The sequence below is a fragment of the Cyanistes caeruleus genome, chromosome 16, assembly GCF_971803275.1.
Source record: "Cyanistes caeruleus chromosome 16, bCyaCae1.hap1.1, whole genome shotgun sequence".
Taxonomy (NCBI): Eukaryota; Metazoa; Chordata; class Aves; order Passeriformes; family Paridae; genus Cyanistes; species Cyanistes caeruleus.
Window position 1 is genome coordinate 10,129,288 of NC_141716.1, and position 63,700 is coordinate 10,192,987.

A 63,700-nucleotide genomic window follows, 5' to 3' on the forward strand; every position below is an offset into this window, starting at 1 on the left:
AGCTCAACCCTGTTTGAGCCTCTTCTTTGAAGTGTTGCCCTAAACTCTTCTGTTGTTGTTTTTGTTATTCTCTTTTTCTCTGTCCCACTTCATTCCCAGTCAAGTCAAACTCTCCCCTAGTCACTCCTCTTTCTTTTAGAGCATAAAGAGTCTCTCAGGGTGTTTGGAGGTGGCTACTGAGCCTTTCCTTGCAAAAGCACATTAATCAGTGGCTTTGCTTTCAGCCATCATGCATTGCTGAAAACATAAATGCAAGCAGCCCTGTTCTCCATGGAGGAGCATGTGCTGATGGGCTTTGAATATTGGGCTCAGTGTCCCCCAAAAACCCATCTGGTGTGCACACATGGGTGATTGCTGCCTGAGCATCAGCAGAGCTCAGCAGATATGACAGTGTTTGTGTGGCTTGAGAAGCCACACCACTTTCTTGCCTCGTTAATAGTCCACAGCATGAAAAATTAGGAAAGACAAACAAGCATTAAAATGAAGAGTGGTCAAGTGGCTCAGACCTTTCAAAAGCTCAAGGGCTTCGTGTCCTTCCAGGAGTCTGAGAAGTGGAAATCTGGAATTTAATCTAAATCTGAGGAATGAGAGGTCAGGGGGAGGAGGCCACTTGTATGTGCTGAAAGTTTGGAGATGCAGTCGTGTGTTTTTGGTTTTGCAACCAAATGTGTTGCCTCCATCTGTGTAAACAAAGAGAAGAGAAATTTAACATTACAGGGGAAATTCAGGAGAGGGAAAGAGGGCTGAGCAAGTTTTGGCTACACAGCAAAAAAAAAAAACCCTGATGGGATTTGAGCTTCAGCTCAGTTGTGTCTTCATTTTCCGATACAAGTCATGAAAAAAAGAGCAAATGCCCAACAGAAGGGAGAAAGGGGAAAGTCCTTTTGAGGGCTGTACCAGCCACCTGACCTGTGAGAACTCAAATTGATTTTTATGTGGTGGGAAGTGTGCCTAGGACTCTAAATAATGCTGTGTTTTCTGGAATGTCACAGTCCCAGCTAGATGGGGTCCTGAGTCGACACAGCTGGAGGGAAAACTCTGCAGGAGTCCCATGCAAATAAATAAATAGATATAAAAAAATCAGCACCATTCAGATATTTATAGAGGTTTTGTTATTAGGTACATTAAAATTATCAATTGTCAGTAGTTTTTTAACTGTATAAAGGAAATATTAATGATGGACAAACAGAAAATGTACGTAGTGACCAAAATAGAATGATTGAAAAACACCTTAGGAGCTTTTACAAGCAGCTGGCATTGACTCAAGCTGTGTATTCATCAAGATACTAGAAATCTTTCACAAAAAAATCACAATCAATCTGTGGAAAAGCTGGTAAAGTTTTCTTTGCTTAGCTTTGACTGTGGGCCCATAATATGTTTTAAATTTTTTTAAAGCTATCAGATAATAACAGATGCACAAAGCTTTCCCTGTGACCCTCTCCCTGTCACAGAGAACCCCCAAATAAGATCCAAACCGGATAGTGTGGGCAGAGCAATGGGGAGCAGATAGCATCTGGTGCTGTAAAATGAAACACAAAAGAAAGGAAGAATTAAAATCATACACCAAGGGCTTAAGTAACTGTCTCCTTCCTTCTTCCACCTTCGATTTTTTTGTTTGTTTTTTTGGTAACTTGGTGGAAATTCAAATCTCAAAGCAGACTTTCAGGGTGGAGAGCCACTTGCACTTTCCTAAGACCAGGTCTGCTGCCTTTTCACGCAGGTAATTTGTTGAGAGGAGCTGGGCAAGGACTTCTCTGGGCAAGCCTGCAGACCCTAAAATAAAGAGGAACACCCAATACCATCCATGAACTTTGATTCCACACTTAAGCAAGGTTCTTTACTATTCTATATTTACTATTCAATATCAACAGCACTTCTTATTTTTCTGCTTCAAAATTGTCAGGCAGTGAGTCACAGAGTGAAAAAAAAAAAAAAGGGATGTGATTTCTATGATCAATCTTGTACAGGCAGTATTATAAAAGGTGTAAAAAATGTATTATTACTGTCATTCCTGGGGAAAAATTATTAAGAGCATTTAGGAATCCACTGGATTCCACTATCACATCCCAGTACAACTTTTTTTGTAGAATATATAGAAATTGTGAAAGTGCTTGATACCAACTTCAGGTCTTTTTTCTCTTGTCTTTATTTTTTTGTGTATCAAAAAAAAAAAAAAAGCAGATTCAATGAAAATGCAGAGGCAGCTTTTGAAAAATCAGAAGTCAAAATGAAATGAAATGTTTCACACCACACAAACACACGAGATTTGTCCTGCCTGCCTAATTATGTGAGGAATCAGCCCTGTGTTCTACCCTTTTTATCCCTCTTAGCTGTGTAAACTACTCAAAACTGGAGGGCACATGTCACTTACACTGACATGCAAATCATTACTGCTTTGTCTGCCAGGAAATTTGTGTAAACCAATGCTGAGTTCAGGTTCATTATATTGACATTTTTACCAACAAGTAAATTGAAAGGTTACATTGTTAACATACCAGATGTTATGCAAACTGCTTTTCAAACCATGGTTTCCATACATTTCTATAAATAAATAAATTAGACACAAATGGTGTGTGAACCAATATATGGTAAATCACCAATTTATATACACATAGCAAAAACTACTGTGTGTAAACCCTGTATTTCACACAATGTCAAAACCTCCTTTTCCACCCAGTACTTTTCATTTCCCTGAAAATAGCTGTCATCTATGTAAATGTTTTCCCTCAAGACCAACTGTTCTTCATGGTAAGAACAGTACACGGAAACCTGGGTGCCTGAATTAGCACATGGTGTTATCAATGAGAGTTAAGAATCCAAGTGAGAGTTGGGCTACAACACAGCTTTAAGGTTTTCAGTTTATGTAGCTAAAAGAGTAGATTTGCATGTGCTAATTTCAGGAGCAATCATTTTTTTTTTTAAATATGGATTTGCTCCAGTTTGGATTTAGCCTCGGGGTATTTTGACCCCCTCCTTCTGCATTTTTTTCTCCCTTGACTCAAATAACAAAAATGAGCAAAATGTTTTTTGTCCAATGAGATACTCATTTGAGACTGTTCTCTCTTCTTGGTGAGTCAAATCAGCTGTGACCTTGAAAATTCAGCCACTATGAAGCACATGAAGTTCAAAATAAATTCACAAGGGTGATTTTAAAATGGTGTTTCACTCCCTCCATTTCAGGACAAAAACTAGGAAGGGTTTCCCCCAGTTTAGCTTACAAAGGACTTCAGGTACCTCAGGCTCTACAACTGCAGCAGAGAAAATGCTGTTTGGTCCTTGTTTGGTCTCCCACTGCAATCATTATTTCTCTAGAAGTCTCCTGCAGTGCCCACGATTTCTTGTCGTGCCCGGTTTCCAACATGTGAATTTATTGTGGTGCGGACCAGATTGATATCCTAAATCTCCAGCTGCAGAGAAGCGAGATTTCTTGGAATGACAGTGCTGCCTTCTGCCAGTTGCCTCATCTCCTGATCAAAGAAATGTCAAAGCAAATCAGCTTTTAGGTAGGACCTTCTATGCATTCAACATACAGACACAGAATGGTCTCAATACACTCCAAAAGGCTCCTCCAAGCTGGAAGAAGCCTTGATCAGTGCAGACCTTTCTCAACCAGCTGTGACACAGGACTGTGTCTTTCCCACTTTATAATTCTTTGCTGAGTGCTCGTACTGAAATTGTTTCATAACCACATGAATTTGGAGTTTTCATTTCGCCCTTGGAAGAAATGTAGAGCCTGGCACACTGACAAGTATAACAGTGTGTAAAAGCACAATTAACTTATGCTCCCACCCCATTTTTTTACATTTCTAAGGAAGCCCTGCGATTTCAGAGTGATTGTTTTCACTTCAGAGCCAGCAGCACACGATCACTTCACCAGCAGTGCCATGCAAAGCCAGCACGTTCGGCCACCGGCACGAGCCCTGCACATCCTGCTCCTTCCCCAGCAGCAGGCTCCCCAAACCAGGGGAAAGGGAATTAAAAAGGCCAAGCAGCTGATACAGTGCTAACAGACTTAGGCACCATAATCCCTACGTTTTTTTCTTAGTACAACCAACCTTTTTAATTTCAAAATGTGGATTTGCTTATGCATAAACAAGTGGCACCTTAGAGACTAAAGATAAAGCAGAGTTTTTCAGTATATTTAAGTCAGTTTATGCCCAAAGATGATGAAGTTATCTGCTTGCCAAGTGTTTTGAGATCCTGAATTCTCAACTCCCCTTGAAGAAACACAGACAGCTAAAAAGAAAATGGTTTCAGTCACTCCATGCCAGGATCCCAACACTACAAATGTTTATGGACTTTGGTATTTACCTGTTTTTAAAGACAGCTTGGGAGAGCAGAGAAGTTGTAAATGTTTGCAGAATGTGGCCCCTTCTCTCTGAAAACAGCATGCTGTGTGACTGAGACAGAGCAGTCTGTGAAAGTGGAGCTCACTGAGGCAAGAAACTTTTTAATTATTTTGAGGCTGTTGAATGAGCAAGGCTGAAGTTCCCTGTGCTGAGCATGGGCTCTGTATCAAACCATTGCTCTGAATTTGGTTCCCTGGTGACTTCAGCTTGCTGTCACTTGCTTCCCCGAGGTCTCAATGACACCACACAGAGCATCTCACTTGCATTTCATCTTCCTGAGTGCAGACTCACAAAACTCTTTGCTGGTCTTACCCCAGATCTTAGCAATTGTCTACTTTCCTTTTGGTCACCCTGGTGTTGACCTGTCTTTGGCAGCTACATGTAGTTATTTCACTAGTTAGTAGTGCTAACACAGATCAGAGAAGCTTTCAGATTTAATCACCCTGATAATCACCTTAATAATCTGGAGTGAAAAAAAACCCCAAACCGAACTTCCAGAGTTCATCTGTCTTAAATTCTCTTTGCTCTAAATCCTTGTTTGCTTTAGATACCCACCACACTTGTCACTTTTAAGGGAGAACACTTTAAATTCACTCTCAAGTTGTCACTTCAGAACCACCATCCCTTGGATCATAAACAGGGAGAGGCTCCAGCCAGGTCTCACTTTTCCAGCAGCATTTGGGAGCACCACACATGCTCTGCCTTTACCTCCAACCCCATAGATACACTCTGCCAGACACAAGCATCTCTGGCTAGCCTGGCAGCCTGCAAGCTCTCCCAGGTCTGGAGAGCCTGGCTGTCACAAGAGGATAAATGGATAAAATTGCACCTAAAAGCAGAACAAAGCACCACGAGGCCAAGCCTCTGAGCTCTATTTCACAAGGCTGTGCCCAGATCTGTGCAGAGCTTTAAAACTCTGTTTAAACACATGGATAAATCAATGAAAGTACTCTGCCACTCCCAAAAGTTGCATGGGTCACAAATTAAGAGCAAAACACATGTATATTCACTGGAAAGGCAAAGGGGACTGGGTAGTTTTATATTGTGGTGCTTTGCTCTGTGGAATCTGATTTTTTTTTTTTTTTAATTGATTGTTCATTTTTAATAGAGTTCTAATGAAACACCCTTAAGCTCTGCAGTGGTTTGCATCTATGGTTAGCAAGCCAAATACCAGTGTGTTTTGTTCCACAAGTAGCATTAGAGATAAGAGAGGGTAAGATCGTGCCCTGGTTTTACAAGGCTGTAAGAGGCACTTAGGGGCCATACAGTCTCCTGCTTGGCTGCCTAAAGCCTACTCTGGTCATTAAATAATGTGAAAGGCTTATAATAACAGCTGGTGACTAATCTATTCCCTTTGTACAAATGTTTTACATTTGTCACTATAACCACTGCAGAGAGACAGCTCCACTCTCCTGAAGGCTGAGTCTTGCCCAGATTTTTTTTTATTTACTCAAAACTGCACCCTTACAAGTCACCACTTGCCAAATATTATCACATCGTGATGAGAGCTTACATTCTGTAGTAGGTATAATCAAAAGATTATAGTCACAGGGTCTTTAAGATACCAAGGTAAGATAAAATATTAAGAAGGAAAAAGGAGTGGGAAAGGTGTTAAAGAAATTATTTCTTTAAACTACTTGATACCACACTTTCCAAGAGAAGTTTTCTTCAATCTGCAGATGGAAAAAAAAACCCCTCAGTTTTGTGTGAAATGAAAAAAAAAAAAGAACAATTAAACAAAAAAACAGTAGAGCATTGGGAGTTGAGATGCAGCACAATTAAAGTTCTTTATTGTGCAAGTCACAACTGAGGTCTGTCAGACACTGACTCTCTGCTTTCCAGACACACAGGTTCATTTTTTCCCATATTTCATGGTTTTAGCAGATCACATATGAATGGCACATGGGACTCACACACACCAAACATGCCTGTTGGTTCAGTGCCTCTTTGCTCTTACTAAAGAAATAATATTGCATTCTTGGACATCCCAGGATATCTGTGGGTCATCCCAGGTGAATGGCAAATTATTTCACTGAATGACTTCTCCAGATGAGTTTGTGACTTACATGGAACAGCCTGACAGTGAGCCTGAACCTGGACTTGGCCCTGATTTCCTGGAGAAGGACCAGCAGCCTCCTTGTTCTAAAGAAATTTTAATTGTTCACCTTCCACTCCATGTGGTCATTTATATCTTTTCTACTGGCCTGCTCCCAAGTAAAGGCCTAAGCATTAACCTTGCTTCCAACACTTTTCCTGCACTTCTCAGGGATGTCAGCCACACACAGCCCCATGTAATTCAGAGCTTACAGACCCCCTTTCCTCCTCCTTTGCCTTCCTGGCATCACTCTGGACACTTTGATATTATAATCCTTTAAAAAGTTAAAAATTCCATGTAACAGAGATGATAACACTTTTCTTCTATTTGTGCAGGTCAGTTTAAGACCAAAGAATTTTACAGCCCTTGAGAGAAGCCACGTCCTGTCTTTGTATATTCACGAAGGGAGAAGAGGCAAGATGGATGCTTAGAGCTGCTCAAAGTGTTAAAGCAAAGATTTCACCAAAATCTCATTTCTCATCAACCAAAATGTTCCTCAGCTCTGTGTAAGTTGCTGCAAAATCTAGATATTTAAAATATCCTTCTCGAACAATAAGACATTTAAATGTTTAGCTTTCAAGTTTTCAGAAGGAAATACCTGCATTTTCATTAACAGTTTTAAACACTGATTTTTTAAAAAAAATTCAAACTTAAAAAACTGAAATTAACAAAACCAATTAAATTAACAAAAATTAAATTCAATTTCCCATTCAACCCCAGAGGGAACTGACTGCTTTTCAGTTCACACACTTTTTAAAGACAGGTTTTTTTGAATGCACTCAAAAGTTCTGCACAAATATTTTGCGGCGTGTTTTCAGAATTGTCAGAACATAAAAACAGCCATGTCTGCACCAGTAAGTTCCATGGCTGTGGAGGACACAGACTCCCATGGCCTCCAACAGCTGTGTTCCATCTAATTCTCCTACTGCAGCTTTAGTTTCCTATTGGTTTGGCAACTCTGAAGGTCCAGAATATCTTATGGATAACATAACATAGGTAAAATTTAGTCTGCCTGGAAACAGCAATGATGGACATTTTCCATCCCCTGCTGGTCTTCCAGGAATGGTGCCACTCTAGCCCACCTCCATCTCCTACCTCTGTGTAGGACTCTGCTCCAATGGTACATTTGTGCTCTGCAAATGGATAAATGCACCACAGTGGTGCCAAGGAATAAAGCAGGACTGGCACCAGGTGAAGGGAAGGAGAATCATACCAAGGGAAAAGAAACCTGGGAGTGATGAGTCAACTAAATTCTCAGAAAGTGAGTGCTGAGATGAAGGGATGGGATGGGATGCTCTGGTGACAAAAGGAGATGTGAGTCACAGGACAGTCCCATGAAACATAAACGCGTTGCCCAATGCTCCCTGCAGTGTCCGGACATGGCTGAGTCCCCACAGAGGTATCACCAGGAGGAAACTGCTGCTTGTGTGTGGTCACCTCTTCCCTGAAATCCACAATCAGAGACTGAAAGAGGAACTAAACAAGATTCTGCAAAATTTGTGTTTTTTTCATAAACCTTTCCTAATGTTGCACTCCTTGCATCAAGCTCAGAATCAGTGGAGTTTTCTTTTGTGACTTACACTCAATATCTATTATCATCATCAAATGGTCCCAAATCAAGAGTTCCTCTGGAATAAATCTCTGACTGTTGGAACAATGAATGCCAAATCACGCTCTGTCCAATAAGCTTAATATCTAAATGTAGGACAAGAGAGAGACAGAGACAAACAAACAAGAAATAAAAGAGATCTAAAAGAGAACTGTGATAAGCAGGAGTCCCAGCACATCATGTTCCCTGGCATTGCCAGCTCCCTTTGTAGGCACCAGAGCAGGGGAAAACTTTATTCTCTTGGTCCAAAAATAACCTATATTTTGAATGTTTTGTTATAAATCTGGTTTGATCAGACATGGGATCTCTGGAATGAGAATAAACATATCTTTCCAGACAAGTAAAGTCATTGGGTGGTTATATTTGGTCTGTTTTTCCCAAACAGTTTTACAATCTACACACACACACACACATATTTAATTGTATGCTTTACATGAAATGATGTTCATGCTGTGCCTCAGCCTTATGATGAAAATACATTTTCTGGATAATTGAGACGTTTTCATTAAAACAAGATTTTATGACTCGTATTGGACAAGATCTTTTAGCAGTTTCTGGCTTGTGAGGTTACAGGGATCAGGCCTGTGCTGCACCTCCTGTGTTAGGAAGCAAAACATTCCTTATATTAAAATAGATAGAACTAAGGAAGTCATCAAAGAATCACAAATGACACCATTAAAAATTATTTCTAAGATAACACAGCACAAACTAAAGTTGGTGGAAATAATCCAAGCAACATCAGCAGAGGCAAGTCCTAAGTCTAGCCCAGATGATTTTATAAAATAGATGTGTTGGCATATTGTATTTACACAGAATTATTTAATTCTTTGAGATATTCATATGCAAGGTCCAGTTAAAGTGAAGGCTCTGTCTCTACCTGGATCATCCTAGAACTCAGTGTGACTTGGTCTGTTCCCACACACAGGAAGCACTGACAGTCCAGCCACAGAGGAAGAGGTAAATTTAATCTATTCAGTGCCGTTCTCATCCAAGTAAAGAGTGGAATTACAGGGGAGGAAATGAGGCGAGCCTCAGCTCAGCTCGCTGGCAAGAGCGTCTCAGGCTGTGTGGGGCAGGAGACGGGAAAGCAAAAAGGCCTCCTGAGGTTAAAGAGCCACCAGCAAATTACTGACCTCCCTCAAACTGGAGGAAGCAGGGAGGAGGGGGATTTGTAGGGATACCGAAATTCCTGCTCAAATTAGCAAAAGGATGATGCAGTTTAGATGTTACCTGTTGCACTGGGCAAAACCTGTGGGCACAACACACAACGTTCTCAGGCACAGGTGGAGATAATCCAAATTATAATCCAAGATATGGGATTTCTGGGCTGTGCTGTGCAGGGCCAGGAGCTGATGTTGATGGCCCTTGTGGGTACCTTCCAGCTCAGGGTATTTTATGATTCTATGATTTATGATAACTTAGTGCAGAGAAATCCAAAGACATCTCAAACTTTTTTAACTTTGGTCTGCAGATAGATACAGACTATGAGAACCTCCACCTGCCACTGCAGTGAGCAGAGGCTATTTCCAAAAAGGACAGTGGCTCCCACCAACTGTGGAGCCTCCAGCACCAAAACCATTTTTGGAAGTTTTAGTTAAATTCTCTATAACCTGCAAGGACACTAAACCATTTCCCTCTACAAAGCTTGTCCAAATCAGACTCTGAAAAGCACTGAATTAAGCTATTTACCATCAAAAAATAAGAGTTTGGTGGATGAAGTAAGCTGCCAGTAGCATTGATGAGGCCTCAATTAGGCAAAATTTAGCAGTGCTGTACCACCAGCATTGCCCAAAACAGGATGGAAAAGGACTGTGTGACCACTGCTTCCCTGGGGACCTCCAGGGAAATGAGATGTGTCTCATGAGCTTCTCAATCAGCAGAAATTGGAAGAAAAACAAATAAAACAGTTGGTGGTCTCAACTGTGTTTCTTGTGGGCAGTCACCCATGTTGAAAAAGCTTGCCTTGTGATGGGCACTAATTTCTCTCCCCTGTGAGAGATCTTAGTCATGAAGTCAGAAGTGAAATTATAATAGAGAGTAAAGGTCAGGGTGCCAAAAGCATTTAGGTTGCCCCAAATAAGGAGCCAATGGGAATGCTGGTCCCTGCATAGGAAGAGGCACCTGGACTCACCTGATCCACATTTAATCAAATGTAGATAATCAATAAATTGCTGTTTCAGGGTTTTTCTACAAAGTAGAAAGAGAGATACATCCAAAATCAGATCAGAGCTTCTGTGAGACACACAGCTCGCCTGAAAGTGCCCATTTGAAACATCAGTAGAAATAAAGATCAGCGCTAAAACCTCAGAAAACTGCCCAATCTGAGGTGTCCTGAACCTTGGCCTGTGCATCTACATCGTTCTGCAGACCAGCCCTGATTGTAGGATCTCTCTCATCTCATCCTATTTCCTAAAATACAAGTGTCTAGTTTGAGCTGGTCTTCCTCATGCTCCCTGTTGGGAAGCATTTTTCCATTGACCCAGATGGACCTTTCACCAAAATTTGAGGCTTTGAGCATCTTCAAATGGAGCTTCCTCTTTTCTCTCCTCTGCATGGCCTGTGAACAAACCTCAGAGCTGTTGCCAGGCTGGAGAGGAAGATCTTGAATTTTGGATTTGAGATCTTTATTTCTGAATCATTAGTGAGTTATCACAGTTATGGGAAGGTGCCAGGCTGAGAGAGGTCCACGCCCTCTCTGCCGTGAAATCTATGGAGAAGTGTACAAAGCAGTGTGAAAAAGCAGTTCTGAAACTGCACATTTTCAAAGAAACCAGATGAAACAGGCAGGCAGTGAGTCTCAAACCCAAATGCTAGTTCTCTAATCAGAAAGCAGGTCACTGTTTCCCATGAACAATATATTTGTGGTTATACAAGTTGTATAGGCACAGTTCCTAATACAAATAGAGTACTGTCATTGCTAGTAAGCTCACTACATACATATGTCTTTTTCAGTGAAAAATATGTATTTAATTGCATATCTAATCTTATTTTCATTAATAACATATAGCTTTGTTTACAGAATTGAGATTTTTAGAAAGAAAAAAATTGTAGGAAATACAATTTCTTCATGTTTATCATCTGAGGCCCACATGTACCTAAGAACAGATCCTAGATATTCTTCTCATTACAGAGAGACCCTTGAAACCTTATTTTTAAGGAATTTCCAATCAGAACCTTGATTTTGAGGGATCATGGGGAGCTATCAGAGGCTCTCATGAAAGGCAGTGTGAAATGGTACATACCTGGTGCTGAGAAAGGGGTATTTGGTGTGATGTTGGTGAGCCCTTTAAGTCAGTCATGGCTACAGCTTTTCCCCTCTGAGGCACAGCAGAGCAGCAAATCTTCAAGGCAAGAAAATTTACAAGTGGGCAATGTCATGCAGTGTCAGAGGACACATTCTGCAGGGTACAGAGAAAACAGAATCAAATGAAATACTAACAGTCAGATTAGATGTGACAAAAATGGTAATATGGAATTTTATTCAAATCAGTTTAATATATCTGAGAAGGTATCTTGTTGGTATCTGGTGGGAATGATTTTCTAATGTGATATTTCAGCTCTCAGAAATGCCAAATGTTTAAAAAGTCACCAATGGTGGTATTTCAGTGGAAAATGTTGACATTTTTTCACTTGAACATCACTGATTCTTGGGGAATATTTTATTCTACAAAAGCTTTCCAAGACACAGCCAACTCTATATATTGCTCTCAAAAGGAGAGTATAAGGGGAAGGGGGACTTTCTTAGCAGAGAAAATGGGGTTTAGGATAACTGGAACAATTGATGCTGAGTGGGAAGGTGAGTTTGTGCAGTAACTGCTCTGATCTGAAACATAATGTCCAACCCTGGCTCCTCTTTAACTTCAGCTCAGAGCAAGTGTCAGATCCCAATGTAAACTTTCCCATCTGTGTTATTCTATTAACTGAAAGGGAAAGGGATTAGCATGTGTACTTGTCACATCTTTTGACCTGTGGCATACTGAGACCCAAGGTAATGTTAAAGCAAACAGCATTCTTCTCCCTCTGCCAGGATAAGCAGGGCACGGGGGTGGTGTTTTGTGAGAAGAAAAGAAAGCCAGACCACGTAAAACAAAGTATGTACCCTGTGCAAAAATAAATCTTGGACGTTGAAGATTTCCAAAGGGTATACCTTAAACAGGGTGAGAGAGAGAGAGAGAGAGAGAAAACATTTGAGAGGAAAGTTCCCTTCCCTGCCAAGCACCAGATGGAGGGCCTTCCCACGGAAATAGCTGCAGAAGACAGATCGCTGACAGAAACCTCTGCCAAGAGAAGGGGTCCCACTCACTGTGCTGGTAAAAGCTCCGTGGATGAGAACAGAATTCTCTGATTAAATCTCATTCTCCAGAGGAGCGGGGCTGGAGTGTGGCACAGTGCTCTTTAACAGTGTGGCCCACCCCAAAAAGGAGACAGGTTTTGGAAGGTTTACATGGTCTGGGTCTTCATTCCTTCTTTTTGTACAGATCCTGTTTTCGCCCTCACTGTGAGTTTATAGAGCACATGTGCACACACACACATGCCTAATGGCAACAATAATCTGCTTTGCCTCTCCCTTCCTCTACATTTTATTTCCATGAGGCCTTTGCAGTGATTGGGACAAGATGAAGTGTTGGATGCTGACACTGATAGAGAATCCATTTGGGGATAGAAGATTTAATGAAGCTGGGAACCAAAAATCTCTTTTTCAAACGTTTCAGTTAACTTGGCACTAAATTATTCATAGAAGAAGAATTTGAGGGCTTTCTGCTCCTTCTGCTTTCTTCCCTGGATATTTCTGATTCCTTTGTAAAAGTCCATAGAAGTGTGTGCACTTTGTGAAAGAAGAAAACAAACTCAGCATCTCCAGGACAAACCAGTCAGTTCAGCAGTGAGAAAAAAGGCAATTAACTGTATTGCTATCACAGAGAGCCAAAGGAATGGGACAGGATGACCTGGGTACAGAGTGTTGGGAGAGAGGCTCTTCCAAGCAGGCGTAGCAGGTACTCCCTGATATTCCCAGCGTTTGAATGAGAGCCATTATATTACTGTGATGGCCAAGGCTTGAGCATCTGATGTCAACAGAGCAGACAATTAATACAAAATATTAGCCACAACTGAGGCCCAGTTCCATTTTTGGATGGTTTTCTCTGCTTACACTGCAAGAACAACATCAACAAATTAAATTGAGTCCAGCAGTAGACTATCAAGATAGCAAAACACATGAGGAAAGGATGGGGGAGGTGAATTTGTTCAGCCTGAAAAATCTAAAAGTTAAAGAAGGGACTTTAACTGGTGCCTGCTACTACTGATAGATGGCTACACAGGAGTTTGAGTCCAACTTTTCTCAGATATAGTGAAAGGATGAAAGGCAATGATAGCAAGTTGCAACAAGACAAATTCCTACTTCATTAAAAAATAAATTGAAAGGAGGACAGTTAAGTTCTGGAACAGGTTGCACAAAAAGATGGTAAAACATCTAACCTTGCAGATTTTTAAAACTTGACAGAACATGGCCCTGAGAAACCTCAGCTACCTTTGAAGCTGGCCCTCTTTTAAGCAGGGGCAAGATGATCTACAAATGCCAGTTTCAATCTGAACTAGTCCACGATTCTGAGAATACCAATTATAATTTCTGCATTGACATAGACAATCACCTTCTGAAATCCCCATCTCTTACCTCAACCCTAATGTCCTCCTCTAAATGAAAACTTTTTTCTTTCACTCCTACAAACCAGAAAAGCTTTGCTGGAAATAGAGTCTGCACCACCTTCCCTTTGTGTCTTCATGGCAGGGTTTTTAATTCTCTGTGAGCATCATCATCATCACCATCGATGACAAAGAGGGCTCAGGAAACAGTGAAGCAATATTGGCAAAAAATTCTCTTGAAACACAGTGCATTTCTTCTCATTGGCAGAGCCATAGTGGTAGAAGTCTGTAGAGAAGACAACTAAGGGTGACACACAACTTCCCTGCAGTGACAATAAGGGGTATCAAAACAAATTCATCAGGGAGAGACAAAGAGGAATATTTTGATTTCCCCTTGATCATTTTCACAGGAAATATTTCCCCATACTTTGTCAAATATTAAGCAAAGCTGGGTTAAAGCTGTAGAGAAACCCAAGGGACATGGAACATGGAGAGTGGGGAGCAATGCTGGGCTTGTCCTGTGTTTTGGGGCACCAAATGAGATCCCAGACACTCTGCTGGGTTCCTCAGCACGGCTCATGGTGCTCCCAGAGCAGGGACCAGCCCCCCTCTGAAGAGACCCCTGAACCACAGCCTGTGGCAGGCTGTTATAATAAATGCAACCGTTTCAGTGCTGAGACTGGAAATGCTTACAGGGTGTGATTTTTGTCTAAACAAAGAAGGCATTTTTGGGAGGCCTGGGTCATTGTTTTGCTGCAAGATAGAAAGAGATAAGAGCCCTCACACTTCACCAGAATTAGTCTTACCCCTTTCCATGGCAGGAAGGACCCGGGCTGACGCTACAGGGCAGTGTTATCCCAAATTTCCTCTTACAACAACATTACCTCCTCATTTTCTTCTCAGTTCCTGAATCATCTTTATGGACTTGTCTTAGAGCAGTACATAAACTGCTCCTTCCACAGGCTAAGGCTCCACATGCTGTGCAAACACAGGATGCAGCCTTGACACCACTTCCATGGTGCCATCCTTCCAGAGGAGATGTACATGGTGGTATTTGTACAAATTTATAGCCTGATGCCTCTAAAATGATGTTTTCTAAGTTCATTGTAAATGCACTGGCTGACAGAGTAATTCCAAACACAGGCTCTTGACAACATCTGTGCAAAAGTTTGTGGATTTATTCGTCTCTGATATTAGATATTAAGAGGTCTAATTACCCAAAGTCAGATGTGAAGGTGCCTGGGTTCTAGGCTTGATATTCACACAAACAGACTGTTCTTTTTAATCAAAGAATTTCCTGTTTTACAGTTGTGTCCAACAATGTACATGTAAATATGCATGTGCATAAATACAGAAACACACACACACACATGTTTTTGTACTGCATATTCCAGATAAAGAGGAACAGAGAAAAACACATCAGGGCCCTGTTTCACATCACAAATTTCCAGTCTTCTGAAATAGGCAGACAATACATGTTTTCCCTAGGATTATTCAATCTGTGTACCAAGTCAGTGGCTTTAAAAAGACCCCCAAACATTCAACAGATCTTACTAGGACTGATCAGCTGATTTACGCTCTAGTTCTGTAAATGAAAACAAAAAAATGACCTGCCAAATGCATTTTAAATCTTAATTACATTTTTCTTGATTTTTTTTTTTAAATTCTGTCTGAAGAGAATATTAGTTGATGCATTTATAGCCCATTTGGTGGTGTTCTGACACCAGAATGCCAATATTCCCACCCCAGGTGCTGAGAGGCTGAAGGATGCCCACACCTGTGTGTACACACACCCCCCAAACCCTGCCATGCTCTGTGTCCAAGAGACACCTGATAATTTGTCCTTGTTTAGGAAGGGTAAAAGGAAAACATGCTGTGGGATGTTTTAATGCCTTAAGAATTTCTATTTACTTGTTTAAATAATGCCTCAGTTTTATAAATCAGAATTGTTCAATATCTACTATTTCACCGTCTATTTAATTTAACCCTAATTTATGTCCTCAAATTCTCACTAGAAATTGTTATCATCTGCTTTATGTCACTTTATGTCACAGCTGGTGGGGTCTGAGGTCTGCACAGGATGGTGATCTTATTCTGATAAGAATATCTTAAATTTTGTATTCTGTAAAACAGGTGAAAAAAGGATCACCAAAGCATTTCTCAAAGTTGGTGCAAAGATAGAGACCCCTCTTTACCCGGAGGAATTTAGATCAAGTCTCTCTCTAAGATAATAAGTGATGGTGAATGGCACTGGTAGGATCACATGGCTTAGAAAAATAAGGGGTTTTTTACCTAAACTGTGCAGGGCAGCAAACTGCAAATCATCCACTGTCTTCAGTGGAGTTGAGGTTTTACAGTGAGTGTTCTGAAGAGAAATACATCCTCTGATTGCCTAAATGAGAGCACTATCTGGTTTGCACTTGATCTTCCCTAATTTCACTCATCACCCCCAGCCTTTGGGTACCTCTAAACTCAGTGTAGACTCTGTTCTGTCACCATCCTCCCTGAAATTAACTGCTGTCCACACAGTTGATATAAATGGTAAATAAAAAGCAACTGTATCAGTGAAAAAATAATTTCAGATTTGTCTGTCTACCTTACGTGGATATGGGTGTGAATAGCACAAAATAAGAGTTCATTCAGAATCAGTCTCAGTTTTGAACCATGGTACATCATGGTCTAGAAGGAAATTGCTATCACTTTGCTTATTCCTTCCTAATAACAAAGTCTATCTACACCAACACAAAGTCTACACAGACTCTAAAAGGAAAAGAAAAAAAAAATCAAGCTAAATCAACTCTCAAATTCCCATGTAAACTGAGTTTAAGAGTGGAAAATTTCTTTTACCTATTCTTTGGGTGGTACAAAAATCTAAAATTCCTATAGCCCTGCTTCTCCGGGCCAAGTCAAACAAGGATATCGTCCTTTTAATGTCTTAAAGGCTCTGTTTTCTTGTAATGCCAAATGCAATATTTTTTTGAAAACACTACACCAGAAGTTTCCCAGCTGAGAAAACAGGCTGGTGAAAAATGGTTTCAGAAAACGAAATAAACCATGCAAAAGCTGTTCAGGGTGTGTGTATGAAATGAACATCTGGATTTGGCTTGTTAAACTGCCTCTTTTTTCTACCTCTCCCCCTCCCTTTTCTTTTTCTCACAGCTGTTCGAAAGAGTCCTAAGGGCAAAGAGACAGGTCAATGGACTGGGTTACACCTTTTTTTCTTTTCCCTTTTTTTCTGAACCTCTTTGCACCTACGCAAGGAATCCAGGCCACATGTGTGTTTAATAAGTAGGCACAAACACAAGAGAGAAAAAAAAAAATCTCAATTCCTGTTGGTTCTTAGGAGAGACACTGAAGGAAAAATAAACTCCGGATTTCAAATTTTCTCTCTCAAAAAAAGAAACCTTATGGTTCCAATAAAATATTTCTTTAAAAACCCAATGGATTTTTTTTTTTTTTTTATATTCATGGTCTTTGTAGATTATATCTTTCTCTGTTGCTTTGGGGAGGAATAACAATGGGTTAATTCCTTACCTGCTGGAGCAAGAGAAAATTATGAAATGCCAATGGCCTGGGTTCACTGAACTGAGTCTTCCTATAGCATGAAATAGATACATTTCTATTGAGTGGGTTCTTATTTAATTTCAGGCTGCAACTTCCCCAGCCCAGAAATGAAACAGAGAACAAAAGGAACTGAGAAATCATCTGGAGGTGAGATTTTCTGAGCAGCAGAGGACTTGCCTCTTCCTCCTGCCAGGATGTCCCTGACAGTGCCTCAGCAGTGGCCAGGAGCAGAGCATTTCCAGCTGAGGCAGGGCTGAGGAAGCTCCCTCACCTGTCTCTTTTAGACCAGGTCTGAGAGCTCTGTTAGGTCTGCCCCTGGCCTTGGCTCCAATGTCTTCACCACACATCTCAACCATTAGCCAGAGCTAACATCTCTCCAGCCCCCTGACAGCAGCCTGCATGTGAATATCCCGTTCCTTTGAGAGAGCCCTGAGCCACCGAGCCTGATGGAACGAGGCCATGAACTGAGCAGACACTGACAGCAATCCCACCCTCTTCAGCTGGAGCTCCAGCTCCTGCCCAGCTACAACAGTTCCTGTGCTCCCTGTGCACACATCCACACCTGTCACAGAGTGACAGAATAGCTGGAAGGGACCCATCAGGATCCTCCAGTCCAACTCCTGTCCCTGCACAGGACAGCCCAGGAATCCCACCCTGTGCCCGAGAGCAGTGTCCAAACGCTTCTGGAACTCACAGTGAGACTGTGACCACTGTCCTGGGGAGCCTGGTCCAGTGCTCACCCTCTGGATGGGAATTTCTTTCCTGATATCCAACCTAAATCTCCCCTGACTCAGCTTTTCAGCTGGTACAGAAATATTGCACTTGTGGGTTGATCTATATAAATACCCACCTCCTGCTGCTCAGAGGTTTTGCACACACAGGTGGAAGAGTTTACGACCCTTGTAGCAAACCTGAACCATGAATATTTACTCCATTTCCTTTTACTGTTGCTCCTCTGAATTCTGCTTGGGGTTGGTTGCAATATTGTAGTCCACTAAGTACAAAAATAAGTCCTCAGATCTTTGAGTTTGTTTGAGGAATCTTACTTTGGATACAAAATTGATGCTGAAAATTAAATACCTGAGTAAAAACCCTTTGCAGAACACAAGTGCTGGTGCCAGGAAAGGAGCTGTGTTGCTTAACATTAATGCTATGACTGAGACAAGGCAGTGATATTTCCTGGAAAAAGCCTTTGCACAGTAGCCTACATGGAAAAGCCAATGCTTGGCAGTAGAGGCTGCATGTACAGAGCAGATGAAACACAGAGAGACACTCTTGAGCTTTGAGAGGTCCTTCCACAGAGCAGAGGGTAGTGCCTTTTGGTGCTGTGATGACCCTGGGCTTGAGCTGTGTAAATATGACCAAAAAAAGTGAAGAAACAAACAGTACATAGGAAAAAGATCCTACTCCAACCCCAGCACTGGCTTGCTTGTCAATCCTAGGCCTGCATGGGATCCATGACAAGAAGACAAATCTAAATATGAAATAGAAACCTACCAGTGGGACTTTTTACAAGGGGGGGGATGGCTTCAGACTGAAAGGGAGCAGGTTTAGATTAGATATAAGGAGGGAATTGTTCCCTGTCAGGGTGGGGAGGCCCTGGCACAGAGAAGCTGTGGCTGCCCCTGGATCCCTGGAAGGGATGGGGCCTGAAACAACCTGGGATAGATGAAGGTGTCCTTGCCCATGGCAGGGGGTGGAACAAAACTATTTTTAAGGTCTCCCCAAACCCAAAGCATTTGGTGGTTCTATGATGGTTCTATGACTCTTGCTTTAAGCTGGTCCACTGATTTTTCTAGGCCACAATGTATGGTCAGCAAGAAATTAATTTGCTCACATATTCCAAGTTCATACCTGCTTCAGTAGGGCTCAAAGATAGAATTACCTCAAAATTCAGCTGAAAGTAAAATGAATTCCCCTTCTTTTCTCTCCTACTGTATTTTTTATTTTTTTTTTTAAAAGACCGTGAGAAGAGCATGGCAGTGAATATTATTTATGGAGCACCTAATAAAAATGCTGTGGGGAAATAATTACTGGAAACATCTGACTGTGTGACTGTAAATGCCTGGGCCCCAGCACACTGATTTAATGGACCACTGCTCTAGTCTGTTATGCCTTGTGCTACTGACTGCAAGCCCCCTGCCCTCCTATTAAACCCCTCACATTGCTGGTAGATCAGGACTGGATTCTGCAAGGTTTGTGGCAATTTTCCAGAGAGGGATAATGTGAGCAGGGGTGACTCTGTGTTCACAGAGAGGACTGAAGCCAGCCCTGGGAGAGAAAAAGTTCTTGGTGAAGAAATCACAGTGAAAACCTGGAGAGTTTGTGGTTCTGGGACTGAATAATGTTTCATAATCCAGACACCAGGTGCTTTGGTTATTTCTGAAAGACACTGGTTAGATGTTAACTCTTCTCTTTTTTTCATTTTTTTCAACCCATTTATCATTCACAAGCCCCCAAATATTTTCATTTTTAGCTGTTATTTTCTCCTGAATATCCTTTTATGACCTCCTGAACCCAATGGTACAAAGCCACGCAGCCTCCCTGCACAAAGGGCACTTATTCAGAAATACTTCCAGCCCCTCCACTGTTTCACAGATAGATGTAAAAATGTTAAAATTCACAAAACACCTTGTAAGTGATATGAAAAACACAAGGATTTGAAGTTCCTGCTTTCATTTGCAAAAACAGTCCTGAAGAAAGACCGGAGGGCTATCATTTAACTGCTGCTGCTGACTTGCTAAATGAAGAGGATAAAGTAAAAGGCAGCTCACTGCCACACTGACAGCAAGAACAAAATCACATCCACTCCCTCTGAACCCAGCAGTTAGCACGTTTTTTCGGGGTTTTCTTCTTTCCTTTTTTTCTTTATTGATGGCTTTAATGTAATATTTAAGTTGGAGCTAAAACAGACCATGGAACATTAAATCACTACCAAATGCAAATTTACCTATATATCTGAACTCCATTTTCTCCTACATTTACAAAGCAAAATTCTACCATTTGAACTGCAAGCTCCTATTGCATTTAATGGGAGGCAGCAAACTCCAGACATTACTTGGAATATACATGCACTTATCTTGTTGTTACAGGTCTCCCTCGCAGAACTAAAAGAGAGCTTTAGTACCAGACAGTATCTCTCTGGGGTCATACCCAATGAATAGTGTTTTTTGAAAGGATTATTTCAAAGGAACTCTGAAAAATAATCTAATGACTTGCAAGCTACAGGATTGCAGCATGGGAGGAAGTAGATAATGGAATATGACAGCAATGCATTTTTCATAAAGCCAGTGATTTCTATCGTAACGAGAAGCCCATCTATAATTCGGAGAACTCCCCCCACAGAAGGAGACCTGCGCTGTTGCAGAAAGTGCACTGGAGTACGAAATGAAACAATAATGATGATGATGTTACTGATGAGTCCCACAGCTCTGTCTTCCCTTCTGTCTCTCTGAGGTTCAGGCAAGAGGAGCTGTTCCAATCCCCCCCTGCCTCGGCATCACTAACCAGGGAAGCTCAGAGCACACATCAGAGACCTCATGATAGATGCGAAGCCCCAGAGAAGAGGCTGCTCTTTATCTGCCGAAAGTTAAGGCCTGCATCTGCTCTCAATTAGCAGGCAATTAGGGGAGTTGAAAACAAACCTGTTTACATTGGCTATGAAGTCTAAAATAATTTGTGAGATGTCAGGGCAGGATATTAAGATGTTAATGATCTTGTTTCTGTACTTTGTTGAGTGCACTGTAGTATCGCACCTTCCTTCCACGGCTCTGGGTCATTTGACTTCTGGGAGGGAGAGAAACCCCCAGAGGCTGGTTTGGATGGGAGGAGAAGTTGTATTTACAAACAGTATATATGGGAGACCTGAGGACAAGGGCTTCTTTGGAAAAAAAAAAAAAATTAAAGGGGTGAATGTTCATTGTGTAATTGTGAAATAATGTCATGTCGTAGATTACAGCCTTCAGAGGTTTCAACCACAATTCCCATCATAAAGGCCAGGCTGTAACCTCCTGTGACTGTCAGAAACAGTGACTGAAAAATTCCCAAAAGGGCTGTTTGCTACTCTTTTCTGGGCTTATTCCCACAGCTGTCCCTCCACAAAAGCCCACCCAGGCAGGTGACTGTGGCACAGGGAGGTTGTTTGTCCCACTGAGACATCTAACAACTGTGAGCACTGAACTTCAACCTAACATTTGAGATAGGCTCCTGCTTATTTCTGTGTCACTTCCTTACAAAAATCTATTTACAGCATTAACTCTTCCAGAAGAAAGTTTTCACCACTGACCTCTCATTTCAGCAGCATCGCCAGGGGGTGGTTGCTTAATGTTCAGCTTCTTGGCTTCACTTGGGTCATTTCTGGGCAGCCACATGAAAAAAGGTTTGCACAAACATTTATTCTCCTTGGGCAGAAGATGAAAAGCAGCATCAGCGTCCTTTGTTTCTGAAATCACAGAATTCGTTTCCATCAGCACAATACAATACAAGAACAGTGGAATTGATGAGGAAAGTGCAGAAACACCTGCCTGGAATGTGCATTTTGTACCTTATTTAATACAATCAGTACATTCTTACTGGCTGCCCACATTAATTCTGTCAAAATTGCAGTGGGGCTTATTGCCATATTGACCTTGTATGACACAGTCATCACATCTATCTTTGAGACACAAAAAAAAAAAAAAAAAAAAAAAATTCTACTAAATAATCCACTCCAAGTTGACAAAATTAAATTTTTACTCTTCCCACTAATGAACCCTGTTACCGTAATTATTTATGTCATGTAAACAGAGCTCTGAGTTCACCCTGCCCTCAACAATTCAAAAAGCCAGAGAACAAAAAGTGCACCACAGGTGCCACTGTGCCCTCTTGTGTTCTCCTTTGGGCCGTCTCCTCTCTTGTCCTCTTGGCTTTTTCATCACACACTATGGATCCAGCTCTAATAAGAGCCAGGTGCTCAAGCCCCGAGGCTACAAAATAGCTTTAATTACAGTATTAATAGCATCATGCTAAATCAGAAAAAAAATCCCGAATAGGTCACTATTTGTGGTTATATTTTTCAATGTCCTGGTGCTTATTTTCTTTCCAATTTTTTGTTTCTTATTGGCATTTATAATGCCTGAGAGACATTCCAGAGGCCAAAATAGAGGTGATCTGATCTTCACATGATATTCCTAACTTTCCACAAAAAGAAATAGCAGGAGGAGATGAGATCTACATTACACCAGCCCCAGAGGTACACCCTTGAGTCTTGACCTCCTTAGATGAAAAGCAGAAGAGCTCAGTATTATTAGTATTTATTGTTATTATCTTAATTGCTACTATTATTAAGCAGCCCATGAAACATATTAATATAAATAACACAAAGACAGACATTTGAAACAGGAATTCAAGCACAAACAAAAGACACCTCCTATTTACCAAATATTAAACTAAATTTCTTTAATACTTTCCATTAATAATTCCTGCAGATGCATACTGCATGAGTCAGTCAATACTAAAGGTTAGGATGAATGTTGACAGTATGGGAATGCCAGCTGAGCTCCTTGGTAGATACTTATTGAAAAGATTAAAAAAGGGGGGCTCTGTTAGAAGACAAAATATGACATTAATGTAGATTCTGTCACTAACGCTCAGATCAAGCCAGTTCACTTCAAAAGCTGAAAAAATCCAACTGTTGCTGGTTCATTTGCTGGTGTAGGGAGCCTCTCCTGCAGTAGAGGGAGAGGGAGACATAAGCTGACAGTTCTGTTACACGAAGGCATGGAAAGACACTGCTGGAAAGAAAACTTTTCCAGAACTTTCCCAGAAAGAGAACCATGGCCAGGAGCATCACAGCTCTCCTGAGTGTGCTCTCCTCATGCAGCCCCACCATGGGGTGCCAGGCAGTGATGCCTCCTCCATCTTCTTCATCCCAGACAAGCAAACCAACATCTCAACATCCACTTGCCAAATCATGTCCCTTCTGCTGCTTCCACCCCGTCACCACCAGCAAAACCTGGGCAGGCACCAAACCCACTGTAAGCAACCTGGCCTAGTGGAAGGTGTCCCTGCCATGGCAGGGGGTGGCAAGAAATGGTCTTTAAGGTCCCTTCCAACCCAAAGCTTTTCATGGCTCTGTGATTCAGCTGGTGACCATGCAACACTTTCACTCCCAGCTCTTGACTCCTCAGTACCAAGAGTAGTAAAACATGTTTTTGTCAGTAAACTACAGCGCTGTGACTCAGCCCCTGACACAGTGGGTGCAGTCACCATGTGTACAGTAACACGGTGCCATATTTAGAGTTTCTGACCATAACCACACTTGCAAAAAACTGCATTAGATCAGCAGCCAGTTTCCCGGACTCCCACTCCTTGTTTCTGACTTCAGGAATTCAGATTATTTGTCTTGTTCCAAATAAAGTTGCTTAGGAGATAAAACAGTAAGAAGGAAAAACAGAGGGGCCTAACAATAAGCTTTAATCTGTTCTGTCTTGAATAGATAATGCTTATAGAGGAAAACAGCAGATAGTAAAGACCAAAAAAATTTACAACAAATTGAAAGCTAACATGAAAACAAATCTTTTCCCTTGATTTTTATTTTTAAATTTTGAATGTTATCCTTAGCAGTACATAAGTAATTTGCAGGAGTGCTGTCCAATCCTCATTAACTGTATTTGTCCTCCCTAAGGCTGCCTGTAAATATCAGCCTAGGCAGAGCAGAGGACCCACAGAGGAAGGTGTCTGAGTTTGCACTCAAACTCAGGCTACTGCTGCTTTCTGCACTCAATTCTCAGGAGGGAATGCTGAGCTAGCTGAGTTCAAATTTTTTTTCCCATAAAGAGCAGGTTTTCTGCAGTGTTAAGACTCACTTAGTTTTCTTTTTGTTGTTTTTTTTCTGTGGATTTTTTTGTCTGTTGTTTGTTTTGTTTTGTTTTTATTTTTTTAAATAACTTCAGGTATTGCTGGTAAGATGAGGGAAGTAGAGACTCAATCACACAGGATGTTTTGGGATTAGAGAGGATAAGAAGCTCATGCTTTTGTTGCAGGAGAGAGTGTTTAGCAGTGAGACCAGATGACATCAAAGATACCTGTCCTGGGAAAAGAAAGGCAGATAAACATCATCACTTAGAGAAGGTGATGAGAGCTGGGAGAGGGGATCTGGGACATATCAGATAACTCTGACCTAGGTCCCAAAACATCTCCTGCCTGCAAGGAAAGGGAGGCCTGTACAGGTGTATTTATTATTTTGTCTACACTTGTTTCTTTCCCATGCTATTTCAGAGAGAATCACCTGCACACAGCTGCTCCCAGGGAATTGCAGGGATAACGCCTGCAGGACTGGGAGTCTAAGATAAGATCACAGACTTCAAGTCCAAAAGGTCATGGTCCTGTGGTTTTAGGGCAGCTGCACCACAAAGCTTCACTGCCTCCAGTACACTGCCAGGCACTGAAGGAGAGAGTGTCCAGCAGCTGAGACCTGGCACAGAGACCAGGGGAAGTCCAGAGTCTGGAGAGCTGCCCTGGGGAGAAAGAACTGAAGCCTTTTGAGCGTCCACTCACTTGTCCATTGTCGTGGGCAGAGGGCACAGCACTGGCACACCCCAATCAGTGCAGTACTGAGAGAGCTTTGCATAGCAGAAACTGTCAGCCCAGCTGAAAGCAAACCTAAGTGGGAAAACTGCTCAGCATGTCCTTGTCTTTATTTTTCAGTCATTCTTTTAATGAATATACACAGCTTCTGTGATGATGGGGTTTTGTTCTGGGTTGTTTTTTGGTTTTTTTTCATTTTTATAGAAATAGTCACAGAATGGTTTGTGTTGGAAGGGACCTTAAAGATTGTCTTGTTCCAATCCCTTGCCATGGGCAGGAATGTCACCCTGTAGATCAGGTTCCTTCAAGCCCCATCCAGACTGGCCTTGGACACTTCCAGGGATGGGGCAGACACATCTCTGGGCAACCTGTGCCAGGGCCTCAGCACTCCCACAAGCTGTTTCCTAACATTTGATCTAAATCTCTCCTTCTAAGTTGAAACCATTGCCCCTTGAAAACAAAAGATAATGGTAAAAATGGTCATAAAAGGAAATTGGCTTTTGACCAGTTTGGATTTGTTCAAGTGCTGGGTTTTGAAGAATCCTCTTCTATCAATAGCACTAATAGATCCTACTGATCTGATTCCTTTGGGTCCATTTCCAGGGCAGGGAAACAGTTGTGTCCAGCTATCCAACTGAGACTGAAACAAGAAAAAAATCAGAACTGTGACAATTAAGACATTTAGCAGTATTTTACAGCAGATCCTGGAAATCCTTTAGGTGGGCTCTCTCTCCTTTGCACCCTCTTCTCCACTAGAAAAAGCCCAGAGCAGCTCTGGGTCACCCGCCAGCTCTCTGGAGGCTGGCAGCTCCAGGAGAGGGGGCTGGCTGGCTCTGCTCTCTCTGTTTATTTTCTGGGAAGTCAGGCCTGGTCAAGTGGAATGAGTCTTGTGTTCATTTTAAGAAAGTTTATATTTGACTCTGGTAGGGCTGGGGAGGAGGTGAATGATAGGAAGAGGAGGGAAGGACCAGAGACCTTGTGGGGCTGCCCCCACAATACCACAGGCAGCCCCATGGCCAAGGCAGCAAGAAAATGAAGCAAAGCACCAAAATCAAACATTCCTGTTGTTGTTTTTTCTTTCTTCAAAGCTGAGAGATGACTCCATAGCTATATCCAGCTCTCACTCCACAACTGACCTTGTAGCTCATGAAAAAATGTAAACTAAATCCCCTACTTTTAAAAATCATGTCCTAAACTGTGGAAAAAAAACCACTTCCTAACATTGCAGCACAACCTGACTCATCCTACAGCAACAATCTCTTTTTGCTACCCACACCTTATGGAACTCAAAGTCTCATCTACACTGCTGCCTGCAAGACAAAGCATGGGGATGCTTTTTCATGCCATTTTTGGAGCAATTCTGCTGGGACAAGGCACAGAGTGGAAGTGGAGAAAGGAGCTGAACCAGCCTGGACCTTCACACGAGATTTGCACAAAACACTTCTGAAGTTTTTTAGGCTCTGTCCTCAAAGCAGGATAACAGAAAGGGTTGATGCAAATCCGTGGCTTTGCATCTTTTGCAGGGCATCATCATTCCCTGCCTGGGAACTGTGTGGAGGGAGTGCCAGCAATCCTGCCTTGGCTGCTCGCAGAGGAAGCAGTAAATGGAGATGCTCTGTGCAGACTCTGCGTTCCCCATGTGGTGTAAACCAAAACCAGTTCCTGCAATTCTCTGCAATAATATAGAAGCTTTGCTGGCTACTTCTCCCATCCGTCTCCTGTGGGTATAGACTCCTGGCCTCTGAGGAAACCAAGAATGACATCCTTCTAGATTTATAATCACAGGGATTTATAAAATGCAGTGTTGTTGTTAGGTGACTTGAAGTGAAAAGGGAAAATAAATAAATAAACTACATGGGCGTCACCACTGGAAAAAATAAAAAAAAAATTAAAAAATCTGATCTCAATCAACCAACCACATTTACTACTCTGTATCCATGGCCAGGCTCACTTCATAAACCACCCCTGTCAGCCCTTCATTCTTTCCAATACTTCTTAGGAGCATCCATCTTCTTCAACACAACATCCCTGATTTCAAAAGCCAGACACAAATTAATTCCGGGAATCCTACGGCGGGGAGACATTAAAACCCATTTAGAGGTTTCTGTGGAAGGCTCTCTCCAGGCCTATTTCAGGCAGCTCAGCTCGCTGGAGCCAGCCTGGAGGAGCAGGAGGTCACAGGTCTGCGGCGGATTGCAGGGACACGCCAGCCCGGGGTGAGGCAGCCACCGAGGGGATGTCTCTGTGGAAGGCAGATCTGGGAGGAGGACACTGGGCAGATCTCTGTTGCTGGGAGCTCAATTAAAAATTTCTTTTATTTTCTTTTTAACTCCTTCATCCTAAGCCAAGAAATTAAATTTCACAGGTTTCATTTGCAGAGACCAGCTGCCTTCAAGTTTTCTGCTACAACTCTCCATGGCTAGGATAAAGAAATGTGGTAAAAGAAGGAGGGGGAGTTGAGCTTCTGTGTTCAGAAGAAATGTGTCTAACACATCTCCTGGGGACTGAAGAAAGAAAGAGGCTTCCTGTAGATTTGGAGGCTTAAATTATCCCTCAGGGTTAGGTGTTAAGGAGGATCTCACCTTCCAGCATGTAAATATCTATTATTAAGTGTCTCACTGGTTCTCTTTCTGAATATCTGTGTTAAGATGTGCAAATGGCTGGGAGGACAAGGGCAGGGACCTGTCCCCTGACTCACCTGGCCTGCAGTCCATGGGTCACACATCAGCTGCACCGCAGTCACCCTCCTGCACTTCAGCTGCTGGCACAGAGCATTTTCTTCTCTCTAGCTCACAAAAATGCATTTTGTCAATAACCCCACCTATTTTTATATTAATTTTATGGGGACTTTTTTTTTTCCGGGTATTGTCAAACCTTGCTTCAGACAATCCATGGGTAAAATAAACATTTCCTGAAGATACATTTCCTTCCTTTGTGCTTCAGAAGAGGAAGAACACCTTGTCCTAAGCGGATATGGTGAAAGGTTTGGGTTGTTTCAGGGAACTGACCACCATTAAGAGCTAAGCTCATGCCTTCATTTGTGACTTACCTGCTATTTTTAAGAGCAGACGGGAGCACTCAGAGTCATGTCCACCTTTTAGAAGTGGTGTGGTCAATACTCAACAATGGCCTCGAAACTCCCTGGATCCACATGGATCCACAGTGGGTGTTGGTGAACATTCCCCACCTTCAGCAAGGACAAACCCAGAACCTCAGTCCTGCTGATTCCCCCAGCACTGGGCTGTGTTTGAACCAGCCACTGACGCTATGATTATATTGGTTTACGTCCCTTCAGGAGCTACAAGCTGAAGCCAAAGTGGTCAATTGGTACTCAGGGAAAATAGCTGGTGATAAAAAGAGTGAGTTGCTGTGTTTCAGTTGACATCCTCCTCACACCACAGCCAGGATTTGGGATGTGAAGGTGGCAAAACTCCCCAGGTATTCAGGTGTTGTGATAAACAAGAAACAAAGCCTATTCCAGCCATGTTGGGGAGCCAGCCCTACCACAAAGACACAAAGAAAAATCTGAAAAAGGACATAAAAATTTATATTCAGAGGGGACTACATCTTACCATCATTTCTCCACCCCAACTATTTATATGATATTGCAGTTTATATAATATGTGTAGGGACAGGACAAAAGGGAATGGTATTTAAACCAAAAGAGAGTAGGTTTAGATTAGATATTTTCAAGAAACTCTGTGAGGGTGGGGAAGCCCTGGCCCAGGGTGCCCAGAGAAGCTGTGGCTGTCCCATCCCTGAAAGTTCCAAGGCCAGGTTGGACAGGGCTTGGAGCAGCCTGGGACAGTGGAAGGTGGGGTGGAACGAGATGATTTTTAAGATCCCTTCCAGCCCAAATTTTTCTGTGGTTCTATGATATTTCTACATTGTGGGAGTCAGCAAAGTAAGATTGCAAAGCCAGTGCAACACACTGATATTTCCAGTCCAGACAACAACAAAATAGACTTTATTTTTACAGGTGGAGATGGACAAAAGGGTAATATTTAGAACCCCTGGAGACCTAGGATTCAGACAGCTCATTTTAGTAGTTTTTAGAGCTCCATTAATGTTTTTCTTTGTGTTAGTCAAAGGACAAGACTTGTTCTTGCCTATTATAGAGACCTATAGCTTGCCTTTGTCAATCCCACTTCAGCTGGTTGCACCTCTGTTTCCAAACTACACCAGGACAACAAAAAGAGCTATCTGCCTCCTTATGCACCTGGGGCCAAATGCTTTTTGACCAGAACAGACAAGGAACTGCTGTTAGAAATCTGCCTTAGACACAGACCATGTCTGTAAATGCTTGAGAAGACAGGCTCAAAAGCAACATTTCAGGGAACAGAAACAAAATGCAAAGGAACAGAATCTAAATTCCTTGAAAGATCTATAAGAAAAAAAACAACACAACAGACACATTAATTATTTAGCAAAACTCAGATGTCCATTAATGGCCACTTAGATGGCGTTTTGGCAGGATATCCTATTTACTGTACCACTCTTGTATGCCTGTAGCTGCCCACTTTGATTTGGTGTGTTTGTGAGTCGCTCCTGCTCCTGTCAATGAGCTGAGGCTCTGCAGCTCCCCAGCTCCTTATGGCCACTGCCTATTTCCATACCAGCTCCAAAAACCAGCGCCCAAAAATCCTTCCATGGACCACGAACAACAAAACCAAGTCGTCAGCCCTGGGATGAAATGAACTATGGCAGATTTTTTTTTTTTTTTTTTTTAGTGAAGCCTCATTTCACCAAAATGTGGGATCAGATCCTTGTCTCTGCTACCCAGCAAAGTTTTGTAAGGTGGCAGAGATCAGAATCTGGCCAAGGAACACAGAAAGCTTGGAGAAGTCATATTCCATGCTCTTGGGTGCCGCCTGCAGGCTTTGGAACTTCAGGGTCCAAACCCACAGTGAATGTAGTCACTCGTGGAATAAAAAGGGGAATTTACTGCATTAAAATTCTAGAGAAATCAAGGATTGAAATGATAAGGTTTTTTAATCAGTTTTGAGTGAGCAGAAGCTGAGATGGGCATTTTATTCTCACAATGAGTCTTCACAATGATTTAAACCCCAAAAATAAAATTTAATGAACAAGCCAGAGGGCTGTAAACTCAAGGAGATCAGTCTGGGAGGAAACACATCCAGGAATATCCCCGGATGTCTCTCTCTAACACAACATTGTGCTTTGATGAGGCCTCACAGACTTTTAGCCACATAAGTGCCTTTGAGACTGCTCATTCCAGCTCCAAAAGGTAGACCACATATGGAGACTAAGAGAGTTACTGCTATTTTCAAGCTCCTTTTTCCCTTTTTTTTTTTCCATTCGTTTTTGTAATGCTTCAAGCTCCTGGACTACAGAAGTCCAGAAGTTTTGGCCTCAGTGTCCACAAACAGCCTCATCAGAGCTGTGACAAGAGAGCAGGAGGGGAATGTGCCACCTGGTCACAGGGATTGGAGCTACCTGCCCATGGCCAAGGGCTCTCCTGGAGGTCTGGCATCATTAGTGCCTTCCTGCACCTCTTTGTTCTCTGGCTTTTTCATGAGACCTCGGAACAGTTTCCCAAAAGGCTCAGCATTTGTTCTGGCAGCCGTCCATATTTTGTTTCCTCGCAGTCCTCTGGGTCTGAGGCTGCTGCTGTCTCCCCTCCTGCTCCCGTCCCACCACTTCCTCCCCACGTCCCGTGCCTGAGGTGGGACTCAGCTCCTAATGACCCAGTTAAAAAAACACAGGTTATTTGTTTACGGAGCACACTGCGCTCTCCGAGTCCAAAACAGCTCAGAGGGGATGTGGGGGCCCCTCCTTGGGTAACTCAAAGCAGTTTCTGGTCCTCAGCTCGCTGGGGCAGCCTGAGCTGGGGATGTGGGAATTGCTCTGGGGTTGTGTGTGCAGGGGCTGGCAGAACCTCCTGCTCCCCAGGAGTGTCACAGGGGATCCACCAGGGACACAGAGGGAGCAGGAGGGTGGCTGAGCCCCTTGCCTGGCCCTCTGTCTGTTCTGACACAGGTGGTGAGTGGAAGGTAAAAAAATAAAAAATTGGAAGGAGTCAATTTCAAGAGGGGAAAGATTAATTTGCCTTTTTTGATGATCTCAGACCCAGCCAGGGTTGGATACTGGATGCTTTGACCTGTGATACCGATGGCCATTAAAACTTAGCTTTCAAATTCCCATTTTCTTATAAAAACAGAGGGTTGCTCTACCAGCCTTCTTCTAGAAATATATATCCATTTCTATAAAGAACAGTAGATTTTTTCAAAATAGATCCATAATGGCTTTCATGTTTTTGCCAGCTTGATTCAACTGCAAATACTGATTTGATTTTAAAATGTGTAGATTCATAATAAAGTCTGAAAGTTACTGGTTTACTGGTTGTTTGAGGTTTTGGGGTTTTTTTAAAAATTTTATAACTGGGAGTTATATGTCTTGTATAAATATAAAAGAAAAATGAAAAGAATAAAAAGAGGGAATAGGAAAAATCAACAAGAAATACAGAAATTGTAAGTCTGTAAAAAGACTATATTAATTTAAATTTTTTTTCCCCAGAAAAATGAAACCTTTTACTACTCTAAGAATTTTTCATGGAAATTGCTACATTGTCCATCCGACTATACTCAGCTTAAAAAAAAATTGTGCTTCAAGAATACATTTTAACCATCACTCATGAAATACAGTCTTTTCTCCTTTTCAGTGCTTTCTCCCATATGTCAAGTCTCTGCCACAAGTTCAAGGCCCTTCTCACTGAAGAAGAAAAAAGGGAATGAGGCAGAAGCGAGAGCGAGCGCGAGCGAGATTGAAAAAGGAGGAGAGAGGAGCAGCCCTGACGCAGCAGAATTGGGAACAGTTCTGTGTCCTGCTGCAAACCTCCCACAGGATCCCCTGAGATCCATCACTCGTGCCAGCCCAGCTGGGCTCTCGGGACACACGGACAGCAGCGAGCCCGGCGCTGTGAGCCCACAGCACAGCTCACAGGGACCTGCACCCAGCACTGTCAACGTGCAGGACACAAAACCAGCACCCTGCACCCCTGAGAGGGCCCAGCTGCACTCATGGATTTGTTCAGCTGGGTAGGGGAGAAGGGGAGATGTCCAGCTGTCAAATGCCAGTTAGCTGTTAGAGTTTAACAGAGGTCTGAGTGATATGTTGTTTCTGGCTTAGGCTGAAGTTTCTCTCTTGCTGCTTCTTTTTCTTCTAGAAAGAAAAAAGTCCTAGACAAAACTCTCTAAAACATGGTCATTCTTCTAATGAGGAGATTTTTCTTCTGAAGGAGGAGCAGCAAGGTCTAGAAGGGTTTAGGGAACGCATTATGATTTCTTTTCTCCTCTTACAGAAATCCAGAAACTTGAGCATTAACATCCATATGAGAATGTGTGGGAGCAAAGAACATAGATTAAAGGTCTATCTTTATAGAGGGTTTTTCCATCCAGGGAATCCAAGTGGCATCTCCACCACCACTAACACTAATTTTACTGGAGGGCTGTGAGCCCACAGGGAGTAAATAAGCAAGACATCAAAAAACAGGGTCCAAGGAACCAAACAATGTCAAGAGCTCCAATGGAGGGGATCTCAGTGGATTAGTGCTGACCAGCTGTGCTGGCTCCAGCAGCATTCCAACCAGTTCCCAGCCCTGTAGCTGTATCACACAGCAAGAAAGGCCCATCAGCTCCAGGGCAGTGCCATGGCACAGCCTGCACAGCATCTGGCCCACGGCTCACCTGCCCCACCTCTGTGGGACTCAACCCATGGGCCATTCTGTCAGAGCTGTGCTTAGAAAAGGAAAGCAAAGTGTCCTTTTCGGGATCCCCCAGGTGTGTGGGGATGTGTGGGTGTAGCCCCCAAGCTTCTGCAGACTCCAGCAATGGGCTCACTCTGTGCCCAGACCTGTTCCTTTAGTGCCAAAAGTATCCCTTCTACCTCAACTTGTTATGGATCTGGTTTCTTCTGTTTCTTTTGAACTCAGCAGGAAAAATCTAGTGTGGGAGAGGATCAAACCTATTTCCCTGTCTCCAGAGTCTATTAAATGCCTGACTATACTCATGCAACACAACCTGAAGGTCTCCACTCTGACCAGTCCTGCTCCTTCAGCCACTTGGCTTTTTCTCTGGTGTTTGTGTCCTGGAGTCCCAGCAGCAGCAAAACCAGCTGCCAACATCCTGGGAATATCTGCCTTGGAATCTCAACTACTGTGTGAAGCTGCTGCTCTTCAGCTTGAGATTTGTGTTTGCAAAGGAAATCTGTCCAACAACAACATTGAGAGAGGAAAAAAGGAGGAAAAAGGGCTTTATATAACAGAAGTAACAGAGCTGTTGCAATAGTAACGTGAAGTTTGCAGGCACCTTTTCCTCCTCCTTCTCTGCCCCCACCCCAATCTCGTCCTCTAAGAGCAGTTTCATTTGTTTTTGTTTCCAAGCTTCTTTTACTGGCCACTCACACAGCCTCACTCCTTTTGTCTAATTTGGATCTCCAACTTCCATGCAACAGACTTTTGCTGTAACTGTAAATCTTTTTATGGCCCTTCTGCCTCTGAACTGTAAAAGCAATGCCACTGTAAGCTGCCTAAATGGGTCGTAAATCCACTTAGTGCACTGAATGAGGAAAAAAAAAAGATTTTAAGGGAAAGAAGGAAAAAAAGAAAAGGCAAAATAAGGTGGCTGGAGGGATACAGGGGAAAAAAAACCCCAAGAATGTACTTGCTAAATGGAACCAAAACAACAGGAGTCAAAGGGAAAATCTGACCACTGAGGTGGGGGGAAGGATGAAATAATGCATCTTGGTGGCAAAACCAAACGGCTTCTGCAGGGCTGTGCAGTTCATTAACACCCAGCAATTTACAGGACGATGCTGGTTGCCCTCTCCACTCCTGTTGGCACCACTGGGATCTGGGAGCACCAGGAAACTCTGTGAGCCTGCTAGCAGCTAATAGACTCTTTTTCCACTGGGTGGTCCAGGGATTGGTATCTGGGTCTAATTCCAGCTCTTTTGCAGTGCCTTACTTCCAGGTTCGGCTGTGGCTCTGCATCTCAGTTTATCCCATTCTGTAAATGGGAGATAAAGATATTCCCCTTGTTTGCAAACTGTTTTGAGAGCTGCTTAAATGCCACCGAGGGAGGGGCAGAACCAATTCCTGTGGCAGTCAATAGCAACAGTTTAATTTGTTTCTGTAGAAGCAGAGCTAGCCCAAAACGGGCCACCTTTGTCTGTGTAATTTATTGCATTTATCACCATGGTATCTGAGCTCTAAGAGTATTATCCAAATTCCACTGAATTCACTGAGTGTCTTTCCACTGCTTTCAATAAGTTTTGGATTTGACCCCAACGTCACAAAAAACCCCAAACCTGAGGAATATGTCAAAAGAATGTAAGTGGGTGTGAGTTGAAATTGAGGAGTTTGGAGACGGGAATATGCAGAACAGTAGCTATTTAAAGACCGAGCTCGCTACTGAGTGTTCCCTTTTAATAGGGTTATATAAATACATTCCCCTCTCAATACATGTGGAAAAACAGGCAGTGAGGTGAGACTCTGTTGCTTTATTTCTTATGGGAAATATTGTGCATAGCAAAACTCCCGCTTCCCCTTTCCTCACCCACCACCCAGCGCCCTGGCAGCCTCCAGCAGCTGTGTGCAGCGTGAAGAGGCACATCCAGCAGCACGGGGAGAGTTAAAAACTTCACAGCTCTGCCCTTAAAATAAAGCCCCTGTTTTCACTGCATTCTCACCTTGCCTTACTGACTTGATCTGAGTTTTGGCACTCAGCATGTCAGAATGGGAAGGGAGACTGGTTATGCCTTTTATTATTATTATTATTATGATTTTATTGGTCTGCTTCTTTGCAAGGAAAAGAGGAGAGGGAAAAATGTTCTTGCTTGGCTTTCTGTGAAGAGAAATGAATTTTAGTGCAGCTCTCCAGGCCTGGTGTGTCCCCCACTGAAAATCCTTGCCCAGATGGGCACCAGTTTTTATCTCAGCTCCCATTCTCAGGACAAAAAGTCAGGGATAAAAGCCAATTGAGAGGTGAAGCCTCTCCTTTTTCCCCAGTGTGGTGCACTATCTCATAGCTCAGGTCAGGAGATGCTGATACTATAACTTAGAAGCACACTCTTAAAATGATGGAAATCTTTGACTAAGAAAGGTGGAGACTGCACCTGGGTAGTAATTACATTTCAAAGGAAATCCATCTGGTATTTTATTGCTTATTTTCTCCATGCATTCTGTGTAAAAGAACAATACAAGGGCTGAAATATTTCATATTGAGAGACCTCCAAAAAGCTGTTTGCTCTGTCAGGCCAATAAGCCACGCAGATTTTTGCAATATTATGTCAATTAAGGCTAACAATTAGAATATAATCTTTTTAAAAACCCTTCCTAAAAACACTGGCTCAGCTCCTTGGAGCAGTCAAACTCCATCAAACTCCGAGGAATTCTCATACAGAAAAAGCAGTGAAATCTTCAGTGTCTGGAAAGTTTTCCAGCTGCAGCTGAAGCCAAGGGAATTTAAGGGTTGCCCTCACCAGAGCTGGAGCAATCTGCACTGAGGACTGAGCCCTTTCTGCAGGTGGGACACAGTGGGCAGTGCTGGGCAGTGGGACACAGACGTGCCAGGGTGCAGCATGGACAGAATCCTTTTGGACTGGGGGAATCCTTTGGCCAGGTGAGGACCAGCTCCAAGATAAGGACTATTCATGATTTAATAACACCAAGCTTGAGCTGGGTTGGGCCTGTCTGCTTGCAAACAGCCCTGACTATATATTATAAAGAGCATATTTTAAAAAGAAAATCTATAGAAAGTCTGTCAGTCTTTAAACGCCCTGAGAACGCAGCGACAGTCTTAAAATAAAATCACATACAGGCAGAGCGACCTGACGACAAGACAAACTCTCCTTCATCGCCAGCTCAAGTGATTTTGTTAATTCCTGTGAATATATTACAGGCCTCGAGATGACTGATGCTTTCATTACCACCTTGGCCTCAGGCATTAGGTGATTGTTATGAATCTCAACTTTCATTTTCAAAGTTTTAGCTGTCACCATTCAAATAAATGATGAAAACAATACTTAGAGGGAAAAATCTAAGGTAAACCCTACTGAAAAGCAGAAGACAATTTAAAATTATTATTATATTAAATATTTCTTATTTATCTTGAACCTTTAATGATGATATTTGATGGCTAGAATAGAGGTTACTGGCTAGCTGACAACAGCAATGTTACTGTAAATGAAACTCGTGCAATAAAACTTGGCTATAACCCCACACTTGCTTTAAATTTGTGCAACCTCTAGTACAGAACTAGGAAACAGTCACAGATTTAATTTACTTTTCACTTCTGATGCTCTCTGCATATTGTGGGGGATATGGTTTTGGCAAGGAGTTTGCATTTATTAGCACGTATAAATATACCAGGAATGTTTGGTCTTGCTGTTAAAGCTCAGATCTAGAAGGCAGGAATATGTCAGAAGCTGAGTGTCATTTTTAAAAGCAAGCTTCAAACCCAAGTATTTCTGTTGAACTACTTCACAAGTAAACCAACTGCACCCAAAAGAATTGAGAAGGCAGAAATTAGACATAACCTGAAATAAGTTTATTAAAAAAAAATTTATTCCTTCTGAGATTTGGAAAACTGATTCAAGATTTCTAAATATTTGGAATTATTGAAAAGCTGTTAACAGCTTGTCATTGTTTCACACAACAGCACCCAGGTGTAAGGACAGATTTCTGTCTCCCTCACTGAATTGGAGAGAGGAGATTTATTGAAATAATGTGCGGAGCCACACTCCAGCAGCCCAGGTTCAACAGCAGATGTTGACACTGGGTCTCCCTGCCCGTTCCTGTGTTCCCATCCCTGCAGGCATCACAGGCCCGAGCATCCCAGGGCACTGTGAAGGGTTTGGGAAGATTCAGGTGAGATTTTGCTGTGAACCATCCTGTGTGACCCTGGCACAGCCAACCCAGCTTCTTGGAGAAGGGTAACATGGAGAGAACAACATGGCAATAGATACTGAAATATTATTATTTCTGAAGTTTTCAAAAAGTTGTTTAGAGGTGTTATAGTTCAGAGAAGCCCTTTTATTCTTCCTTAAGCAGGTTAAAAAACAAAAGAGATTTGGATGAAGATTTGTGTTTAGCTCTGAACTGCCTCTTTATTTCTGCTTGCTTTGTTTAAGATGAGAACCTCTTGCCAATGTTTAAGATGACAACAATTTATTTTGGGGTCAGCCTCAACTTTTTTGCTCATGTCAGTTCATTCTGGATCAGATTCCTAAATCCATTTACATCCACACAGAGCCTACCCACACTATTAAAGGGAAGAAGTTTCCTCAGCTCGAGGAGAACCTGCTGCTGACGAGCTCCTTCTCCTCTGGACCATAACCTTTGACTCCTCCTGTGGGGGAGAAGGGAGAAATGCAATCAGGTGCAGAATTCCAATGCATCCCTCCGGGGTGCCAGACATCCAATTTCCAAGCAACCATTGGGAAGTCTGTATGGAATTTCATTTTTAATATGAAGCAACAAGGAACAGGAAAACCCAGCGGCGAACACATGCCGTGTGTTACTCCTGCCTGCGGGCTGGGGACGGGGTCTGAGCCTTTCCAGGTGCTCTCCTCTGCACAGAGCATGAGCTGTGGGGAGCTCCAGCACGCTTGGGGTGCTCTTACATTTTATTTTTATTATTTTAACTAAGAAACTAGCTGCTTGGTCCATTTGAGGAGGGTATGGTTTGGAGACAAATGTGGAAATAATCTGAAAACATGAGGGTCAGCCAGTGGAACGCTTCCAAGATTATATGAAACATTAAGCAAGTGAATGGAGAACATTTATTTTCTCATCTCATATTCCACCCCAATACTGGATTTCTCAGGCTTATCTTCACATCTGCACTATAAGTGAACGCTAATTGTGTTTCCCTCTGTATTTTATTTCTGTAGATCAAAAAAGTTCCAATCTTGACCCTCCCCTTTCACATCAAAGAGTTGTTTTTTTCCACCTCTGGCATCAGCTGAGCATCCAGGGGCTGGCTGCAATGCCAGAGACACTGATGGACTGCGGGGACATGCTGCAGCCCATGCACCTCTGGAAATGAAGATGAAATGAGGCTCTGTTGTGTGCAGCACATTGATAAGATTTTGGCCCCCATTTCAGTGTGACCCAATAGGTTTAAATTGCTTCATTTCTCAGCCAGCCAAGAGCAAATGGGTGGTAGATGTGATATGGCTGTTCACTGGAAATCACCCTTGATTGATTTACCTTCTCCTCCTCGGCAGGGTATGGGCTCAGTGTGTGGCTGGGGGACATAAATTACAGAGGAAAAACCTTTTGTGGTTGTGTACAGTCTATATACATTGTCACCCCATCAGAGGAGAAGCTTTTATGAAGTATTAGCTCTAAGTGTATACGGAATAGAAATGATAATTTTTATTTTCTTGTCAGAAGCTAGGTCACATCTCAAAGTAATATTTGTGTGTTAAAATCAAGTAAATTTGTGAAATTCAAAAATTTTTAGTTTTCATTAAAAAATTTCAACAGTTTGGGGTTTGCTTTTGCCTTTTTGAAAGAAGATACAAAGATGTTTCATTTTAATGTGTTTGCAGGAAAAAAAAAAAAGAAAAAGAAATTTCTACATTGTTATTTCTGGGGGCTGAGTAAGAAGAGATTGGAGAACTACTCCTAAGAATCATTTGGGTGATTCATACACTTCAGTGTGACTGGGACACTCATTTCAAGCTGTAAGATTCACACTGCCACCCCTAGTATTGAGAACAATCACTTGAAGCCGGATTAAAAAGAATTTGGTTTAAATTAAGGGAATAAAGACAAGGGTTTGTCTCAGGTTTGTGCAGCTGTGAGAAGAAAAGGGAAGAAAGCAGGCCATGCTGAAACCCCATTAAAATTGGGGTTTAGATCAGGTAAATACAGACAAAAATGCAAGGTGAGATTTTTAGATTCTTTATCTGAGTTAGCTATCTTTACCTGAGTTAGTTATTCTTTATCTGAGATAGTTTAACTCAGTTTTTAGGACACCTGTAACCCACCTCTAACCAATCTGTCTCAAATTTATTTTCCTTACACTCAAAACTTCAAAACTACCCCAGGTGGGAAGACTTCTTTTTCTCCACAGCCAAGCCAGCTCCCACTGAAGGCAATGGTTTCACCCCACTCTCTCCCCAAGGTCAGTATAAATTTACAAGATTCAGATCTATTTTAACATTTTAATGTCCCTTCACTTCTGAAATCTACTGTGCTCCTCTGGTTACTCTTGGGTAAATAGTGCATAACTGCTGGCTGCAGAAACTCTGGAGATAGTTACCATCACAACATGTGGTAATTAACAGTTACTAGCAAAAATTCCACTGTTCATATCACTTTGGTGAAGAAGGGGGGAAATTGATATATTTTAACCATAAATCATTTCTCATCCAATGCAACAGGAACTCCTGGTGCCTAAAGACCATCCTTGCAAACCACTGCCAGAAATCCCTGCCACTCTCCCAGGATCCCAAGCAAGGCCTCCCCATTTTCCCCAAGAAAGCTCTGCACTGAGCAGAGCACACCTGCCGTAAATCCCGGAGCGTTGCCAGCTCTCAGCACCAACCGCCAGCGCTGTGCCTCAGGATGATGTATGGGGATGTCAGCAGCTCCCTCCCCTCCTGCACATGCCCCTTTCCCCTCTCACAGGCATTTTTGATGGGCTCCAGTGGCTCAGGCGTTGCAGTTCTCTCTCCCAGCTGGGTGACAGGAGCTGGTGGCAGCTGTCCCCTGCGGCCGGTGGGGACCGGAGGCTGCAGGAGGGAGGCAGGAGCCGGGTGTAATTAACGGGACAATGGAATGGGTTATGCTTCTCTGATTTCAATTAACCCCTGAACTTTGCAGTGACAAGATCTCATGGTTACCAACCAACTTCAGCAAAATCCAGATGTGAAAACTGGTTAATCCAAGGTCTCAGGGTACAGCTGGGGTTTGGCGAGGCTCTTCTCAGATCACTTAATGCTCACCGAAAGAATAAGGAGTAACTGTGGGTCTGAGTATTGTATCAGAGCTGGAGTTTGATTTGTTCCCATTTCAAATCAATAATTTGATTAATAATAATTTAGAGAAAAATTAATTAAAGATACCCAGAGAACTATATTAATAGCATTAAGGACACAGGCATTTAAAGCTTGCAAAACAGATTAGTATAAACAGTCAGATAAATAAGAAAAAAAAACCTTGTTCAAGAAAGACTGAGATAAGCTGACATCAGAGAACAAGCCAATCTGGATATGTAAGGAATAGAGCTTCCCATCATTTACTCATGTGTTTTAGAGAGCACCTTTTAGTTTTAAAATCAGCAGTTTTAGAGTTTCAGTACAAGAGGTTATTTTAAAATCCTCTATGAATTACAAATATTCCTATCTTACAACAAAGCTACTGCTGAGAATTAATATCACTCAAAAAAAATGCAGATTTTTAAAATTAAACATCTTTTGCATTGTTCAACCTTTTTAATTCTGATGCTAGAGAAAAAAATCTTGGTTTTGCTGCCTTTTCTTCTCAATATAATTTTGTCACTTAAATTGTTGACCTTCTTTGGTTATTGGAAAAGATTTAATTCTGCTATCACTAATAGGGCTGCAATGGCCAGAGGATAAACTGTTATCACTTTGCCTATTGGCTTAAATTAATTTGCTCTTCATATTTAAGCAGTTATAAATGAGAAACTAATCTGAATTTATGGCAGCAGACTCTACATTTTCATGTGCAGTTACAGCACCAGGTATGAGAGACTCATAAAGATGTTGAAACAAAACCACAGGTTACAGTGCAAAAAAGATTATCAATACCAGAAACTCTGAGCAGAACATCTCAAACAGATGTGTTATCCCATGAGAAATTTCAAGCAAATTTGAAAACAAAATCAGAGTTGATGACTGGATAATAAAGCTCAAATACATTAATAAAAATATAATTTAAAAAAGAAAAAAAAAAAGCAGAAAGATTAAAAATGTATAAAGAAAAATCCCCTGATTGAACAGAGATTATTGTCAACCACTACTAAGACTTTGTTATGCTGTTCTTCATAGCTTAAATACCACAATTCATCAAATTAATTGCAAGCCTGCAAATTCCCTATTCATAATATTAAATAACTACATCTATTAAGCAACTTCTTGCAGTGAAAATCTCATTGTCTGGGCTGATATCATGGCGTGTTTTTATCCTAATGGATTTAAAGCACCTGCAGTAAACAAGAGCCAAAAGTCAAAGCTTTTTAAAAGCAAAATATAACATTTTTAATAGGTAAGAAATCTCTTTCAGACACTTGAAGATGTCCATGTCAGAGCAGACTTCAGCTCCTTGCACATAGTCCTATTAATAAAGGCTCATATCCCAGAGAAAAAAGCATCTGGCTCTTCTTCCCTAATCAATAACATTCAGGAAAAGTCCCTTCTTCCAGCAGCAGCATAAATTACCAGATATATGCAAATAGACTTGCTAATGTTAATTGCCAGGGCTGATTGGTGATTAATTTTTTGATTATGATCAATCATTCCACACGAATTTTAATAAGACATTCCAGGCAATCTGCAAATTGATAATAATTAGGGATCCCAACTGGTAACGCATCCACAGCCAGCTAAAACACATCCCTGTGGCTGAGCCTGTGAACACCAGGCTCCAGAGTGGGAGAAAAGGAATTATCAAAAGCTCCAGAGCCTGCAGAGACCATGGTGTCACCTCTAACAACAAGTTCCTTTTTTGCCATTTTTAGGCAAGATGTGCTTTGGTGTCCTCTAGCACAACTGGCCACCTTCTTTGTGTGCCTCAGATGGTCAGAAATTAATGGGAGGTTCAATTATATGGCAATACCTTGGGAATGCCACCTCAATTTGCAGACTTCCAGCTGGGAAAATAAACACAGGATCCCAAAAAAACACAGCCAAATAAATCTCTCAGAGCAGTCCTGCCAGAGCTGCAGGGAACATGGCTAAAGGCAGGACACAATTAGATTTTCAGGCCCTGCAAATTAAAAAAGGGCCAAACAGAAGTTCATACAATATCTTTATTTCTTTCTTTCTTTCTAGTGCACAGCAGGCAGCAGCACTAAATTTTTAGCAGCCAGAGAAATGTTTTCCCTGAGTGGCACTTGTTTGTGTACTTTTTGGTGAGAGTTCAGACATTGCTGTAAATGCAACAGCTCAAAATGCAACATGATTAATAACAATTCCTTTTAAAAGGAATTCTCCAGTAAACACAAATATCCTCCTACAACACTTTAAACCTAAACACTCTTGCTGTGTACAAACCAGAAAGTGCAAATGACTGGAAGAGGACATGAAGTTTTCTAAACTTTTAGAGCAAGAGTTTGGCTGCTCTGTATTCAAATTGGGCACACAGACCTCGACACCTGCAAAGAGGAGCTTAAAAAACATCACCTGCTGTCACAAAGGAGTGAAATGCAAGTGAGGGATATAGAAGAGAGTAAATTAAGAGCACATTGTACCTCAGCACTGCCCTGTCATGTTCAGCTAATTCTCACAATTCAATTTTGAAATTTCTGTCGTCACAGCCTAATTCTGATTTGCACAAAATGCTCCTCTTCATGTGTCAAGAATGGTGTAAAGGAGTTTGAATACAAATGAAAATAAATCCCTGAGGTCCACAATTCTTTCAGTTCTTTCCCTGCTGCCAAATGGACCATTTAATGATGAGGTCCCAGGTATTTTCTCTTTTATTTGAAGAGTTTGCAGTTAGTACAGTGTATGTAGCTCAGCTTTTCCTTTTATTAAAGGATTAGCCCCAAATTTTACCTTAAATTTTCTGACACAAGATAATTTTCATTTGGATGTTATTTTGCCTAGGAAATATCTTCTTCCTGAATAAATCATCTTTTTTGCAAAGACACTGAAACACAGTTTTTACAAAATGTAGTTTTAAGTGAAGCTTTTAAACAAATAGAGAAATACTTTCTTTTTCTCCCAACAGTTTCAATAGGAAAAGAAATGCCAAGCAGTAAAGAAGTGCATGCTTGCTGTCTTATATTGCAAATAAGAAATGCTTTCAAGCAACACATATTCCTGTGGGTTTTAACTATAAAATGATTTTTATCGAGGTGTTTTTAAAATCTTGGCTCCATTCTTGCCTTGATCTTCTAATTCCCAGCCAGTTTCAAGAATTTTAGACACTTACAGAGGGAGTTTACTGGCCACAGCAAGCACAGATAAACATGAGGAGTAAACACGAGTATGTACCAAAGGAATTTACCTTAGACAAACCCAACCCAACTCTTTTCCAGTTGTTCCAGATCAAGAACAACTTTTCTACAGTCAGGGGAACAATTCCACTGCTAAACTGCTGTCTTTGATAAATATATTACGTTCTTATTTTTTTAAATTAACATTCCGTTATTTAATTTTATTTTTATTTTTTTTTTAATTCTACATATTTTCTTAAACCAAATAAATTAACAAATGTTTAAGTTCTCAGCTGGGGTTCCTCACTGCTCCCTTTATAAATCTCACTCAAGAAAACTGAAATGCTGACATGTTCCTTGCATTTGTCTGTCATTCCTCTCTAGCTCCTCGCACTTGCACAATTCACAAGGTCATGAGTACAAAATGTGCTTGTTAACTTACACAAGAATAAAGCTGTCAGATGGGCTGAGGGCTCCTTGTGTACCAGTTTGGTGAAATATGATTATCCAAGCTGTAAAATGGATAAACCTATTAAATTAATAAATCTGCTGCCCCGAAGACTACGACTGATGTCGTTGCCTTACCTACAAGGCACCCTTTCTTAAATTAATACTTGATAAAGGAGTAAATCTTTTAAAGACACACACTAAGGCTTTGCATTAAGAGTTATCTTTTGTGCTACAAACTGTAAGTACTTTTTACTGCTATGGATGTAAGTGAGAGGAAATGAATTCCAAGGGAAAAAAAAAAAGAGTCTTAGAAAATGTTATTACCCAGCTAACACTGTGGGCTGCTTCTTATCTGTACACAACTAATCACATCCCTGTTTCTCTTTTTATTCTAATGTCTGAGTGGATTTTAGTGCTCATGAAAGTGAAGGATAATTAGTAGGGTAGTGGATAGAGTGGAAGGCCGCTGCCTTATCAAAGGCAGCTTGGGTCAGGCAAAAGAAATCATGATTCTCCTCTTTCAGCTGCTTTGATTTATTACTCTCAAGGTCCAACAATGAAGTTTCACATCAGGGGAGAGAGAAAGAAAAAGAGTTTCAAAGGGTTCATCCTTCTTGACTTCTTAGAAAGCCTTTAGCATATTGTGTTTGTTAGGGCCCAATATCACTGTTCTTTATGATTATTAATAGTCTATTACACAGACAAGCTCGCAGAAACAAAAAACCACACTACAAGGCACCGACCAAATATAGGCCAAGACAAAATATCTGTCGCTGAGATTTTACAGTCTAAAATAAAAACCCTAAACAGTGGAAGGGAAATGAGCACAGACATACAAAAACGAGCTGCTTTAAGATCACATGGCAACCAACCAGCAAAAATACGGAACAGAAAACAGATTCCCTGATCTACCCCAGGACCCACTGACAAACTTATACTGCAATAATGTTAAAAATGAGACAAAAATAAAATCTCAGTGCATCCAAAGGCATCCAACATCTTGCTCAAAACTCAAGAGTGAATTTGTAAAAGGAAACAGGAAATGAAAACTAAAGAGGATTGACATGATTACGGGGTGTTAATAAGAAAAGACATAAGCCAGAGGCCTTGATGTACAACTAGACAACAAGAGGTTACGTTTGGAGTCAGGGCTATGCTAATTTGCAAACTTGGGTCCATTTCATTAAGTGAGCTGAGAGACAGGCTGTCTCAGTCCAGCAGAGAGGGATCTCATTATCCATGTAGGGAGCAAGAGATAAGAATCTTTTAATAATTGCTGGGAAGTTTTTTTATGATGATATGGAATGCCAATTTATGCCTCTGCACTCAATGTGGACACAAACCAGCCTCCTTCACAGTTCAAACCAGCCCCCCTCTGGCTGTGGCCATTAGGACAGGGAGGGAAAACAGAGACTAATACACTTGCCTGGGAGACCAGTGCTGCAAAACTCCATTAAATGAACTTCATATTGGGAATGTGTTTGTTTACAGTGCCTGGGATACTTTGCCAAGGCTTTTTACTTAATTTTTAATGGGCACAGCTGTAGGATTTAAGGCCAAATCCAATCCCCAGTGCAGCCAATGGGCAGGACTGCAACTGACAACTAGCCTTTGGATCAAATCCTCAATCCATTCCTTCTTAAGGAATAGCTCTGAATTGACACTTTTGGAAAAAGCTGAGGAGTTTATATTACTTAGGCAAAAACATTGTTTTCAGTGCTTTCCCTTTGTCCCTCTCTCCAAAATACAACCACAGCAGCCATGAGAAAGGAGCTTTCTTGCAGGCAGAGGTTTGTGCAGCTATTCCCTTCCCTGCTGTAAGAGTTCTGCCTACTTCAGGCTAAGCACAGCACAGATTTTGTGATAGGGATGAGTTTAGACTATGAGGGAGTGATTTTGAGAGACTTGTGCCTTTCACATGACAGTACCAAACACAGCTCTGACCACCTCTAAAAGCATTTGCATAAAAAAAGCAGAGGTAAAATTAGACAGGGTGTCATGCTCATGTTTTACTGCACAGTATTTGCTAAAATCTGAGATACAGACACAAAAAACTGAGCAAAATCACACTAATAGCTTTAAACTTTTAAAGGTAAACTTTTCCCTCTGCACAAACTTACAGTGCAAGGAAAGGAGGAAGCTGAACTGTTCCCACAGCCAAATCTGTTTGTTTGGTTGAAGTCCCTGGGTTGGACTGTACATTAGTGTTGGAAAACACTGTCCAGGGAACTCTGAAGCCATGCTTATCTCGAAAGCTGGCTGCATGATTTGTTTTTATGCACCAGGTCAACCTAAGGACTATGTGCAACTTATCTGTCTCCTCAGCAGGAACTAAATTATAAGGCTCTCTTCAGCTGACCTTGCCTCTCTTTCCAGTTTCTGGCTGTTCATGAACCACCTTTAATTTCCCTCATGCCCATGTGCTATTGGAAGTCATTTGGCCAATATCTTTTGTGAAAGGCACTCCCAGACTTCATTTTGCAGACAAGACTGGAGACAGGAGCATTGACAAAATGGAAACTGGGTTTTTTGGATAAAAATTTCATGTTCTGTGTCCTTAATTTGATGGGAGCAACATAAGAATCACCTATGTGGGCCCAGATACTCATCCAGGATGACACAGAACCTCCTGTGAGCATTTAATGGTACTTACATTTAAGGAAAAAGAGAAGGACTTGCTGATTTAAGTGTGCTCACAAGGACAAGGTTAGTCAAGGGAAACCCAGACATCTAGGAAGAGGAGCAGAGGGCAGAAGTGGCTCAAAAGGGCACACATTTCTCCCTGGAGACTGTGTGGCTGCCCTGGGACAGCTCTCAGGACATTCCAAGCCAACAGAAAATGTCCCATCCCAGCCCTGAGATTGATGGTGCTGCAGTACAGCCCCTCCTCTTCCTCACAGCTGGAAGTGAAGAGTGTGAGATTCACACAGAGCGCCTTCTCATCTTCTCACAGCCTCACTGAGAGGCCTGATACAAATCCATTTAAGCAGCTGGTGTTCAGTGCTCTAAACCAACAGTGCCACCACCACTATCACACACCTCAGGGCTGTGAAGAATTATAGACAAAGGCTGCAGCAGATCGTGCCCAGCCAATATTAAATGGCTCTGATGGAGTTTACATAACACCAGTCATCTTAAAAGCCCAGTGTTCCCTGTAAGGACCCAGGGACTCTGCCACAGAAACTCTTGGTCACTGGGCAGTACAAGCACTGCCTGGAAGCACCTGGCCTTGTGCTTCCAAAACACTTGAGTTCCTGATATCCTAAGACTTATCCTGTAAAGGGATGTTTGCAATCCTCTCTTCAGATTATTTTTAACACAATGGAAAAGCCTGTATACTAACCCTGTTGTGTGAACTTTCCTTATTGTGCCCTTAAACCAGAGCTGAAGCATCCACATAACACAGTTTCAGACCTTGAGAACATTTCAGTAAATACTCATCAAGCCAATATGCAAATTCTTTCGCTCTTTCAGCTTTGGGTTGCCCACATCTATGCAATTGCTGCATTGCATCTCATTTCACCCCAGACAGTGAGATGATGTACATCACCCATTACTTTTAAAAGCTTCCATCTCCCTAAGATGGAAGGACAAGGATAAGATATTCCTAGCTAAGGAATATTTTAAGCTAAGGATATTCCAAGCCTTACTCTGCCATCAAAGACCTCATCATGGTAAAACATATGGTGATCTTGCCAGGTGGATAAATGATTTCCACTAGGGGCTTGTGTGAGACCACTGAATTCACTTTTGCTTTTGAATTAAGTCACAAAATTTCAGCCCAGGTATTTAAGGAAGAAAAACTAAAATTCATGTGACACTTCTGAGGCTTCACTCTTGTTCCTCTACTCTCTTCTCTCTACTGCCCACACATTCCTGTTTTTAAGTTGGAAGTATATCCAAGTTACCTTGGCCTGAATTTATTTGCAGTGTATCGAGATAAAAGCTCAGCTGTAATATAATTGGAATTAAGTGGGGTAATAGGCTCCAGATTTTTTAAAACATATTAAAAGGAGATCTCTCTTTCTCTATGCTTATTCCTCATAATTACAATATGAATTTAAGGCACTATAAAATTAATAGAACCCTAGCTAGTGACTGAAGTCTCCTACACAGGCAGACAGACAGCCTGTCCCTGCTCATGCCCTCCAGCTGTGACTGTAACCCTACCCATGATAACAACGGCTTTACCTCTAGGCAATCTCATTTATTGACCCTTTAAGATGGATGTTAAAAGACCAATTGAAACTAATAATGTGTAATGCTTTCCTTGAGCTCAAACCTTGACCATATGCAGATTTTAAATTATTCACCTCATTACATGCCACAGAAAAGCTGTGGGAAAATCACCCTCTACTACTGATTATATATATATATCTATATATATATATATATATATGTGTGTGTGTGTGTGTGTGTACACACACTGAGGGAGATTTGCTGGAAGAACAGATTTGGAAAATTCACCTTTAGCCTATCATGAATATGGTTTGACTTCATGTTTTAGGGAGGTTGTGGCAAAATTGAATAGTAAAAAAAAAATGTTTCCTTGTCCCATTTCCTTGCAAGATATTTTTGGGCTGATGCTGGTGTCCAAGCAGGTCAGGGCAGAGTGTGCCATGGTCTGGAGATGTCACAGCCACTGTCCCGTGGCCCTGAGGCTCTGAAAAGGACACACTGTGCACCCAGTTCCACTTGGGAAAAAAATCTTGGTTTTTGTGCTCTCATTTCACAAATAGGTGTGGTCGTAGCTGGAAGGCAGTGGCTGCGTGCTCTGAATGCAGGAGGGAGGAGATGGAAAAGGAGGCTCTTGTTAGCAGCTCGAGAAGATGAGCCATTGTGTCCAGCCATGTACCTGTGATATGTACAACATATCACAGGCGTATTCACTCAAGTGTAGGATATGATATAATTATAGCCAATTAAATCATTTTCCCTAAGATGCTTTTTAGAAATCAAGTTGTTACTTATTCATCAGGCTGTCAGTAAACACAACTCTCTCACACACAACATGTTTAACTTCTGCTCAGGTTACATTACTTGAACACAATCCTCACAGTAATTAATGACACCTCTATTAGTTACCAGCTTTTCCAGACAAACAAACAAAAATAATAACTGAGGGAATTTTCCTTTACCCATTTGAGAATGGGAAGGCTTGGTTAGTTTGTTTGCTTTTTACTTATTATTTCTATATTCAATACAACTTCTACAGGTGGGGGAAAGTCACTCTGACCCCAGTCCTGAGAATGCTCAGTCATACCAGCACCTTCAGGTTAGGGAATAGGTCACAAGCAAGAATTGAGAAGTTCAGCTTTACAGAGTTCAAGGCTTGTTTTGCTACGTGTGCATTTGAAAGTGATTCGTATTCACTTCACAAATATATATGTATATATATATATATATATACACACTCATTTTGGTTCACAAACACACTTATTTTTGCCAGTTCATATATCTATATATATCTATATATCTATATCTATATCTATATCTATATCTATATCTATATCTATATCTATATCTATTTATATGTACTTATGTGTCCTGTAAACACGTACAAGTGAGCCCTGGGCCTGCAGCCCAGCTGATTGCAGCTCTGGGGCTTAAGTTAGTTCTGGCTCAGTTTTCTGAGGTTATGTCTACACTTTTCCCTTGCATCAGGCAGTTCTTTCAGAGGCACTTGTGTTGCAGTCACAGATGAATAATGATGTATTGCTTGGGCCGGAAATGTCAAGTGGGCTGGTGAGAAGTGCATTTTGGGATGTTCCTGGCAGTAACATCGCTAAAATCCAGTGTGCAAAGCTGAAAGGCTGTCTTAGCCCCTCTACAACCTGGGCTTGTTCTCAGCATCTACCAGCTAGGCTCACTTTAATTCATCACAAACAGCTCCTGTCTTTATCCTAAAAAAGTCATGGAGCTTAAATAATGTTATTTAACCTCCCGTGCCCTCTTCCCATATTTCTACCAACGCCAAACACCCGTAAACTCATTCCAAAAAGCCACACGTTACCCAACCAATGCTGCCTAAGGAAAGCATTCGGGAGTGTTTATGGGGCAGCTGAAGTGTAATGATTTAGTAGATGTTTATAAATGTTTATACTGTACAGATTAACATTCCCCAGGGGGCCTGTAATGAAGAGAGTGCTCCAACTGGAATCAAACCAGCCAGCCTGGGCTGAATGAGCATGAATGAATCCTGCTGGCCTACCCTCACGAGCTGTTTACTCAGTTTGAATGGATTTCCTCCATCCATGCTCCTTCAGCATTTTATTTTGGGAGAGGCAGTGCAGGAATCTGGTCTCAGAAGGAGCACAGTCTGGAAACATGTTAGAAAATCCAGCCCATCACTTGGATCATAGGAATTATTCACAAATTGCACTAGACAAAAGAACAAAGAGCCAAACCCCTGGGCTGTGGAAGTGGAGGCTGAAACTCCTGTTGACTTCAAAGGGAGCTGGGTCTTGCTCTCAGAACCTGGTTTCCAAACATCATTTCCAAGTGTAAACACTGACAATCATATTGAAGCAGCCAAGCCCTGCTACTGGGCCTTGGCTTTTACAGTTTGTTTCACACTAGGCCACTATGGTTAAAAAAACCTGTCTGCAGGCAGTGAGATGTTGTGCTAAACCAGAAATGGCTGATGAGAGAAATACCGAGTAACTGGGGTGGGCAGCTTCACCAAGTGTCTCCCTAAAGGTGATGGACAGCTTTAATCCAGAGTAAACGAAGGAACAACTTCCGTTTGTTCACTGATAGCTCAAAGAGTGAAAATATCTGCTCCTGGTAATGGCTGCATGAAACAGGTTTGGAATTGCCATGGGTTTAACATCAGGAACACCAAACACAAAAATTAAGACTGGGAAATGGTGGATGAAGCTGGGCCTGACTGGATGCCTCAGGAAGCAATGAGCAAACAGGTTTTAAAAGATCCCAACAGCACTAATGGCTGGGAGAAGTAAGAGAGGAAGATCGTTTCTTTTAGGCATGGTGCCAGGTGGAAAAAAAATCAGCTTTTGAAATCACAAGTAAAGAAACAAACCCCTCTGGATTTCTGCTGTGGTCAGGAGAGTAGGATTTTTGTACATGACACATGTATATAGAGAGTGAATCATCTCAAGGGGGCCAGGGAAGGGTGGGAAGAAAATAGAAAGGGTGATGGCATGGCCATATTCAGCATGGGCCAAAAAGTGGCCAGAAACACCAAGCAGAGTGAACTATATCTTCAAGATATCTCTATCTTCTGCTGCCAGTGGATTTGTGCAGAGGGCTTTTTTCCAGCTGTGCTTTTTCTTTTGCTGCTGTGATAAGATTTCTCACTTCTCCAAGAATTATTCTACCTCTGACTCTGATAGTGACATCCCTGCATAGGACAAACAGCAGCAGCATCCAGTTCAGATGTTCTCAAAATAAAATATCAAGTATTCCTTGCAAACTTAAACCACAGCACTGAAAGCTGAAAATGTGTACTGTGATTCTGAAGGCTGTGGATTAGAGAGATGGAGAGGGCTCAAGACATAAAAGAATTACTTCCAGTGGTTCTCTGAGATGTTTTTTAAAGCTCAAAAATAAGTTTGCTTTGAATCTTGAATGGACACAGTGGACAAAGCCAATTTTGTTTGCAGTGGTTTATTTCCCCATCTCACGAAGCTGTCTGAGCTTGTTACAGTTGTTGGCAAACACTCCTGGTACAAGTTCTGTGTTGTAACCCCACCTGGGTGTTTAGAGCAGTGGAAAAGACAGATATTTGAAATCTAGAGCACAGTAACCATCAGGTAATTAGCTGTTGCAGACTTACAGAGTAAGAAAGGCTCACGAGAGCTCTGAAACGAAAGCAAAAAATGCCTCCTGGAACTAATTTTAGAGTGGCTTGAAGTATTTAATCCTGCAAATTATTGCCAGTGAGGAAACATCAAGGTGCTTCTGGATCTTAATAGTGGCAAAGCAGCAGGAAGGGTTCACCCTAAGCTGCCTCCTGTTGATGGCTAAGCAATCAGACATGCTTTACACCCCTCACAAGGTGCAGGGGCAGCTATGTTTTGCTCCCAGTGACTTGAAAAGTGGCCTGGAATTGTTCCTCTCTTCCTTGTGCCTGGGAAGGATCCTTTATCAGCAAAACCAACCCAACCCTACTTTGCAAAGAGCAGAGAATAAGCAGGAGGAGAGCAAACACTGGAGTGCAGACAGCATCCAGCACTGCACCATGCTGCACCCCTCTCCCATGGGGGCTCTCCATCCTTCAGAAGGCAGGGAAGGGTTTGTAGAGGGGCACGAGGAGGCAAAGCACTTTACTCTTCCATAACTAGGATCTGTCTCCTTTGAAAAGATGCCTTTCTGATTCCTTACTCTGCTCATGAGTCCTCATTAATGAAGTTGAGGAGATAAGACTTGTTCCTTCATCCCTGCAGGAGCCAGTTTCTCCTGTGTGGAGAAAAAAAAAGTCAACCCTGTCAGAACAGCAACAAGAAATACCAGATATAAGACCAGAAATAGATTTCTTAGGGTCTTAAGGCCTGTTTGCCCTTACAGAGATCTGCAAACCCCTTCTGTATTTTTACCAGACACCTTGTGAGGAAAAAAGGAAGCTCCATGTTTCTTCCCAATGGGAAGATACTCAACAATCCTATTGCTTTGATGGTTAAAAACCCCTTCATTTACTTTCCAGGCAGAATTTATTCATAGACAATTAATACCCTTTTGTTCTTGAGCCAAAATATTCTTCTATCTTTAACAAGATATCTAGCTCTGTGAAAGCTCTGCACTTGATTGCCACGGAACTTAGGAGTTTCCTCTTCCACAAGCCGTAGGAAGAAGTGTTAATAACAGAATGTGCTATAGCTCCCCATGCAAATTTTGCAGGAGCCCATCCAGGTGCATACAAAAATCCAAGCACTAATCTCAAAACTATTTCCACTATCAGCTGTCCCAGCTGTAAAGCTTTTCTCATCATTTGAAAGCAAAGGAGAGGCAACAAGCTGCACTTCAATATTTGCTTGAAAACTCTTTCCCAAACAGAAGAGCTGCAGTGTCTTTCCAAAACCCACCAGGCACCAAGAAGCATTACCTTTGCAGAGACCAGAATGAAGATCCTGCACACTTCACTGATCAACAAGAATTTTTGAACTCAGATTTTGTTTCCTTTTAGGCACAGGTATCCTTTTGCATATGCACCCCTTATATCTGCAAAACCAAGTGATCAAAACATTAGAACTGAGGTTAACCATAAACCCTTATTCATCTGCATTATGAGTCATTCTTTAAATATAGGATCATGCCTTGTTTTCCACCAGATTCTACCTCAGGATGGACAGTGTTCACTTAATAAGCAGATATTCAATATTTTGTTACAGTGTCATTATTCAGCATGTGGCTTGAGGCCCCATTTACCACATACTACTCCAAACCTGCTTGGAAGACACAATTGCTAATTTTCTTGTGAGTTTTTCGAGGGCTCTTATCAGTATGGCATATGAGTGCTTCACAAGCCTCGTTTCTCCTAACAACACCCTGTAAGACGAGAGGATATTATTATTCTTGCTTAACAGATGGGAAACTGAAACACAAAGAGATTCAGGTCAAAACATTCTGCTAGAGTTGGGTGCCCAAACTGAGATGTCTGGGAATTGATTTCTCAGAATGTTTAACATTGTACAGCGTCAGATATCAGGAGAAATAACACTGGCAGTGTACTCTGCAAATGGAAACAGGGAAAGCAAAATAAAATTAATAGCCAGTTGGGAAGAATTTAGTTCAAATTGACTTCTCTGAGTCTGGATGAAAGTTTGCTGGGTTCATATGCTTGAACCATGAGATACCACATTTTCTTTTCAGTTCTCTGCCTTTTACTATGCTCTCCTTGCTTCCACAGCAGATACAGGCAAAGTCCATCAGGCATCCTCCTCCTCCTCCTCCTCCTCTCCCCAGCTCTGACTCATGTCCCAAGCTGCTCCACCTTCTGAATTGAGTGACACCAGGGTCCTCTCCTAAATATAGCACATGGTCGAGTAATTAAAGACTAGACCAAGCACAGGTACAAGAAGAAGCAAAATAAACACTTTGCAGGAAACCCTAATTTCATGATTTCCTGATACCAATTTCTAAATAATAAGCTTTCCAAGGACAACAGTCTCCTTTACACATATGTATATATATAAAATATAAACTTGATATACAAATGGAATTTTAAACTAAAATATAAATGTATTTTATATATGATAAATATAATGTATAGGATAAAACTGTTATTATATATGTGTAATAATATAAACTTCTGTATACTTATACTCTTGTACCTGACTCATAATCAGTCAAAATTTTCCAAAGACTGGCAGAAATACCTGGCATGGTATATTATGCTCAAATGATTAAAGTTTTCAATTTAAAATTAAAGGTGAAAAAAATCTGCCCGATAGGTTTCAGTTCAGCCTTCTGACTGTGTCTTTCTGTTTCAGGAAATGAAGATACATGTGCCTGTGTAAATCAGAACCACTTGTATTTTATAACATTCCCTGCTGAAGGAGTATGTAGAAGCAGATCTCCAAATTTCCAGTATTCAGGAAATTCAGTTATTTCATAATTTCATTTCATTCTGAATTGAGAGATTCATGTCTGTCTTGCCTCAAACTTCCAAATTCCCTTAAAATTTCATTTGTGTTCAGTTTAAATTGTTCTAAATAAATCAACCAGAGCTGATACTAGCATTGGAAATTTTAATGTGAATATTTGGAGCTTGACAGAGTTACAAGGAAATAAAGAAGCCTGGAAAGTTTCAAGCAATCCTTTTTACAGGTACAACACCAACTATTTCTAAAATACCAGTGCAGTAGCATCTACGTTTTGTAATAAAAAAAGTTATTAAATGTGCTATTTTCAATACAGTGACACTCAGGAATGTATCCTCATTTTCCAGGTACTTTTACTGTCTCTCCCACTTAGAGCAGAGCGAAGAGTGGAGCTCTGTTCTTTCCTCACACACAGGTCTGCCTCATTTCACAGACTTATGAAAAAAGGACCAGAATCTGAGCTTTTTTACCCTGAAGGACCGACCACCGAGTTGTGTAAGAAGGAGCAGCAGCTCTGAGTTTCCCATCCAGACACAGGGACTGCAGCGGGCAGAGCTAGCCCACCTCAGCTCCCAACACTGATTTGGGGACTTTTAAGAGATGAACCCAGGGTTTGGGTTAATTAAATGCCATACAAAGTTAGACAATCTGTCAGTTTCACTGATTAATATTTTGCTCATTGTTTTCTTATCAAGGGCACAGGCAGTTTGATTCAGTCACCTCTGAAGGACACGCTGGGGCTTGTGTGAACCTAGGCTTCTCCCAGTTCTCAAAGGAACAGCAATGAGAACTGTTTAATAATAATAAAAAAAACCAAAACCAAAAACCTATGTCAGGATCTTCTATTTTGAAGGGAGGTGAGCAATCAGAATTCACACTCAGCTGAGAGCTCTTTCCGTAATGCTCGGGCAGTGGAAACCGCTCAGCGCGGCCGCTGCCAGCAGCCAGCGAGGAATTCCCCTGTCATGAGGGCCATGACTCACACGTGGCCCTGCTGCTCCTCTCCTCAGATGTAGGGGCCATGCTTGTGGTCTGGGATGTGTCAGGAGCAAGGAGCTGGCAGAGCTCTCCTGGGTTACACAACCTCGCTGTCCCTGCCCAGAGGCACGCTCCACCCAGGGCTGGGAGCTGCCGCAGGTGCCATGGGCTACAAAATCCTTTTGCAGTTGGTATTTCCTTTCTCTCTTCATTTTCCTTAACCCTCTGCTCCTCTGGAATAACCAGAGTAACCCAGTCAGCTCCTGAGAAATCACAATACCGGTTTAAAAATCATCCCATAAAAAAAAGGGATTTTTAGCATCGGTTTTGGCGGTGTGAAATGAAGCTCCTCACAGAGCAGAGCTGACACAGGTATGGAGATCCCTCATCAGTTTTGCTCAATAAATTCGCAGCAGAGCTGCTGCCACAGCAGCGTGAGCAGTTTGCAACATTTGTATTTGTCCTCTGGCTATTTATTACTGTGTTTTTCACAAGCCCTTTTAATGCCTCCAGGAGTAATTTATGGGGACAGAACAGCATGAAAAGAGCAGATCCCACTTATTTAAATCTCTAGATGATGAAAATCACATGAGAAGAGCAGGTTTCACATTGTTATTCTCCATTAATGGCTTTCTGAGGCAGTAAAAGCAATGTAAAAGCAAACATAAACACTGTACAAACACCAAGATATTCAGGTTTGTTTGGACTTATCCAAACACTGCCCAGAGATTTTTCAGGTTTATTCAGGTTTGGGCTCTGTTTTATTAACTCATTCCATAAAACATGGCAGGTTGTAGTTAGTCTTAATACAACTAGCTAGATATATGCACTAAAATTTCTTTTAACTAAGTTTGCTGCACAAAAGAATTACTTTAACAAAAACAATTCTTAGTATAAATCTTGTTACTTGTCAGATTGATGAGTAATGTGTGTGACTGTGGTGTTTCTTTTTTCCCTTTTTTTTTTTTTCCTCTTTATTTGGCAGTTCTCACAGCTTCTGCTCCAGCACATGAAGCAGTCTGATCTGGACACCCAGGATGATCCAAGTTTCCAGCAACTGACATGCTGGTTATTAATTTTATAAAATAAGCAAGTTAGTGAAGCATGACTAACAAACTTTTTTGATCCAATGAACGCTCATTTGTGCAGTGACATTAGGAATTATAACCTTTTAGTGCTGAGAGTAACAGCAGGGACATGGAGAGATCACCAAGTTTCCTTCCTAGGGCTGGGGGTATAATTCTGGAGGTATCTGTCGCACACAAAAGTTTGAAATTACATGAAATTTCTAAAGTAAGTAGCATTGTCCAGTAAAAAGCAAATTAAAGAGGTTTCTTTGCCCTGTCTTTTTTTCATTAATTAACATTCTATCTTCCAGACAAAATAATAGAATTACAGAATGGTTTGAGGTGGAGGGGACCTTAAAGGGAATCTCATTTCAACCCCCTGCCATGGCAGGGACACCTTCCACTGTCCCAGGCTGCTCCAAGCCCCATCCAGCCTGGCCTTGGACACTTCCAGGGATCCAGGGGCAGCCACAGCTTCTCTGGGCACCTGTGCCAGGGTCTCTCCACCCTCATAGTGAAGAATTTTTTCCTAATATGAAATCTAAACGTACTCTCAGTGTAAAGCTATCCCCTCTTGCCATAGGATACAATGTTTTCTACTTCAGCCCTACTATATTTCATGTTTTGCCTCATGAGACCAAATTTATTACAGTGAAGGGTGTAATTTCATAGTATATTTCAAACAACCACAAGTGTACCTGCTTGGCTGCTCATTTTTCACAAAGACTTTCCAGGAAGCATTTAAAAGTCAGAAGACTGCCCCAAAATTTGTTTGAGTAATCCAGGCTTCATGATTCTGCAAGAGAGAAAGTTAACTTGAGATATTTCCTCTTCTGCTTGTCACACCAAAATGCCATAAAGGCAGACAGATCCTTTACCTGTTTTTCTACAGATTCTTGGAGAGAAATCTCAACCTAAACCTTTATCCAGTAAAAAAATCCTGCACTCATTCCCACCTTCCTTCACTGTTACCTCTGTATAATCAGAGGAAATAATCCACAGCGCACACAGCAGCCATCATGTTCAAGTCTTTGCAAAATCCCAGCCCCTCCAGACCTGAGCTGTGCAAAGCCTCAGGATTATTCATAATTTCACCAGCCTGATTCAGCAGAAGGAATGTGGAACCATTTCGAGTCACATTTTAAAGCTGTTTATGGGTATGGGGAAAAGTTGTGTCCCTTGAACAAAATGTAGCTTTCTTTCTGCTTCATTCCTGGGTTAGAGGAGAATGAAACTGTTCTGGGACTTGCTGGGAAGAGGGGGAGCAGGGGGATAGAGAAGGACAATTTATCTCTAAATTACATTGCTCTTCAGAGTAAACCACAGAGAGCTGTAATGGGACAAGTAATTTTTTTACATAGTATAATTAATTAGAACCCATAAACCCCAATTAAACAGCACTTTTGAGACTATCAAGTGGTGCATGTTTGAAACTGCAAATATGACAGTATAAGTACATTTTTATAGCTGGGCACACTCCTCAGGATTATTTTCAGTGCTCTACTAAAATGGGAAATGGCACCAGTTAGGCCCCTGCTAATAAATCGCCTGGAAACAGGCGATATTAATAATCTTTATGGGGGTAGGATGGAAGCCAGATGGGGCAGGGAGGGGAGTGTGAAAGTGGCATAATATATTGGCCTGGAAAACATAACCCAGGCCAAAGCAGAAATGCAATCTTGGTGCGTATCAGAGGGGGCTGGGAATAGAAAAAGAGAGGTGATGGCTGAAAGGGGGCTCACCCTAGGAGATCAGGAGGATCGTTTCTGAGGTAAGGAAGGCAACATCCTTCAAGGTGAGCATCTGCATGGGCAAGGAGGAAGAGGAAAGAGATGCTCCAGGGGATTTAACAGCCCCTAGCCCCTAGCTTTGTGCCTTGGGAAAGGGGAATGGCGCTGGGAGCTCCCCTGGCTCCCTGCCCTGGAGGAGCTGCGCGTACAGGCCAAGGGACGTGTGTGCACGGGCTCCACGCACAACCAGCGTGAGGAAAAGCTCCCTCAGCCTTGTTTATTTACACGAGGCCCCAGTTGTGTTTCGCTTGGCAGCAGGAACCCCGCGCCGTGTGCCAAGCGCTAATTCCCGCTGCCCCGCAGGCCCTGGCGCGCACCTGACAGTCATTAGCGCCCGGGCCCATTTTGTTCTCACATTTCGGGCACTGACCCGCAGCCACGCACGGCTCCAGCAGACACTCCATCACCTCCCTGTCAGCAGCCCTGCAGCCCCTGCCCTGCCAGCCAGCACCGAGCTAATGAGGCCTGGGAGAAGCCTCCACCTTCAGAGAGACTCCCCTCTTCGCAATGCTCCTTCTTGCTCCTTAAATTATGACTTTGCTTGGGGTTGGAATTATTTATCCTTTAAAAAATAGCAATGCAGAGTGATAAGTAAACAACTGGTGATGGCTGAGCCTCGGTGACAGAACCAGACATTAAATTCTAGCACTCCTGTTCAGCTGTACAGTGCTCCTCGTGCAAGCTGCTCCTAAAAAGGGGCATCTTTATCTTACCAGCCACTCAGAGAATTCACCCATCAACACAAGAAGAACAGTTAATCTAGAAATGAAGAAAAATATACATTCACATGACAGAGAAATGGAGGGAACAGCTCATCTGGATAGAAAGTGTTGTGGTGAAGACTTAAAACATCCCTGGGAAGATACAGGGAGGACTTCAGAGCATCAAGGAGATAAGAGCTTTCTGCAGAAACGCTTTACACGACATGTTATGCTCTGTGGAGGTCTGCAGAGTGCTGTCATATGTTTTACATACATGGGGAGGCTACTCAGCTCTTAGTTTTTAAGACTCCATTTACTAAATTAGAAAATCTTATAAATATTTGTGTGTCTTAAGCTTTATGCCAATTTATGTGCACTGAGACCCTTAAGCTTCCCAACCAACATAAATTATTTTAAGATCTGACTCCTTAGCAGCTCTAAATACTGTCATTTTAGTTTGATGGAGACATATCTTTCCTTTCTACTTACTTTGTGCACAATTTTCTCAATTTCATATCAATAGGGACAGAGACTCTGACAAGTTAGCAGTCAGTCTTAGGCTGCAGACAAGTTTTGGACCAAGTCCTTATGAAGTTAAAAGGAAGGAATCAGAGAATTAAATCACTGGAGAGCTCCAGATTTCCATGAGAGAGAAGAGCATTATAATTTTTTTCTATATCAGTCTCAAGGCAATAGGCTTTTCAGTGATGCCTTACCAAAATTTATTCTTAAAAAGCAAAAATTCCGAACAAGCAAAGACTCATTTTGGATTTGTGTTAGAGGCTTTTTTTCCAAAGCTCTCTGGAGCCAGCATTGTCGAATGTGTGGCAATTTAGCACAAGACCTTTCAGTCAGGTCTACAGTTAATCTAATAAAATACTTATACCATGTTTTCAGACATTGCAAAAGCAGTATTTTACCTGAAATACAGTAAGCAGATGCTGATATTGACATTTTTTCTAGGCCTGTATGGTTTGCATGCAGCTTCTCTACAAGCCTTGTACGTAAGGTCTCACTTCTTTGTTCTTTAAACTGTTGGGCTTTTTGAAGGATAATTTTCCCATTTGAAAGTTGAGACACTTGTAGACAGGATATAAAGGGACAGGAATGAAAATGGACCTGAGCATGTATAAGCTGGGATGATTTAATGTAAAATACTTGAGGTTTTAGCTCCAACAGCTGAAAATATAGGTTTTATTCCTAATATAGGTTTTTTTTTCCTTAATCCAAAAAATAAAAATATATTCTGCATAGTGAGATGAAGAACCCTCTTCTCAATTTAAGCAACAGACATGGCAAGAATAATCTGTCTGGACACTGCAGAACTGGACATTTAGTAGAAATTCATGAAGACACAAACAGGGTCATCGCATAGTGAAGAAAGGACAGAAAAAAATTGCCTTAAATCCTGGTTTAGATGTTTCAAGGGGAAAAAAAAGCACGTTTTAAGGAAATTGGAAAGCTGTGACTGCAGCAGACTCATGGTCTAGTTAGTTAGGGGGTAGAGGCACAAAGAATATCAGCAACCATCAACAGGATGGCAAATGCCATTTGAATAGACATGTGTCATTCCTGTACCGCAGCCAAGTGAAACTACAAACACTATTAAATGTATAAAGAGGCTTTAATTTACATTCCTGCTAAGGCATCTTTCTGTTGCCAGAATATTGCTAGTGGGCTTAGTATAAATGAGAATCTGGCCTTAATATTCTCAAACAGAAAAGTGAAATACACAGACATATTGACTTGGATTCGTGTGTTCTGTTCTGCTAACCCAAGGTGTCTGCACAGACCAAAACTGGCAGGAAGAATATGAATCTGTACCTACAGTGCATAGCAGCTTCAGTGAGCACAAATGATCTAGAAAGTCACTTCCTATGACAGCAAAATCGGCCCTGTAGAGTCATAAAGTTTGGAAAAGACCTCCAAGATCATAGATTATAGTGCACTATGTCAGGTCCACCACTAAATCACATCGTGGAGTATGCATGAACACTTTAATATTACATATTTCCTTTATTTTTAGCATCACATTCCCCAACACCACACAATTCAAAACACTGTCTACTTCATTTCCCCCTGCCATGGCAACAATCTTGGTGCTAAAGTCATATCTCCAACATCCACCTAAACACAAGCCACCCAGGAAGATCCAACTCTCTATAATAAACTTCAGGGTTTTAGCACAAAAGACAAAAAGCCCTGAATACCAGCAGTGCCTGGGGAGGAGGTTGTGTTCGTTGCTGGAGAGAGGCAGAGCAGTAAATCAAATGGCAGCAATCCCTGCCAATGTGACCAGGGGCAATACACACCAGCCAGCAGCTGGAGGAGCTTCCTTCCATCACCAGAATCATCTCTGCACCCTGCCCATTAGCCCAGTTCCAGCTGTGGACCATTCCAGATGCTCCAGAGGAAGAGGGAAGAACAAACAAACCCAGAGGGTGAGTTAGGCATGAAAAGGGGGAGGAAAAAACAAAACAAAACACCATCTCATGCCTGTGAGGAAGCCCTCGAGCAAAGGCATGAGATGTGTTTCAGGCTCTTAAAAGAGCTTTCCACCAAAAAGAAAAATAATCATTGTATGAAAAACACAGGAGAGGAAAAGGTAACTCCAAACACATGTAAGCAAACTGGCAGGGGGGTTGGAACAAGATGAACTTTAAGGTCCATTCCAACCAAAGCCTTCCTATGATTCTATGAAAACAGGCAAAATTCAGAGCTGTTTGAAATCAGTGACAAATCCCTCAAAATTTATATGCACCAAGATTTTGAGGTGAACATATTTAAGTAGATTCCTACATTTATTTCTAAATAAGAGATGTGTAGCTCTTGAAATGTCTTCTTGGGATGTGTTAATTTTGATAGGAAAATGAAAGGTGCTAATTTGTCCCTGTCGCCGTATAATATTAAACAGTTAAATGTGGGCTGATTTTGGAAACTGTACATGGCAGACACACTTAAAAAAATAATTCAAAAGGTACTGAAAGAATAATCTTTTCCAAATCTGTCAACAAGATTCTATCCACTGTTCCTGGCAAGAAATCTAGCTTAATTTGGTAAAACAATCACTTTTGCTCTCCCAAACATTGTAAAACAAGTGGGGTCATGGAAAGAAAAGTGGGAACATTAACAAGACCCTTGATAAATACTCAGGGCTGTGCTGCTGTTATGGTGGGGTATTTCCAAGGACCTGCACAGGTTTTCAAAGTGAGGTAAATGAGGAGGGCAGGAGGGAGCTCAGACTGCGAGGGCTGAGGCGCTGCAAATTCAATTCATGGCGTGGTTTTGCTGTGAATGCTTTCCCAGCTCTCACACCATTACATAGGATGTAGCATCATAATGATGTCAACTCTTGGACCAAAGAACAAGCTGATTTAAGTTTTATGAGGGGAAGGATGAATACTTTCAAAGGAATGGTGAACCGAATAATGCAGAACTGGTAGGATCACAGTTCAGGGAACTCATGCTTATGCTTTGAACTATTTTTAGCAGGGTACTGCAAGTTCAGGGATAGTTAGATGGAAAAGGCCTGCACAGCTCAAGTGAAGCACAGCCTCTCAAAGCATTGACAATTTGCTACCAAATTTCCAGGGAGAGAATCAAAAGCTCTCTTCCCTTTCTCTGAAGGTGACTGCTGTTGCACTGTGTGTGTGTGGATGAGCCTCAGAGACTGTGCAAAGCCGTCCCTCCCTGTGCCCCACCCTGGGACAAAGGACAAACACTCACCTTGCATTTGGATCAGCACACAGCCCTCTCTGCTTTCATCAGAAAGCACAGGGTGGCAGGAGGGTGCAGGAGCCAGGCTCCCTCCATCCCCACCTTGCCTAGAGCAGGAGCAGCCCCTCCTTGTCACTCCCATCTCTCCCAGGGCTGCTGTGACCTTGTCCTCCCCACCCAAGGAGGTGCTGGATCCACGCAGTTTTAGCCCCAGCATTTTTAATCTTTAGGGAAACACAACCTCCCTGAAATTCAGATACAAAAGAAAGCACAGGTAAGGAGGTTTTCAATCAAAGCCACTGCTGCTCCTGCAGCAAGAGCAGGTCAATAAAGACCTTCCCCAAACTCCCTGTGGAAAGTCACTGCAGATGACTTCTGCCAGCTCTTGCAATGTTTTTCCCTCCTTTAAATGCATACTTAAGAATATCCAGTTATTGCAGATCACCAGGAACACACAAGGAATGGGTTGCTTTATAAGCTTTACTACAATTATGGATAATGTTGGAAACATATACTGTATATTTCCTGTATGGCAGGACTGCTACAAGCACAGAAAATCCACATTGAAGGGGATTTCTATGCAAGCTATGCAGCAGATGAAGATTGTATTGCAAGCTTGAATTACTGATTCAAGCTGCTTCTTTGCCTCTCCCCACCCACTTCTCTAATAGCTTTTAAACTTAAATAGCCATATAAGTTAAAATGTTCTTTTATAGGGTGAAATAAACAGATTTTATGGTTCAGAAACTGCAAGTTTAGAGATCAACACTTTACCACTAATTCATGCAGGTTCAAGCTAAAGAAATAGCTCATTTTCCTCTCTACAGTCTCTGAGACTTTTTTTTCCTCAAAAAAATTCAAGATGAATTTTAAATTAGATGTTATGAAAACTCTGGATGCAAACAATGCTTTCTCTTGACAAAGTACATCTAGGTTGCTGCATCCCAGGTCCCAGATCTCATGAAATCAGAGGAAAATGACAGCTGAAAACCTCAGATTTGCTATAAATTGGTAAAAAACTTTAGATTTTACTGCACACATTATAGATAGCACCTTAAAGCAAATAAACAGAAAACACCCAACAAAATAATAATAATTAAAAATCACAAGGAAGCTTAGATATGCTGCTCTGGAACCCTAAAAAAATCTCATGACTGCAAATGTAATTTATGCTTAAACTTCTTCTTAACTCTCAAAGTGCTGCTAAGAATATTTAGCCCCAGTCCATTCAGTACAATTCTTTCCAGTGGAATAGTAGGAAATACCAGTTCCAGCTGTCCCAGGAAAGCTGAGGAGAAGCAGGACTGACAAGCACCATACCTTCTACAACACATTTCCATTACTAGAATTATCCACTGGACTTCATGGGTAACACTGGCATTTCAGTGAGCCAGGGGAATAACCATGACCCAGAGATGTGAATTCCAGATGCATGCAGAAATAATTGCAGGGTACAA

The 63,700-nt window shown here is 41.8% G+C and overlaps 1 long non-coding RNA gene across 1 annotated transcript; it reads right to left on the reverse strand.

The window, feature by feature from the left end:
• Positions 1-51,774: 51,774 nt before the first annotated feature.
• LOC147650179 (uncharacterized) lies at positions 51,775-56,831 on the reverse strand. The gene is made up of 3 exons (XR_015276918.1): positions 56,734-56,831; positions 52,493-52,608; positions 51,775-51,849 (listed from the first exon to the last, which is right to left on the reverse strand). It is a non-coding gene; the product is annotated as an uncharacterized LOC147650179 (long non-coding RNA).
• Between the last annotated feature and the right edge of the window lie 6,869 nt (positions 56,832-63,700).